The sequence below is a fragment of the Procambarus clarkii genome, chromosome 25 (genome assembly GCF_040958095.1).
Source record: "Procambarus clarkii isolate CNS0578487 chromosome 25, FALCON_Pclarkii_2.0, whole genome shotgun sequence".
Classification (NCBI taxonomy): domain Eukaryota; kingdom Metazoa; phylum Arthropoda; class Malacostraca; order Decapoda; family Cambaridae; genus Procambarus; species Procambarus clarkii.
In genome coordinates this window covers 9,449,591-9,521,679 of record NC_091174.1, presented here as the reverse complement: position 1 = coordinate 9,521,679, position 72,089 = coordinate 9,449,591, and the positions used below count along the sequence as shown (strand labels likewise).

At 39.1% G+C, this 72,089-nt stretch overlaps 3 protein-coding genes across 7 annotated transcripts; 2 read left to right on the top strand and 1 right to left on the bottom strand.

Moving 5' to 3' along the window:
• The first annotated feature begins 1,125 nt into the window (after positions 1 to 1,125).
• Positions 1,126 to 4,403, top strand: LOC123756462 (uncharacterized). The gene is made up of 3 exons (XM_045739638.2): positions 1,126 to 1,299; positions 2,185 to 3,019; positions 3,509 to 4,403. Exons 1-3 carry the CDS (start codon positions 1,141 to 1,143, stop codon positions 4,012 to 4,014), a joined length of 1,500 nt encoding a protein of 499 aa, XP_045595594.2. The 5' UTR covers positions 1,126 to 1,140; the 3' UTR covers positions 4,015 to 4,403.
• Positions 4,404 to 20,711: 16,308 nt separating this feature from the next.
• l(1)G0289 (lethal (1) G0289) lies at positions 20,712 to 57,312 on the top strand. Of its 5 annotated transcripts, none has more exons than XM_045739634.2 (12): positions 20,712 to 20,833; positions 25,811 to 25,938; positions 36,293 to 36,625; positions 39,440 to 39,648; positions 40,994 to 41,120; positions 42,178 to 42,370; positions 43,872 to 43,945; positions 44,134 to 44,269; positions 44,923 to 45,074; positions 45,529 to 45,712; positions 47,162 to 47,298; positions 48,034 to 57,312. In XM_045739634.2, the coding sequence occupies exons 1-12, from the start codon at positions 20,749 to 20,751 to the stop codon at positions 48,109 to 48,111; spliced, it is 1,836 nt and encodes a 611-aa protein (XP_045595590.2). In that variant the 5' UTR covers positions 20,712 to 20,748; the 3' UTR covers positions 48,112 to 57,312. The 5 variants fall into 5 exon arrangements, with proteins under 5 accessions (XP_045595590.2, XP_045595592.2, XP_045595591.2 ...); XM_045739635.2 differs by having other exon boundaries at positions 20,732 to 20,833; positions 25,817 to 25,938; XM_069331261.1 differs by lacking the exon at positions 20,712 to 20,833 and adding an exon at positions 20,849 to 20,931.
• A 792-nt stretch (positions 57,313 to 58,104) lies between these two features.
• On the bottom strand, positions 58,105 to 70,219 carry LOC123756463 (uncharacterized). Its single transcript, XM_045739639.2, has 3 exons — positions 70,024 to 70,219; positions 59,123 to 61,022; positions 58,105 to 58,503 (listed from the first exon to the last, which is right to left on the bottom strand). Exons 1-2 carry the CDS (start codon positions 70,039 to 70,041, stop codon positions 59,916 to 59,918), a joined length of 1,125 nt encoding a protein of 374 aa, XP_045595595.1. The 5' UTR covers positions 70,042 to 70,219; the 3' UTR covers positions 58,105 to 58,503; positions 59,123 to 59,915.
• Positions 70,220 to 72,089: the final 1,870 nt, after the last annotated feature.

Genomic DNA, 72,089 nt, shown 5'->3' with positions numbered 1-72,089 from the left:
TTCATGCCTCTGAGTAGGCATCCCGTTCTCACACTAAATGCTGCACATTTCTATGCTAAGAAAATAAATGTGCATCTAAACATTTATTATATATATATTTTTATTAACAAGCTTAAGTATACACAGCAATGTGCTGTTACCCTATTCTATGTGAATGATTACGCAGTGTAGATCAAAAACCAGCTACAAGCTCATCCAACATTCCCACCTCACAGGACGGCCAGTCATACATGGAATCAGGAGAGAACATGAAATGTAAGGCTGATCTATTAGCCTCCACTAGTAAAATCTGGGTACACCACAAGAATATCTTCCAATATTTGTGAGTGCATTAAGTAATTACAGAGCTCTAAGTACCTCATACCATTTATGAGTCTGAAATCACTGATAACAGGGCAATCACAAATATAAGTGTTGGAGAGTATGTCCCAGCTCTTGCTCACATAGTTTACAATTGGAATGTTCACCATTGGGGGATTCATTACGTAAAGCCACCTGCCATAGATATCGATATTGCAGCCTAATTCTGGCAGTTACAATGCCACACTGTCTAGTGGATGTTTTACGCTGCCCGTACATATAATTCTCGGTTCTAAACATGTCATAGCTCTTTCTACTTATGCTTTCTGGACTTTGTGTGTCATTAACTGCTCGTGTGTCTTCCCTAATTTCTTGAAATATTGCGTCTTTTACAGCAGAGATTGAATGCCAATGTCAAACTCAATTTCAGGCTTTATGACATGCAGTTTTTGCTGCCTTGTCTGTGTCGTCATGCTGGACAACACCTAAATGAATGGTATTCATATAAATGAGGCCAAAACTCTTGCTCTTTGCATTAATAATGTTGTATACGCATTGCAAATGTTCGATTTTTGTAATAATAATAATAAGTATAATAACAATAACAATAATATTAATAAGGATGATAATAAAATAGTATTTTTATAATAAAAAGTTTACATTAGATGTTAATCTAATTTTATGGTATTTCCTAACATAGCCTACGTGTAGCCTATCTCGCTCTGCACCGATTACACAATGTTATTCCCCGTCTGTCCATAACATTGCTTGAAAAACACATTATCACTTTTCAGTTTTGTTTATGCGAGTTGCTGGTAAGAAGATAAGGATGATGGTGATATGCACGATAGAGCACCACGTGACGATAGGCAGGCCTGGGGACGGGGGTCGAATCTGGAGGGGCGGGAGGTGTTAGAGCACATTGCCAGTTCCCACACCAGCCAGCCAACCAGGTGCACGCGCGGCCCCAAGACGTATCCCTACACTCACGCCGCTCAGGTACTCGCCTATTTACCTATCAGTGCCTAAGAGGAAGTGCCAGGTCTAGCAGTGTATGACCCGTCTACTGTACGGATGTACTCTATAGCTGTACTTGTATACTAGACTGAATACATGTGTTCACGATCCGTGCCTATGTGTTACCACGAGATGAAAACCACACTGAGATTTCAAAAAGTGTAGTCATGTCCCGCGAGCCTACAGGTCGTGTCCCAGGTAAGTTGAGAGTGGTGCGGCTTACCTCTCTGCTTACTTGTTAATTCATGAATTACTTCCTGTATAACTTACGTGTTGTTAGTGTGGAAAGTCTGACTGGTGCCGGAGTGTCTATCTACGTTAATCTCGAGGCGCAATGATCTAAATATATTTCGTTGATTTACGTACTGATTCAGGTCTAATACATTAAGCGCCGTGGTAGCGACTTAGACTTAGATATTTTATAACTTAATTTTGTTTGAATTTGTATGTTTGTGTAGTAAATCCAGTTATCGGTGACAGGAAGCCTGTATACTTAGACTTTACCAAGTCCCAGAAAGTCAACTGCGATCTTCCCCAGAAAACAATCCAAAACGTAGTTTTTTTATATTTGCCGCAGAAGTCGGCTTGTTTATTGTGCACCCCATACTCATCCTGTGAGCGGTAGCTTATTGTGCACCCCATACTCATCCTGTGAGCGGTAGCTTATTGTGCACCCCATACTCATCCTGTGAGAGGTAGCTTATTGTGCACCCCATACTCACCTTGTGAGGGGCAGTTTACTATGCACCCCATACTCATTATTATTATTATTATTATTATTATTATTATTATTATTATTATTATTATTATTATTATTATTAACTTCATAATAAATAATATTTAATTATAACTTATTGCATTTTCCAGAGAGTAATGAAGGGAGTCGAGGTGGTGATACTGATATGTGTGGAAACAGTGGCTCTCTCTGGCTCAACTGTCTCTATCAGTGACAATAAGAACACTGTAGCTCCCTCTGCCAGGTATGGCGGAGTTACTCACATTTTGATGAGACATCGGGAAGAACATCAAGTGAGTGAGTCAACCGTGAGTGATGATAAGTTTAGTGGTGTCAAGTTAGCGATGAATAGACACAACGGAAGTGATCATAACATAACAGAAGAGTCTCAGTTAATAGCAAGTAATCTAAATACAAGTAGTCAAAATACTAGCACGGAAAGTGTACGGTTAACGGAAAATGATAAAATAAGAGCAGAACACAGAGATCCACCAGGGAATTACTCAAAGACAAACGGGAAGGTGGCTTGGGGAGTGACAAAGGTGTCTACGATGGCGGCTGAACCCTTCAGTAAGGAAACTCAAAATACGCTGGCAGACAATGACCCAAACCATAAGCGAGCCTCAGGTGAAAATCCTCCTTTCCCTGCACCTCTTTCCGTTCCAGGATTCACATTCCCTTGGACTATTATGAACGTAACCACTAATCTTGTTTCCGGTGACTCATATGAGAGCAACAGGCACAAGAGTGAAGAAGTCGCTAGTGAGAGGAGCCATGTGCCTCCAGAGCCGCTTCCTGGACCTCCACACAGCACAGCCAGGCAGTGGAGGGAGACGGCGATAACGTGGACCAGTGAGCCTGAGGAGGAAGAATGGATGGAGAAAAAAGTTATCACCAAAGGGTACGTGACAGCACTATCTCGCCCACCATACACCCTCGACCACACGTACTTGGACTCGTCACAAGGTAACTGCTCCTATTCCTATTAAACCAAAAGGATAATGCCCACTCTTTTGTACATAATTTATTTAGTGTAGAACACTGTAGATCCAAATACTGGGAAAGGGATTTTTTTCTATTGACTTTTATTTTTTATTTCTCTAACACATACACCTGCATGAGGGTCCCCGTTGTACAGTCGGGTTCGTTCTCGACTCACAATCGAGAATTCCTGGTTCGACTCACGGGCGGGACAGAAACGGTTAGGCACATTTTCAATAATTTAATGTCCTGTTCACCAAGAAGTAAGAAGATACTCAGGAGTTACTCAGCTTGTTGTGGGGTCGCAGCCTGGGGGGGGGTCAGTAATTCATCCTGGGGGGGGAGGGGCTGGCTGCCTGTCCCCCGACACAATGAATTATTAGTAATTATTATTATTAATTACACACACCATGAAATATTATTTTTAAAAAGTCTACAGTACTTTTATAGGAAGGTTTGTCCCTTCCCTGACAGCTGGGTTCTTCTGGTCGTGGGAGGCCATCCTCTTGGTGAGCTTGCCAGGGGCGTGGCTGGTGCTGCTGGCGGTGATGTGCTGCCTCACCCGCTCACGCATGGGCAGGAAGGTCCTGCAGTGGCTTGGGCCACCACCACCAAACGACGACGACGACCTTGAACAGGGACACGGGATCCTCTTCTTCGATGGAAGTCCTGGGATGAGGAGGAGCCTTACAGATCCTGAAGGTGCCGCGGCTGAGGAAGTGGAAGAGCAGGCGGAACGAGACGAAGAACGGGATGTAGAAAAGGCAGGAGGCGTCAAGACCAAATACACCAGAGTGGAGGTGACGGCCAAACAGGCGAACGGGTTGACACCAAGGATAGAGAGCAGTGATAACGGAGGCTCACATGACAAGCAGCTTTCTGAAATTTCTCCGTTGTCGCCACTGAAGACACTAGCCTTCTTGGAGAACTTGACGATGCAACGAAAACTGTCTCTGATCTCTGAAGAAAGTTCTCATTGACAATATTGGAACAAGCAGAATTTTGTGGCCTATTATATACAGTATAAAGTAAAAGCCATGTTAAACCTGCCTCTCAAAGTTCACTAGAGAAGGTGTGACTGGCATGTGACATATGCCAGTGACTTATGACATGCCCGCCAGGGACATATGACATGCCCGCCAGGGACATATGACATGGTCCCCAGTGTCTTCATCCCTTAAAGTGAAAACTTTGGAACAGTGTTATCAAAGGAAAGGCCATGAGGATCTCACGAGAGAAATCTTAATTAATTTTTAGCATCTATATTCATAGTTAAACACTTGCAGCATATTCAGTTATCAACACTCATTACTTCTTAATAACGATTAACTTCACGTGTTAAATTTCGTGATTTACACACACACACACACACACATTTATATATTATATTATATTATATTATATATATATATATATATATATATATATATATATATATATATATATATATATATATATATATAATATAATATAATATAATATAATATAATATATAAATGTATGTGTGTAAATCACGAAAATTAACACGTGATGTTAATCGTTATTAAGAAGTAATGTATTAAATGCCTAACTTAAAAATGTGCCTAACCGTAATGTATTAAGAAGTATTATATATATATATATATATATATATATATATATATATATATATATATATATATATATATATATATATATATATATGTGTGTGTGTGTGTGTGTGTGAAATCTTTCTCTAGCTCTCTCTAGCTCAGTGGTGGAGATGTGAGATTTGTCTCTAATTGAATCCCTCGAGAGGGCGGAGTGTGTTAGCATCTGGGCTTCTTAAAGACTAAGGCCCAGGAAATAATGATTTGTAAATTTAATTTTTCTTACTATTTTTGTACGTTATTGTTACGGGAAAAATAAAGATGACACATTTCCGATTCTTTTTTTGTTCCTAAACAAGGCAGTAGTTGAAGATACGGCGACTTTGGTTACACTTTGCAAAGAGCAGTACAAAGGTACAGCTGCCTTAAAGCAGACTGGCAAACAAAGGTGTTATTTTTAAACTAGACTGACTGGGAGAGAAGAGATGATCACAGTGTTAACTGGAAGGGGATACTGCGGATAATCTACAGTGGCTTGGTTTCCAATGGTGGTTATTGCCACCATTATGATGATGGTATGTAAAGGAATGTCACAATATGATTTAAAACGAGACATGTTGTTTAAGATTCGCTACTTAGTACAAAAAGTTCTAAGTAGCACGGGCTATGGTGAGCCCGTAGTGGACATTGGAGACGAGACAGTGGCAGGGGGTTGATCCACCTGCTGGGGGGGGGGGGGGGGGTGACAGGTAAGGGAAGCCAGGAGACGTGGTTATCAGGGGGCGGCGATGGTTGAGACGTCTTTCTTTATTCTTGGCTAGTTCTTCCTCAGGTGGTGAAGACTTCTGTCTGCTGCTTTGTTACAAGCGTTTTATTTGTCTCATTTTCATTATGATAGACAAGAGGATTTACTAGTTCCTGTTAGCACCGTTCTGCTTGCTTCATGTTCTGTGCTGAACGGTATCATCTGATGACACTCTGTAGGCTTCGGTTTGATAGCTCAAGATTATGTTCTGCTTCTTCCGCTTGGAAAGGTCAGACGTTGGCTTGGTGGGACCTCGATATGCTGAATAGGAATCCAAACCATGAATTAAATATACGCTACTCTAGAAAATGCCTTTCACGTTCTCTCTCGCTCCATAATAAAAGAAAATCTTTAGGATGGTATCCTAAAGCAAATATTTTTTATATTTATTTTTTCAAGCTTCGATACACTGCTGCTTCCCTATTTTATATGAGTACAGCGTATAGCTCAAAAGCTGCTATAGGAACTTGTAGCATAGTAGTCTACGTCCTTGGTTCACAACCAAACGAACCCCGGTAAGGCAGAAACGGTTGGGCACGTTTCATTTCACCTGATGCAGCTGTTCACCTAATAATAGTGGGCCTAGAGATACTTTGGTAAACCTAAGTACAGGCTTCCTGTCCCCGACAACAGGAATTATAAGTTCATCTAATATCCTCATCTCACTGGATACTTAGTCATACATGGGAATCAGACAAACTTGAGATGCAAGTCTGCACTAGCAAACTTAATGTGGATTAGGAGTATGTCTTCTTATCTCCGTAGATGAATTAAATAATTATCTGCTGTTACTTGCCGCAAGGAACTATATATGTCAGCCTCATTCTGACAATAACAGTGTCACACTGTTTGGTGGCCATTTTGCTCTGTCCGTATTGTGACGTACAAATACAAATACAAATTTGTATTCAGGTAAAGTACATACATACAAGGTAAGATACAAAAGTTGATGGATTTATAGATAGAGCTAGTACATACAATGCCTAAAGCCACTATTACGCAAAGCGTTTAATTCGGGCAGGAAAAACGTGATCTAAAATAGAGCAGTACTAGATCCATTGGTTCCCAAACTGGGGGCCATTGTCCCATGGGGAGGGGGGCGCCATTTTGCAGTATGTAGGGGGTCATAAGTTGAGGCAGTGTACAGGTTATGATACCAGAGGATAGCAAAGAGGGACTTTTACTGACTGCAGGGGGCCATTACTAGGGACACTGAAAAAGGGATAGTGACCGTAAAGAGTTTGGGAACCACTGCACTAGTCCATTTATCTAGTAAACACGACACTAGGATTCCGAGAATCACAGTGTCACGGAAATCACAGGAAGATATAATATAACATTCACTTGAATTCTGTATATCTAAATGTAAACAAAGCACTTATCTCCCACTGGTTCCGTGAAGTGATGGAATTACTTAATGTTAGTATCGCGCTCCCCCTCCCCCTCCCCCTCCCTTGTTCGAACTATAGAACCTTCCCAGGCTGCAGCCACTCAACAGTTGATTAATTCCCGGGATACCTGTTAACTGATAGGTGATAAGAGGCGTTAGATGAAAGGAAGCATGCCAAACCGTTTCTGTCCTGCCCGGGAATCGAACCCGGGATCCCTGATTATGAGTCTCGAACGAAGCCAAGAGTAATCTGTCCTGTGTGTGTCAATTTCTCTCTCCTTCGTGTGATGTTTGCGTCAATCTAGACACAAAATGCGTGTCAATTTTCCTCTCAAATCTATTTATTTCTCTCTTAATATTAGTCCTTCTCTCCCCCCCCCCCCCCCCCATGCGATACACACGAGCCGTGGAGTGAGACTGAGACACATTCGCAGTGAACTTGGCAGAATTGACATGTTCCTGCAGGAGGGGCCAAGACATCTGTAAGACGTCACAGACAATCGTCCTTGAGGTGGCGGTATAATTTTTTTTTAGGGGTACCCTGCACGCTCACCCTTGCTAGTTGTTTACATCACAGTGAGTCCAGAGTGACTGGGCGCTCTCATGGTCTCCGTCATGCTTGTCTTCTTCCTTGAGGGACCAACACAAGGTGCAAACTTCTTGAGCAAACTAGTGGGAATAAACTTAAGAGATTATTGTTCTTGAACAAATCCACAAGGGCCGTGATGAGGGTTCGAACCTACGCACGGGATGTTCCCTGATGCTCCTTATAGTCAACTGTACGACGACATGGTAAAAGAATTGCAACCTGGAGTGCTTGTCTATACAGTATACCTAGGTCATAAAAGTATATGTGTGTACGTCTGATAACATACTACTTGTGAAGGAGGAAATGTATATGTTTATCTCTCAGAATGTTTGGTAATATGTTTATTTGTGATGTGTGTCTATGTATATATTAACACGTTGTACTGAATGGGGTGAGAATAGCTTGAGCTACCTCATCCCTTTGTGTGTATTTTACCTCAATAAACTTATTTCAATTTCAATTCAATTTCAATTACCTGGAGTGCTACTGCCTTCACGAGGATCCCGAAGCTTCTCACAACATATACTCTATTGTGATTTACGTGTGTATTATTGTCCTTGTTTTGGTTGGTGTTGGCCTTAAGGCCTATATCAGCCTACGGAAGGTTATTAAGGTCACCACAATTACTTACTGACCAAGCAGCAAGTATACTATAGTCCTCAACATAATCCAGGACTAAAGTAAACTGAGTGAATATACACCTGGAAGCGGGGTATACCTGTCTTGTCATATCAACACCCACAGAGATGTGTTGTCACAGGCTGCGTCCGTTAATTGCAAATAACCGTAGTGGGATAAGGTTATTAGAGCACTAACTACGTGACCGTGCATGGCGCCTCTATAAGAGCAGGCGCCAGCCACGGTGCTGGTAGTAAAGCATCGTGGTGATGGTCAACGTGTCCATCCATCACTAAACATAGTATAAAGCTGATCAGAATTACATTTCACCATTATAAATTCACATTAATGCATTCCTAAATCTGTGTATCTATGTATTTACGTATGTAGCTTAGCCTAACATTTTAAAAGCACTACGATCACCTTCTGTGGTTGTTCAATAAATCTCTGAACTGTATGTTTGACAAATCTTTCACCCTGTCCATGGAGGACAGAAGAAAATGTATATATCCTAGTTAGCATTGTAAATGTGTGGCCACGTCTGTGGTAGAAAATAATAATAATAATAATAAAAACGACAAACTACCATGGCATAGCGTGCTTAACAAGTGAAATAGCTGCTTACCTATCCTAACGTACGCACTACGTTCGTAGTGTAGTTCGCATTTTTGCAACTGTGATATAATGGTTACTAATGCATATATCAAAATACATGCATAGCTACATTAAAAATATATATACTTACATAATAACAAGTTATTAGTAGGCTATAGATTTCTAGACATGCACCGATCGAGCTGAATAATACCACTGGAGTGCTTGTGCACACAGCTTACATATCATGCTGATTACAAGCAGAAATCATACCAGAATGATCACTGCTGAACTTTATAACAGAGCTGCTAATAACTTGTGCCAGTACGGTAGTAAATTACTACAATATTTTTGTATCGCAGTGTAATGCAAATTGCAATTTCAGTTTCACACATGTACATTGCTATTAAGAAATTATTGCATTATTTGACAGCTAAATCATTATTTTTATATAGAATAACGTTCAAGAACTATGTCATTCAAAATAATTTAAAAGGGTTAGCCAAATTTTCTACACAGCTGTAGAAAATATTATGGAACACTTATTATGGAACACTATGGACTCATTGCATAAATATCTGGACTTAATACGGAACTATCTGAATTCATTATATAACTATCTGACCTTACTGCATAGCTGTATACATTACATTGTATAGCAGGCTCGTTGAGCTCGAAACTGCTGTTCCTCGTTTGTGTTACATCTGACCTTGTAAATAAATTGTCTGGATCAACATTCCTCCAAACTGTTCAGTATTTTAAACGTTTCGATGAGATGAGCTTTGTCATGTCTGGTTTGCAGTGGTGTTAGCCCCGTGGCCCTCAACCGTTCCTGATATGTGAGTTGGCTTAGTTCTGGAATGATTTTTGTTACATGTTACCTAGCAGTAAAATAGGTACCTGAGTGTTAGTCAGCTGTCACGGGCTGCTTCCTGGGGGTGGAGGCCTGGTCGAGGACTGGGCCGCGGGGACACTAAAGCCCCGAAATCATCTCAAGATAACCCCGGTGTTAATCTTCCTCCAAAGAAGCTATGTCATTCAGAAGACGAGGTATACCAAAAAGGCAAAACGCCAAACATTAAAGTGAATAGTCTAAGGTTGTGAAACTCGACAAGCTCCTTAGATTCCGGACAGGAACTGAGGATACTTTGGATGAAACATAAGACATAAAAAATGGTGGTACAGAGGTAAGGTGCGTGGCTGAGAGAACCCTGATCGTTGGCTCCTGTCACCTCATTGCTCCAATTGATTTTCTCGTTGATATATATCACGTTAGTGCGATTTCTTTGTGTATCTGAAGCTGGATCGTATAGTTGATGACCTACTTTATCTACACCAGAGCTGCGGGGGACTATGAGGGAAAAAATAGTAGTCGTAGTAAAAGAATAATTATCATTATTATTTATACAATTTAAATTATTATTATCGTTACTATTCTTATTGTTGCTGCAGTATTACTGTTATTAATCTCTCTGGCCACCGAGAGGAAACAAACACAGAGAGTATTCATGTGTGCTCAAAAGAGCATTCTTCGCCTTGAGACTTGAGTGAATGTAATCAAGTGTGACCTTAAGAGTGTGGGCTCAAGTGGGCCACCCGCTCGCTCTCCAGGCAACACACGCCAACAACCACAAACACTTGCTGATATAGCAGGAAATAACAACAAATATAATGATATCAAGATGGAAAAACAAAATAATACAAAAGATAGAAACTAAGCTTAACAGAGATAATTTGGTAAATCTTTTCGTACATAAGTTTGAATTAGATGAGCTTGCAAGAAACTGAGACGAAGTGTTTACTTTTAAAATTTAGAATTCCTTGTAATTATGTAAATAACATTACATGTGGCAAGCCAGAATATCAAATGTTGAAATTCATTTCTAACACTTGATAGGCTAGGAATGTAAATATATGCGTCTTGATTTGTTTATATAAAGGCGAATACGTTCCCAGGCTGTTGACTTAGATTAATACAAAAGTAATGTAGTTATATCTTGATTGGAATTCTGTTATAAACTTTGATCAAATTTTCCTTTATCCAATAATTCTCAAAAGAAGTAGATGTTATTATCTACTAAATCACTACTAAATCTTCTTCGTAATTTATCGATATTTATAACATTAAACTTATTTACAGTAAACATTTGCACTGCTATTTACACTACCACTATTTTTTTTTTTTTTGCAAAAAATGTAAGAATTTAAATCTATGTTATTTACAATTATGTCATTTTACTGTCCAGATTTGCAGTATACTTTAGGCTTGTATCGAGGTTACCCTAAGGTCAAACTACTGACCCTTCCCAGGATGCAACCCCCACAACAGTTGACCAACTTCCGGGTACCTATTTACTACTAGGTGAACAGAGGCATTAAGTGGAAAGAAACGTGCCTAACCATTTCTGCCCCGCCCGGGAATCGAAACCTCCGAACCCCTTGATTGTGAGTCAACAACGAAGCCAACTATACAACCTGATCTGTCCGTCGTGTAGAGTGTTATACAGTTGTATGATGAGGTGGGGCCCAAGAGCTGAAGCCTAAGGCCATGCGATGGAGAGTTTTGTTTATGATATAATTTCTACCACAGCTGTGACAAATACATTTACAATAGTGTCCAGCACAAACAAATCCACAAGGGCCGTGACGAGGATTCGAACCTGAGTCCGGGAGCATGTTCTGGGAAGTGTGTGTGTCCAGCATGTTTATATATTTGCTTCTGTTGTTAGGCATCATAAAGTGTGGCGAGTTAATTATCACTCGATCACACAAGGTCATTGTAGTGTTTTAACTATGCTAAACACTATACATATAATGCACATATTTACGTCTGTCCTACATAAGCAGGGTGTGAGATATGTTGGCTTGCACATAGGACAGTTGGTTATTGAGTACTCAACCACGGAATGGGACTAATGTGCGTTTACAAAGGTGAGATGCAGTTCTAACTAGCTGACATATTCATATATACACGTGCATACATATGCACATGTATATTTACGTCTCTTGCGAGGAGTGGGAGGGCATGAGGGAGAGTGAGAGGTTGTGAGAGTGGGAGATGAGAGGTTGTGAGGGAGAGTGAGGACATTGACCCAAAACACGGCGACAATGTCAAGGTCGCCCACCATCCACTTTCTCTTCTCTCTGTTGTGTGGCACGCGTCCTCGCTACCCCTGTCCCTCCCCTATCCTATCTCCGCCTCAGATACCCATCCCACTAGTGCCCTGCTCTGCCCACTCGTGCCCTGCCCATTCCATTCGTAGCCTACCTACGTCACTTTCGCGAGCCGCTTTCACCTTCTAGTACGACAATTTTTGGCCGTATGTAACGCATACGAGCGAAAAGCGACGTTTTTTTGTAGTTGCGAACAGACAGTGCTCGGGGGTCGCAATCCCAAGGGTCCGGGTTCGATTCCCAGCCGAGGCAGGAAACAAATGGGTAGTTCCTTTCACCTAATGCGCTGTTCACCTAGCAGTAAATAGATACCCCCTGGGAGTTAAACAGTTCCTACGGGCTGCATCCTGGGGATGTGTGTGTGTGTGTGTGAGCGAGAGAAAGATGCTTAGATATGAAAGGAAAAATAGGTTGGGAGTCAGTTCATTAGACAATCGACGGTTAGAAAGTCGGGGTCCAAGAGCTAACAGCTCGATTCTGCAGGGACAAATACAAAATACACAAACATACACACACACACACCGCATTCGTGGCCACTTAAACAGAGGGTATAATTGGAATTTTCGTTAACAAAGCCTAGCTGATAAATGAACCAAATTTGGCTCTTCAATATAAATTCAATGTTACAACAGCTTCACAACACAGTTGAGGCAATTTAGGCCGGCATGTTTTTCTCTTATGCAACACCAGACATTTCCCTGTTCAAGGTGAAAGTGAATGACATCCCGGTTATTATATGTACAAATATCTACTTTTTATAATATGTTCAATATAAAACCGTACAAAATTATAAAGGTGTTCAAAACTGTATCAAGTCTTTCGTAGAATGCAATATGAACCATTTTTAAACAGTATATTATTTAATTATGTGCATATTGATAAAATTAATATTAATATCATAAATTTCATCTTTAATTGATACTGTACAGTTAATACAAGTGAAGCTTTGTACGTAGTTAGATCTATATAAATGATGCCGTTTTAGCTACCTTCAACGAGAGCAAAGAGTACTTACGATATATATAATGTAATCAATATGAGCCACAGTATGGCCTTATGTTTCAACACGCAATGACAACGTGATTACGACGCCAGAGAAACTTAATAATATACTCCAATATGTACCAAAATATACATAAACTTTTATATTCGCAATCACCCATATAATCTTTAATTTGTGTATGGAGATGTTCAGCTATAGATAAGCTTTTATCCATCACCGGCACGACAGGAAACATTTCACGCGTATTGTTACTGTAAAAAAAAAAACTAGTTGATACAAAAGTAGTACAAAAATAAAAAAAAAAGCCGCGGGGGTAGTCGGCACAACAGGCACGGACGGCTCCACGCGCCAGAAAAACCACTCCTATTATGGCGGCTCATTCATAAGTGACTGGGTGGAGGAGAAAGTGGCTTGCATGACCTCGTCTGTCTGTCGACTGGACCCGCTGGACCCACTTCATGGACCCAACAGTTCGTGGTCCCAACAGTTCATGGTCCCAATAGTTCGTGGTCCCACCTCGGGGGGAATACAATACATTCCTCCTGCAACTGTTGTAATTGTAATGTCATAGTTTTTAAGTATTAATTTCCTGCATTGCTAAACTTTGCTCTTAAATGCATTTGATTACATATTATTTTATACAAATCTTATAGTTTCCATTATGAAAGCGACCAGGTGTAGGGTAAGCTGTTTTGAATGGCTGTTGAATCTTACGTTTTCAGTATCTAATTCAGTATCTCGAATATCCAATTATATGGGAACACAACCTAGAATGTGTGAAATTTAGTTGATAATTCACTCACTCACACTCATACACTCTCTCTCTCTCTCACACTCTCTCTCTCTCACTCTCTCTCTCTCTCTCTCTCTCTCTCTCTCTCTCTCTCTCTCTCTCTCTCTCTCTCTCTCTCTCTCTCTCTCTCTCTCTCTCTCTCTCTCTCTCTCTCTCTCTCTCTCTCTCTCTCTCTCTCTCTCTCTCTCTCTCTCTCTCTCTCTCTCTCTCTCTCTCTCTCTCTCTCTCTCTCTCTCTCTCTCTCTCTCTCTCTCTCTCTCTCTTACACGCCGCTACAACCATAATATTATTATTATTATTATAACCGTGATATTGTTAATCCATTAGTAACAGCAGTAGGCGTACAATCATTACGAGAGTGAGAGGCAGAACTATGCCAGTGGTCCCCTGCCCTAAATATGAGGCATCCTCATTTGCGAGCCTGAACTCGTTGACCTTTGACCGATCTCGGCTAAATATAAAATTGACTTCTACCCATGACCACGATGACCCTCAGTAAATTAACACTTAATTCGGATTTCAATACATCAAAGAACTCAAACGCTAGCACTGGACCATCTTGAGGTATAAATAACATAACCTTGAAGTGCAGCTCTAGTGCTGGATGAAGATAGATATGTTCCCTGTAGATACAACTAGCTACATCTACACTAAGGACACACACACACACACACACACACACACACACACACACACACACGCGCACACACACACACACACACACACACACACACACACACACACACACACACACACACACACACACACACACACACACACACACACACACACACACACACACATACATTTATTACATTAAACTATTTGAATGGTTCGAGAAAGGGGGCATCTTTGTTGCTGGCACTAGGCTCTTCAAGCACATCTGGCTAACACATTTAGATGATTACACATACACATAAACAGTGCATCATATAAAATATTACACATAAACAAACAGTGCATCATATAAAATGATCACTGCTTGCTTGCATGTAGCTCTTCACCGCATACACGCCAATGCAAGCGAGACGAAAATACTTCCAATTAATTTGACCAATTCAACACATCTGCAACGTTTTACATTCCTGTGTGGCATCTTCACATCCAACTTGCCCAGCCTGAAGTAAGCACACAATCACCAGCGAGTGGGCTGGTGGCTGGATATCACATTTCTGCGTAGAGTGCACCAGCTGTGGTCATGGCCGCGTCATCCCTAGGCTCAGTTTTACTCGTATAAATTGCGCAGTGTATCGAGGCCTAGGCTCCATATACTGCGCATCAAATTGGGATAATAAGTTCCAAGTTGGATTGTTGATTATGTTATCATTTATACCTAATGGCCAGTAAAGAAGAGCGAAGCTTTTGGGTATGGTATTTTGTTCCTGGTTTATTTGGCATGCACTCGGGCTTGTACACAAGAATGGATATCATGTTAAGCAGAATGACCTATGAAGGTTGCGCGCACAATTAACACTTATTTGCTGAAGTATGCATCAAGCTATGAAATACTTGTAATATCCCTAAATTGTGAACCGATCTGTAGTATATTATGAGTTGCTCAATTAGATACGTATCTTTATTTTTGCGTCTTTGGGCAATATTGTGGAAATTGCATTCCAAAGCGTTTACCGTCGTAATTGAATTTCATCATAATTGAATGTGCCTATGACAAAAGGATTAGATCATATAGGTTGTAAACGTGAATATGTTCATTAACGTAAGACAGTAAGAAACATTCCACACTTCATTTATCACGAGGAAATATATGTATAAAGCAACATTATGCAGAGAGAGAGCAGGTAAATCGTCCAATGCAGTTGAACTGATCAAAGTTCCCAACGGCATTAAACTGACTCACTAAATTGCCCGAACCTAATTTAGCCGATGACCCTCCAATCGAAAAAGAGGTTTCACGTCGATTTTGCAAGCCGCTATGATTATTAGTATAGGGGGAGGCACACGCGTGAATTTTAAGCGAGGCTACATCGGTCTAAATTAACCCCTGAGTCACCACAGTGACCGGCATATGATTATAACCTTGTCCTACACAGCCATCGTCGAGCCAGCCGTCTTCCTCTCACTGGATTATTAATCTTCACTCTGTGTGGTGTGAGAATTAATTTACCTGTAGCTTGCAATCGTTTGAATCAGAAAAACAGGATTCCAGCAGGATTTACGCAGCCACTTACGAAACCTGTACATCTTTCCTCAATCAAGGCGGCTTTAATACACACAGAAATCACAATAGCGTGATATATCAAATGAATAAAGACAGGCGCGTCTGGGATCATCCCGGGCGTAGGTTCGAACCCTCATCACGGCCCTTGTGGATTTGTTCATGGCGGCTTTGTTTACATGCATTAAACAGTTCATGAATTCCAAACCGCCATACGAGATTGTTTATAATAACAATAACTCTTGTAAAGTTTCGGAGCTGGTAAACTTTTTAATAAACGTGAACAAAGCCGCCATGATTAAAAAAAATGGAAACGGCTCGCGAAAATGACATACTGTCCCATTTTCTGTCTTGGGTCCTCTGGTAGGTTAGGATAAGGACACTTTACACTGACCGTTGTGAATTACATTGTACAGGTTTCGTAAATGGTTATGTAAAAAAGCTTAATAAATCATGGAGAGGGGGGGGGGGTGGGTGTTGGGCTGTAGTTGCCAGTCATGATACAATGATCTATAAACCCATCACGGAGACATGACTCAATCACATACTCGTACGTATCAGCGATTAACGTGTTCCATGCTATTTATAACCCATATCGCTTATATCCCCCTATCGCTTCCTCCATTGATCTTGTATTATACAGAATATGGTACATAAACCAAAAGACAAAGTTAGCCATTGGGTGAGCCAGCGTGTGGAGGGAGCAGGAGACCCTCAGTGAGGCCACAAGTACCAATGACATTTCTGGCCGGCCCGTGATTCATATGTCAGTGTTAACTGGGCGGTGGAGAGGGGGGTGACGGGTGACCAAGATGAGAGTAATGTACAGTACCACTCTATGTATGTATGTATGTATGTATGTATGTATGTATGTATGTATGTATGTATGTATGTATGTATGTATGTATGTATGTATGTATGTACTCACCTAGTTGTGTTTGCGGGGGTTGAGCTCTGGCTCTTTGGTCCAATACTGTCCTGTGAGGCGACTCCCATGTATGTATGTATGTATGTATGTATGTATGTATGTATGTATGTATGTATGTATGTATGTATGTATGTATGTATGTGTGTGTGTCTCGCTGGCGTGCATGACTGGTGCGTGTGTGACTGTCCTCAGGCGCCACCCAGGGCGGGACAGGTACAGCAAGACAAGGAAGAGTATATCATTTGGTAAACAAAGAAGCTCGTCCTGCTAAAGTTTCTCAACTTCAAGACAACGGTCAATTTAAAGTGCTCCTTATCCTAACCTACCAGAGGACCCAAAACAGAAAAAGAGGCAGTACGTCACATTCGCGAGCCTCTTCCATTTTCTAGTGCGACGATTTTTGACCGTATGTAACGCATACGGTCGAAATGCGACGTTCGTTGTAAGAGGACAAAGGAAGTATAAATATATCACATTAGCTACTTTCAACGATCACAGGACAGGAAAGCAACCTGAAATACACAACAGTATATATAATACAATCAACAGTAATGTGATCCCCTACCAACAATGAGCAGAGGATAAAGCTCATCATTTACTACAAGAGTAGGAAGTCTGCCAACTTTCTCATGAATATGCTTTCATATGCCCACCAGGAAGACTGTTACTTCCAGAGATCTCAATATATAGACAAGACGGGCTCACATCATTCAATGCACCTGACAATGCATCAACAGTAAAGCTTAATTATAGATAATATAATTTCTACATGCAACCATTTTCTACATACTACACATAAGGGGCATAACTGGCCGACCCCTCACAGTGTTCAAGAGAGAACTGGATAAGTACCTCCAAAGGATACCTGATCAACCAGGCTGTGACTCGTACGTCAGGCTGCGAGCAGCCGAGTCCAACAGTCTGGTTGATCAGTCCGGCAACCAGGAGGCCTGGTCGACGACCGGGCCGCGGGGACGCTAAGCCCCGGAAGCACCTCAAGGTAACCTCAAGGTAACCAGACCATAACCAGAGAGATCCCGACCGGCATGACTGAAATAATCAACAATATATATATATATATATATATATATATATATATATATATATATATATATATATATATATATATATATATGACAATGTCAGACCACGGAGGAAAAATGAAACAGGAAATTTCCTTAAGTACTTTCGTATATTAAATACATCTTCAGAAGGTCCTTAATATACGAAAGTACTTAAGGAAATTTCCTGTTTCATTTTTCCTCCGTGGTCTGACATTGTCACATTCTTAATCACGTGTTTATTTTCGTGATATACACACACACACACACACACATATATATATATATATATATATATATATATATATATATATATATATATATATATATATATATATATATACATATATATATATATATATATATATATATATATATATATATATATATATATATATATATATATATATATATATATATTGTGACGATAATCTCCTTCAAGAGAGATTGAGCCTGCTCTTCCCTCCTAAGTTCGTCGCTATACATCCCTATACAACTAATATGGAAGAAATATCCAACAAATACAACACCAAGGTTTGCCAGAGAGCAAAGGTATTCAGCACCAGGAACACCTGCTCCCCCCGCCACTCGAACCACCAAACTACCTGTCCGTCGCCTGCTCATCGCTGATTGGCCGGTGGTCAGTCGCACCTGCTTCCCCACCGCCACACTAGTTGATGTCTGGGGCCACCACGACCTCAGACCTCAGAATATATAGTGCTTTCAACAAGTTAACACGTCTCGTTGGTAGACTAAGCTCTGGCTTACGTGTACTAAGAGAGGTGGCAGCTTAAAGCCAATATTCCTGCACCTATATATCTGATTGTTTATTGTTCACTTGTTATTACTCACTTTTCATTTTGTCATTTGATTATTCTTATTATTTTGATTGATTGATTTTATGATACGAATTTTATGTCCATTTTGTTCATGTTTTGCTTTTCTAACGTAATTAAAATCTCATTGTTAAATTTACTAGTGTTTTGTGTGTCTTCCCATTACCTTACCACAGACGAAGTTCCAGAGTTTCTTTTTTTTTGTTTCTTTATGTGACGAGGCCATACCCCTAGCTTTTGAAACAGCCGAACACCAACGCGTTACCGTCACTATATATATATATATATATATATATATATATATATATATATATATATAGCATACGAAACATCAATATATGAAAAATATTGATGCCCAAATAAGATAATTTTACCTGGCTACTGGAAAAACTATCTTATTTGGGATTTGTCAAATGTCTTCCTTTTATTCCGGCGTTCTTTTCCAGATGAATTATAAACTGGAGAATTGTCAAAATATATACGTCATACATTGTGGCTTGTTGAGCTTGAAGCTGCTGCAGCATATGTGACTATTTGAGCTTGTATCATATGCAGAGGTTTAGTGTGCTCCTGGATTTGTTTATCCTAAACTCATTTTTTATGACATCATGGGAAACGAAACAAGAATTTTCCTAAAATCCGGATGTTTACCATTACACACGGAAAATTTGTTGAGTTGAGAGAGAGAGAGAGAGAAAATGGTTAGGGTTGAGGCACAGAAGTTAAGATAGAAGGCTTTTTAGTGCTAGGATATCAGGCCCCGGGCCTACCGACTCCATCACTCAAAATGCCACAACTCCAGTGTCACCGTCACATCAACTCCAGTGACACAATGTTCCGCTCCACCCTGCACTTTCAGCCACCTTCCTCCTCCTCCTCCTAATTGTTCCATTGCAACATCTAATTTCCTCTCCTCTCACCCACTGAAACCGATACTCTGGATTCTTATTAGATCTTTGGTAACTAAATTCAAGTAAAGCTCTATGCGTGTGTGTGTGTACTCACCTAGATGTGCTTGCGGGGGTTGGGCTCTGGCTCTTTTGGGCCCACTTCTCAACTGACAATCAATCAACTGATTTTTTTTTCTTCTCCCGCACGCACACATCCCCATGAAGCAGCCCGTAGCAACTGTCTAACTCCCAGGTACCTATTTACTGCTTAGTGAATTTACAGGGTGAACGAAACTCTGCCCATTTGTTTCCGCCATCGCCGGGGATCGATCCCCGGACCCTAGGATTACGAATTACGAGCGCTGTCCACTCAGCCACCAGGTGTGTGTGTGTGTTCTCCCACCTCGTTGTACTCACGTGTACACACACACACTGTGGGTGGGTGTGTGTGTGTATGGTTCACTTCTTAAACCCATTAATTATGATATATAAAACGGTGGATATCTACATTAAACTATATGTAACTATAGCTTAACAAGATTAGTTAACTTCCTAATGTCAAATGAATAGTCACCAACAGAATCTAACCTAACCTTTGCCTAACTTTACATAAAACTTTAATGAACAACAATGTTCATTTGCATACGAAAACAAACCTATTTTAAATACACAATAAGTTAAAAGTGACGAATGCGTCTCGGGTGAAGACCTTCGCCGCTTTAACGAGCCTGGCCTAAGGACAAGTTGCCAAATACTTTATGTAGAGTTTTTGTCGTGAGTATTTGACTTACCTGTTGTGAACCTCACAACCTCTTTGATGATGGGCTAAATTTTATATAGAATCCCAGCCTGGCTCGATCACTATAACTGTAAGTGTCTGATATGTTGATTAATCCCTTCCTGTGCCACCATACCGCTTTGGTACTCCAGTTAATGGGCCTTTCCTGCTGGGATGTGACGATCACTGTCCTTCCCTGTCCTAGCACAGCTAACTTGGCAGGTTAAATGCCATTTAATTAAAAGTCCTTAAGTTTCCTCCAATCTCCATATGTTTTCGTTGTCGTATGTATACCTGAATTATGAGAGCTAAGGTATGTGCTAATATTTTGTTAGGTAAAAACTGAATTCACTGAAATCAATACTTTTATTGCTACGTCTTATCCGGCTTCATTGTCTTAGATGTTTAATATCCTTTTTTAACATGTTAAGAAATGTGTGTATAAAGACGAAGACAAAGCCATTAGCGGGACCTGAGGCGAACAATATATGACGTCAGTGACTGGGTTAACATGGCGGCGGTGCGGTGGAGTGTTGTGTTCGTCCTCACATTTTTAGTCGTTTACGCTCTAAATACGTCAAGTGCGCATATAAGTGGTGAGTAAAGTGACGCCAAAGGACCACATCTTGGCGTTCCCGGGGCGAGAAACCCTGGGAGCGTGGCGTGACTGGTGTTAGGAGTGGAATCCTCTTGAGTGCGTTGTGTTTCCTGAAGGGTGCGAGGGGGTATACCTGTTAACCACACCTTGTGACCTTCCCTGCCTGGCCTGGGGCCCCCCTACCACCTCACCCTCCACCGTCATGCTCACGGCAGCGTCTCCTTCAGGTCCTCTTACACCGCGTCTTAAGGCACCCCCAAGATATGGGAGGGCGGAAGGTGTTACTGGAGACATTGGCGTGAGAGGTCGGCTGGAACTGGCCTCTCCATCCAGCATGTTTATTTATTTATATATTTATTTATATATTTATTTATTTACAAGAAGGGGCATTGGGTTTATGAGAGCACAGAGCATTGATGTTTGTACATTGTTGTAAATTTTCAACTTCAGCGTTTCGGGCAGAGTATTGTGAATGTCATGAATACATTCTAACTCGCCTCTGTCACTCGAAATATTTGCTAGGAACTAATTAGAGTATTGAAGTTACAAATCATCCTTGGCCAAACACTTCTATAAATGATTAGTTTGGAAGATATATATCATTTAGCAGCCAACCAGTCTGAATATCAGTAAGCAATATCACGTTATTTTTTATATCACTATAGTGTAAAACAATTGATTTGAATTGTTTGAAAAAAAGTTTGAGTTTTATAATGTTAAATGTAAGCAAAAGACTTGAGTTTTATTAATGCAGTAATCTGGGCCAGTCAGAAATGGTTGGAGAAGTCTCTTGACCTCTAACCCAGCTGTTCCCCTGATTGGTACCAGGAGTTAGTCACCTTATTTTGAGGGGTTGCATGGTGTCTGTGACTGTGTCTGTCCTATTTGGTGGACAGTAACAATATGCAGTGATGGACCACCAGAAAGTTGACTTTTGCATTATTGAAATTGGACAAACTGGAAACTTTTAAATATAATATAAATATAAGATATAACCCTTCTTTATATATAATATAGATATATATATAATATAGATATAGATATATATATAATATAGATATAGATATATAATATAGATGTTGTATGACCCACATACAACACATAACTAAGAAAGTCTCTAAAACAGTTGGTATACTCTCCAAAATCAGATATTATGTTCCTAACTCTGCTCTCATCTCTCTATATTATGCACTAATCTATCCCTATCTCAACTATGGTATCTGTGCATGGGGTTCAACCACTGCAAACCACCTCAAGTCCATCATCACCCAGCAAAAATCTGCTATCAGAATAATATCAAATTCTGCTTTCAGACAACACACAGCCCCCTTGTTTAACTCCCTAAACATGCTAAACATAATCTCACTCCACAAATTCTCTTGTGTCAACTACATTTACAAAACCCTGTTCTTAAATGCAAATCCTTGTCTGAAACTCTTCTTGGACAGATGTAATAGGACCCATTATCACCACACCAGAAATAAATATCTCTTTGATATCCCCAGAGTTAAACTTAATCTGTGTAAACACTCTATGCAAATAAAGGGACCCAGTTTATGGAACTCACTCCCTACTGAATTGAAAAGCTGTCCAACTTTTACATCATTCAAAATCAATACTAAAAAGTACCTAATTTCATCTTCATAGTTTTTCACTTTTTGCCTTAAAATTGCACTGTATCAATTGCTACCCAATCTCCCAACCTTTATGTTCCCAATTTGAACATCTTTACCATTGTGATCATTGCTGTTTTCTTATATGTGCTGCCAATCTGTTATATGGTGTTTATAAATCTTGTTTATCTGTATCTTTTGCTACCCAGTCTCCCAATCTTTATGTACCCAATCTGAACATCTTTACCATTGTGATCATTGCTGTCTTATATGTGCTGTCAGTCTGCTGTATGGTGTCTATTAACCTTGTTTAAATTACTAATCAAGCTGTCAATGTAATCAATCAGAGCTTTAATATAACAATATGCTTTAATATACCTACTTATCTCTCTCATCTCATTTTTCTCTTGTAATGTATCTTTATCATTTATCAATTCTGATTGAAATTACCTACTTAAAATTATCTGCTAGATTAAGGACCTGCCCGAAACGCTGTGCGTACTAGTGGCTTTACAAGAATGTAAATACTGTACTATCCAATATATTCTCACAAACCCAATGTACCTTCTTGTATATATATAAATAAATAAATAAATAAAATATAGATATATATATAATATAGATATAGATATATAGATATATATATATAATATAGATATATATATATATATATAATATAGATATAGATATAGATATATATATATATATATATATATATATATATATATATATATATATATATATATATATATATATATATATATAATATAGATATATATATATATATATAATATAGATATATATATATATATATATAATATAGATATATATATATATATAATATAGATATATATATATATATATATATATATATATATATATATATATATATATATATATATATATATATATATATATATATATATATATATATATATATATATATATGTGTGTGTGTATATATGTCGTACCTAGTAGCCAGAATGCAATTCTCAGCCTAATATCCAAGGCCCGATTTGCCTAATAAGCCAAGTTTTCATGAATTAATGGTTTTTCGACTACCTAACCAACCTAACCTAACCTAACCTAACTTTTTCGGCTACATAACCGAACCTAACCTATAAAGATAGGTTAGGTTAGGTAGGGTTGGTTAGGTTCGGTCATATATCTACGTTAATTTTAACTCCAATAAAAAAAAATTGACCTCATACATAATGAAATGGGTAGCTTTATCATTTCATAAGAAAAAAATTAGAGAAAATATATTAATTCATGAAAACTTGGCTTATTAGGCAAATCGGGCCTTGCATAGTAGGCTGAGAAGTGCGTTCTGGCTATTAGGTACGACATTATATATATATATATATATATATATATATATATATATATATATATATATATATATATATATATATATATATATATATATATATATATATATATATGTCGTACCTAATAGCCAGAATGCACTTCTCAGCCTACTATTCAAGGCCCGATTTGCCTAATAAGCCAAGTTTTCATGAATTAATGTTTTTTCGTCTACCTAACCTACCTAACCTAACCTAACCTAGCTTTTTTTGGCTACCTAACCTAACCTTACCTATAAATATAGGTTAGGTTAGGTTAGGTTAGGTAGGGTTGGTTAGGTTCGGTCATATATCTACGTTAATTTTAACTCCAATAAAAAAAAATTGACCTCATACATAGAGAAAAGGGTTGTTTTATCATTTCATAAGAAAAAAATTATAGTAAATATATTAATTCAGGAAAACTTGGCTTATTAGGCAAATCGGGCCTTGAATAGTAGGCTGAGAAGTGAGTTCTGGCTACTAGGTACGACATATATATATATATATATATATATATATATATATATATATATATATATATATATATATATATATATGTCGTACCTAGTAGCCAGAACTCACTTCTCAGCCTACTATTCAAGGCCCGATTTGCCTAATAAGCCAAGTTTTCCTGAATTAATATATTTACTATAATTTTTTTCTTATGAAATGATAAAGCTACCCTTTTCACTATGTATGAGGTCAATTTTTTTTTATTGGAGTTAAAATTAACGTAGATATATGACCGAACCTAACCAACCCTACCTAACCTAACCTGACCTATATATATAGGTAAGGTTAGGTTAGGTAGCCAAAAAAAGCTAGGTTAGGTTAGGTTAGGTAGGTTAGGCAGATGAAAAAACATTAATTCATGAAAACTTGGCTTATTAGGCAAATCGGGCCTTGCATAGTAGGCTGAGAAGTGAGTTCTGGCTACTAGGTACGACATATATATATATATATATATATATATATATATATATATATGTCGTACCTAGTAGCCAGAACTCACTTCTCAGCCTACTATTCAAGGCCCGATTTGCCTAATAAGCCAAGTTTTCCTGAATTAATATATTTACTATAATTTTTTTCTTAAGAAATGATAAAGCAACCCTTTTCTCTATGTATGAGGTCAATTTTTTTTTATTGGAGTTAAAATTAACGTAGATATATGACCGAACCTAACCAACCCTACCTAACCTATATTTATAGGTAAGGTTAGGTTAGGTAGCCAAAAAAAGCTAGGTTAGGTTAGGTTAGGTAGGTTAGGTAGACGAAAAAACATTAATTCATGAAAACTTGGCTTATTAGGCAAATCGGGCCTTGAATAGTAGGCTGAGAAGTGCGTTCTGGCTATTAGGTACGACATATATATATATATATATATATATATATATATATATATATATATAATGTCGTACCTAATAGCCAGAACGCACTTCTCAGCCTACTATGCAAGGCCCGATTTGCCTAATAAGCCAAGTTTTCATGAATTAATATATTTTCTCTAATTTTTTTCTTATGAAATGATAAAGCTACCCATTTCATTATGTATGAGGTCAATTTTTTTTTATTGGAGTTAAAATTAACGTAGATATATGACCGAACCTAACCAACCCTACCTAACCTAACCTATCTTTATAGGTTAGGTTCGGTTATGTAGCCGAAAAAGTTAGGTTAGGTTAGGTTAGGTTGGTTAGGTAGTCGAAAAACCATTAATTCATGAAAACTTGGCTTATTAGGCAAATCGGGCCTTGCATAGTAGGCTGAGAAGTGCGTTCTGGCTATTAGGTACGACATTATATATATATATATATATATATATATATATATATATATATATATATATATATATATATATATTATATATATATATATATATATATATATATATATATATATATATATATATATATATATATATATATATAATGTGATGGGAGCAAGTCATGTACAGTATCTCAAAAAACATTTACTGTTACTGCATAAAATATTGGAAACACTTTTTTTCAGATGCAGATTACAACACATATACGATTTATGATGGAAATTTAGAAGAATTGGAACGGAGACAACTCCAGCCTCTGCTACGGTTTAGACGAAGTGATCTAGGTACTGGCAATGAGAACTCTAAAACGGAGGTGAGATTGTATTGTTACTTTAATCTGCTTGTTTCTTTTTTTTGTATGCATGAATTGTGAAATTCTTTGTGCAGATATTTGGCTTTTAACCCTTAAACTGTGCAAAATGTCATTTGATGTGTGACATTGAAGGGGGTATAATTTGAAAAATATTCAAATTATGTAAAAATTAATTAAAATTGTTAAACAAATCTCCAACTTATTGGCTTCAGCTTCGTGAAACTTTCATCAAAATATTTTCAGAAATTGATTTTAGACAAATATTTAAAAAAAAAAAGAATGAATGTTTTGTTGATAAAGAGAACAGCTCCTATTAACTGGAACTGATGGATAATGCAATAATAAAGAGATGCAAGCACCTGTCTCACACACAAAAAAGAAGAAGAATAGTAGTAAAAAGTGTCCACAAAGTGGATATACAGCTGGTGCCTTTATAGCATTGCTGAGTAATACATAATAACTCAAATAATAATGAGTAATTATGTTATGCTCTATTTTGTTATATATCATATAAATACATTGGCCAATGATATTATCAGTTACTTTCAACAATATCCAAAAAATATTTTTTTAGGGGAATTTTTTTTTTTCTGTATTTGAATTTGTTTTAACCTTTACATCCTGGAGAATGCATACTCGTCTCTAACTATGTGAAGGCAGAATTAAATTGGTCAACAAATAAATTAGTTGTAATTAATAATTCAATTGGTCAACAAACATTAATTACAACTCTCAGACCTTGGGACTGAATTTTGTTTGGTTGATTTTTTTTCAGATTTCAAACTCTATTTTCCTTGTTGGTTGTTTTCATGATTAGGGACCAGATTAGGGCTTTTTTACTTATATAAAGTATACCCTAAATATATTCCCTAAATCATTATAATTATCCCTATATATTTTTTTTTTTTGGGGGGGGGGATATTTTTTCTTGACTTCATTTCTACACACATTGACCTACAACTTTCACATACTAGAGTACAATTGCCAAACAATGTTTATTACAACATACAAGTAAATTCATGAATTAGAACTGCCTTATTCATTGTCAATAACTTCAACTTCAATTATATCTATAACTAGAATTTCAACTTCAGTATCCAAAAATCAAGTTTCTGACCGATTCTCACCATTTTTACATATAGTGTGCACAGCTGTCTGTTCTACAATCCCTATAGAATTGATTTTTCATAAACTCTAAACGTTTGGAGTTATAAATTTGTGTTGTCTAAATTTGTGCATATTTCAAATGCCATATTGACAGTTTTTTCTACAGTACACTACAGTACTGTATACTGAAAACCTATATTGTAAATATATGAAAATGAAGATCATATGCTATTCTGAGAGCATAATAACACCAAAGTTTTTCAAGTTACACTGGTATCATTTAGACAAAGTTGAAGCATTTGCCTAGTAGATTATGAACAAAACATTTGAAAGAGCTTCAGAAAATTTTAAAAACTGAGTTCAATGTCACACACACAACATTTTATGCAGTTAAAGGGTTAATGATTAAAGTCCAGCATTTCTCAGCCTTTGTACCCCCTGAAATAATTTGGAGTTATTTAAATGAAAACTGATTTCATTAACTGAAATGAGACAATTTCTGTTTGCTTTTGATACTGGTTAAATGAGAAAAATTAAACACAAAAATGAATCAAATACATTTACATGTGATTAGAATTAGCCTGTTCATCACTGTAGCGTATCTCGTGCGGAACCCCCAAGTTACCTCAGGGTTCCGTGAAACCCCAAATTAAGAAATGCTGGTTAGATGTACTGTAGCACGAAGTGTCCAATAAATAAATGTTCATATTTTATTTGTCATTGCGTTTAGTTGACTTCTACTTTTAGTTGACTTTCTTTCATCACAGAGTTGGTATTAAGTACAAAGCTGTATAGTTTAGCTTCAACTACTCAGTGTTTTGGGCATGTTAGTCAGAATTTTTTAATGTTTGCAAGTCAAAATCATTGAAAAAATTATTTTACAGTATTTTTATATTTTGCTCTTTAAAAAATGCATGTGTCAAAAGCAAATGTTAGTTCTGAAGTAAGATAAAAATATATTAAATATTCTGTAGCTATAGCAAAAAACTTCAACTAAATATTTTACATTTCAAAATACAAAACTAATCCAGTTAGATCATTTTCTGTTTGCCATTATTGTAACAGTACTGTATCTCCCAATTTGTGGTAATGATGTGAAACTGGAAAGATGCGTTACTGGAGAGCCCTTGGGAAACTATATATGAGTAAACAAGAAGTTTTATTTTTGTAAATTGCAGTACAGTATAGTACTGTAATGTAAAGTACAATTGTGTGTGTGTTTTGAAATGTCAAAAGAAAAACTTTGCCCTCAAAATGTGGATCTGATTAAACTGATTTAACGTAACATTATGTATCAATAATATTAATATTAACATTAATTATATAACAGTAATGTAACATTAAGGGGAAATTTTTTTTTACTTGTTTTTTCTTATGAAATGATAGATCTGTATTCAAAAGGATGAAAATACACAATGAATCATATATCTACTCTTATTTTGCCCTGGGTATTAGCCAACATTTCTGAAATTTATGATATTCATATGTCAGCATCACGTGAGCCAGAAAAAGAATATGTACAGTACATAATATACAGTATTTTTATTTTTCATCTGAAATTTATTCAGAAGTAATCATTCTTAATACAAAAGTAAAAAGAATTGAAACACTAATACATATCTGATGATCCTTTGTGGCCAGGTATATGCAGTCATTGTCAAATGTTGTTTTGGGTCCAGGAGTTGAAGCCTGTCTGACTGCAAATTATTTTATGGCCTTCCATAACTGCTAGGAGACACCATTTAGCTATTGGAACTATATGGGCAACAGTGTTATCCAAACACTGACGCAAGACATAGATCTTCATTTGACAATGACTGTATAGCACTAGACAAAAACACATTACAGTAGGTACTTGCACAGTTCGTGAAGATTTGGGATTTTTCAGCTGTTTGCACATTTAGAATGAGCCTGTGAGTACAAATTACTTGGTTTATTACGTGGTTCATGACTTAAATATATTATTAAATGTATTTATACTGTATTTTTTAATACTATATACTGTACCATATTAGTAATGGTACAGTATTAGAATTAATAGACGAGATGTTATTACAGTATTGACTATTTTATCAAAGGAGTTTTACTTGATAGATTTATAGTAGTATTGATAGATCAGATTATGCCTAAAAGCTATCAGAGTGCATTGCTGTGTTTGGGTTAGAGTAATTAAGCTTTACATTACAGAAGGGCATCATAGTCTAACTGCATTGTATAGTACTCATTAACTGGCTTATACGTTCTCATCCGGGTTTAGTCCTTAGGCGAGACCGAGACAGTTAAGTAAGCATATTTCCATTCGCCTGATGGCTCTGTTCACATAGCAGTAAATAGCTACCCGAGAGTTGGGTAACTATTGTTTGTTCCTGTTCAAAAGCTTCTTTCAAAAGTAGAAGAGCTGGTTGACAAATTGGTTATTTGGAACCAAATACCATGTCCTCAATGGAAATTTATAGGAATGGTTAGATGTAAGAACAGGAGAGCAACAGGGGTCAGTCTTGGAACCAGGTTTGCTCCGATTTACATTAATGATAATGGGTTATACTGTGCAGCATCAAAATTTGTTAATGACATTATACTTGAGAGAAAAGTTTTAACTTCATTACTCAAGTAAAAATGATTGCAAGCTAACCAAAACATCTTGGTTAATTAGTCTGATAAATGACAGACAAGTGATACTGTTAATCAGTATAAAGTAATAGAGATTGGAAATAAAAATGAAAAGAGAAGCTACTGGATTAATACCATTCAATTTACGAAAGTAAATTGAGAGAAACACCTGGGTGTGACGAGTTCGGGATTGTATTGCCTCAGTTTTAAATGTATACAAAAGTAATTAATGTATACGTATTCATTCACAACACTTTTTAAAGCTTAGCTTGTGGCTATTGTAAAACACAGTGTACTGTACCATGAACAATCTAGTCCCAAAATATTATGTTATTTATGTGAGCATATTCAATGGATGACTGAGCAATAATGCAATTCCATTAATGTCTATTTAATTCCCAAATAAAAAAACATGCCTTTACAATGTATAGCACTAAGGGAAAGATACTGCAGTTGCTCGTTAACATGTCACGTACAGTACACATTTTTTCAACCTGTCATCCATAAATGATAGAATTTAGAGCAACTGTTGGTCAAACATACAAAAATGTACTTTTTGCCCTCAAAGAACAAAAACACGTTTTTGTCTTAAAATTGTAGAGGAGACGAGAAAGAAGACAACAACCAGACCTGAACTTTCCTAGACCTAGTTTGGCACCTGTACTAAATTAGGCCTTAGATGGTGCATAATGAGCATCGGACAGGTTAACCAAGGTTGAATAGTTGCTTTTCATGAAGTTCAACTAATGGTGCACATGCCAGTCAAGCCGGTTAGGGAGCCGGTCGGCCGAGCGGACAGCACGTTGGACTTGTGATCCTGTGGTCCCGGGTTTGATCCCAGGTGCCGGCGAGAAACAATGGGCAGTTTCTTTCACCCTATGCCCCTGTTACCGAGCAGTAAAATAGGTACCTGGGTGTTAGTCAGCTGTCACGGGCTGCTTCCTGGGGGTGGAGGCCTGGTCAAGGACTGGGCCGTAGGGACACTAAAGCCCTGAAATCATCTCGAGATAACCTCAAGATAACCACCCTAAGACATTTTAAGTACTGTACTTTGCAACAATTGAAGGCCTCCAGTAAAACATCTGCCATCTTGTAAAGTGAAACTTTTCCCTTTAAGTTTGGGGCATGTGTTAATAAAATAGCTTTTTTTTTCTATAAAAATAATGCCTGATATTTCCTTTGCACGTGTCAAGGATTTATGAAAAACACACAGCTATGCACAGGTGTTTAACAAAAAATTCAGCCTTTGTAACATTATTTTGTAATGCTCTTTTAAGTCATAAGCTGGGAATTCCTGAAATGCGTTGCCCTATTTAGAAATAAGAAGTCTTTATAAAGAATAATTGGTTGCAAATAATTCCAGTTTGTGTATTTTGTCAGGACTAATTATGGCACATAATGAATCGCACAAAATCGCATAAAGTTGAAAGACTTTACAGAAAGAAAGGTAAATTGCTGTGGTAAACACAATGGTACCATTTTTGAGCAAACGTGGGGTGGTTGGCACACTCGCCTTGCTAGTAACAAATCCTGGGTTCGAATCCTGGGCAGGGGTAGGACACGGTTCCGTCACGCAGTTCCCGTCTTCCCCAGCGGGTCAATGTCTGGGGTCATGCTTCCCACTGACCTTATAATTGGACGAACTCGTTCTGTACAGTACAGATAAGAGGCAGCTTCTTCCAGATAAGACAAATGCTGGTGTTATCATGCAGGTGAACTTTGAATTATAACCGTAAACTATTACGATTAATTATAGTCAAAACATATCATGTTTATGTTTTCGATCTGGAAGATCCTGTGTATCGAATTTACTCAGTTTCTATGATCGAGCCACAGAGATATTACAGGAAAGAGATGGTTGGGTTGACTGCATCTATCTGGACCTAAAAAAGGCTTTCGACAGAGTTCCACATAAGAGGTTGTTCTGGAAACTGGAAAATATTGGAGGGGTGACAGGTAAGCTTCTAACATGGATGATAAATTTTCTGACTGATAGAAAAATGAGGGCAGTAATCAGAGGCAATGTATCGGAATGGAGAAATGTCACAAGTGGAGTACCACAGGGTTCAGTTCTTGCACCAGTGATGTTTATTGTCTACATAAATGATCTACCAGTTGGTATACAGAATTATATGAACATGTTTGCTGATGATGCTAAGATAATAGGAAGGATAAGAAATTTAGATGACTGTCATGCCCTTCAAGAAGACCTGGACAAAATAAGTATATGGAGCACCACTTGGCAAATGGAATTTAATGTTAATAAATGTCATGTTATGGAATGTGGAATAGGAGAACATAGACCCCACACAACCTATATATTATGTGAGAAATCTTTAAAGAATTCTGATAAAGAAAGAGATTTAGGAGTGGTTCTAGATAGAAAACTTTCACCTGAGGACCACATAAAGAATATTGTGCAAGGAGCCTATGCAATGCTTTCTAACTTCAGAATTGCATTTAAATACATGGATGGCGAGATACTAAAGAAATTGTTCATGACTTTTGTTAGGCCAAAGCTAGAATATGCAGCTGTTGTGTGGTGCCCATATCTTAAGAAGCACATCAACAAACTTGAAAAGGTGCAAAGACATGCTACTAAGTGGCTCCCAGAACTGAAGGGCAAGAGCTACGAGGAGAGGTTAGAAGCATTAAATATGCCAAAACTGGAAGACAGAAGAAAAAGAGGTGATATGATCACTACGTACAAAATAGTAACAGGAATTGATAAAATCGACAGGGAAGACTTCCTGAGACCTGGAACTTCAAGAACAAGAGATCATAGATTTAAACTAGCTAAACACAGATGCCGAAGAAATATAAGAAAATTCACCTTCGCAAATAGAGTGGTAGACGGTTGGAACAAGTTTAAGTGAGAAGGTGGTGGAGGCCAAGACCGTCAGTAGTTTCAAAGCGTTATATGACAAAGAGTGCTGGGAAGACGGGACACCACGAGCGTAGCTCTCATCCTGTAACTACACTTAGGTAATTACTTAGGTAATTACAGGTTACTGGATAACATAACACAACCAGTGTATAATAAATTAGAGAGGTATATCCTCTCTAATTTATCCCATTCTGACAGCTGCCAGAATGTCTGACATGCAATGTGTGATTTATTATATATAAATCACACATTGCATGTCAGACATTCTGGTGTTAAGTATATACACCTATAGTGTGTATAAATCACGAAAATTAATACATGATGAAAAATGTGATGGTGTCAGACCACGAAGGAAGGATTGAAACAGGAATTTCCTTAAGTACTTTCGTATTTAATAATACATCTTCAGAAAGGTGAATTGTGATCCTTCTGAAGATGTACTACAGTATTAAATACGAAAGTACTTAACTAAATTACTGTTTCAATCCTTCCTTCGTGGTCTGACACCGTCACACGTATAGTGTCTGCTCAGATGATTTTTATTGTAAAATATAACATCAAAATTATTTTGAGAGACTATGGTGTGCATGGCCTTCAGATGATGGACTTAATAAAAGCTTATAATACAAGGACTGCATGAAATAAGTGTTTATTTACTGTACATGCAAATGTGAGACGAACGTGGCATGAGCATGAAAAATCTAGAATTAGGAGCAGTACAAATTATAAAAACGAAAAATTGTACTGTACTAAGATTTGGTTATGTTGAACAAGTGTGTGATGAGTGGTGATGTGTATTCTGAATGTAGGAGAAAGAAAGGATGGTCAAGATGGTTTGATGCCATGGTTTGTGGCATCAAACACCTCATTTGATGCCACAATAAAAGAATTTAGATGCACATATGTAACTAGAGGAGAAATAAAGAAACTGTGTAATAGATTTTGATAGAGCAATAATACCAGACAATATATCCCTTGAAATGTGAAGGAATATAAACAACTGAGTTATCTGATCTTGACCATTTTTAGTTCCTTTGTAAGAGGGAGAGGAAGCAGGTAAATGAAAAAAAATATATATATAATACTGGTACTAATACTGTATATAAAAATAATGATAGAGGGGGGAGGGGGCTAGAAATGATATGCCAGATACTCTTAACAAGTGTAATTACCCAAGTATGTTTACAGGATGGGAGATTTGCTTGTTGCGTCCTGTCTTTCCAGTACACTTTGTTGTATAGTGCTATGAAACTACTGACAGTTTTGGCATCCACTGCCTCCTTACTTATCTTGCTCCAACTGTCTACCACTTTGTAAAAGAGCACTTTCTAATATTTTTTGGTGCCTTTGTTTCTTTAGCTTGCATCTATAACCTCTTGTTCTTGAAGTTGCAGGTTTCAACAACTCTTTGTTAATTCCTGTTTCTATGTTGTATGTAGTGATCATATTGCCTCTCTTTTATTATTTGACATTTATCACCTCTTAGTCTCTCCTCGTAGCTCGTTTTTCAGTTCAGAAAGCCATTTCGTAGCATGTCTGTACGTACACCCTATCCAGACTGTGCTTACCTTTTAGTAGATCCCATATATTAACTGTTTAATCTAACATGTCAAAATTTGAACCACTAAGGATTTTTCTAATGTTCTTTCTCACTAGGAAAATCTCTCCTAGCAATAATCTCTGAAATCATTACATTGTATTATTATTATTTTAATAACTGCTAATACAAACACCTATTCCTTAGTCAGCCTCATATCTCTTCATCCATAATTACTTTCTACGTAAATTAAGCATTTTTCATCCAAATTAAGAAACAGACTTTACCTTTTCTAGGGTTGACAAGCAATAATGCTCTTGACTTGATCCAGCTTTTCCACAGACATGTCAAAAATTAGCTGTTTTGGTGTCATATCTGATATGTACTATACTTTTGCCTGGACATTACTGCTCTTGTTTGCCATATTGCATTCTCTTACTGGCAATGCTCAATGTTATATTGTAGTTTAAATTAACCTCACTTCTAAGTCTCCAAAGTCATCATTAACCTAAATGGCTGTGTCCATATTGTTAGATATTCTTAGCAATGCCAGTCTTGAGTAAATAGATGCACAAGCTATGTGCAAAAATTGGTCAACTATTGTACTAATGTCTCCACAAGATCTGTACCTCAATAGTTTAGGTGACCTCCGTAACACTAGTGTGGCTGTGGTTGGCCTTCAAAAGTGTTGCCCAAGTTTCAAAATGTGCATTTTTTTTTTTTTTTTTTTAATACTATTCCTGCCTGTATCACAGATTCTTTATACAGTAACAAAAAGTATATATTTTGGGTTGTCCTTCCATGTGCCATTATCACTAACTTTTAGCTAAAAATTGCAATACTTTAGCTTTGCTCTTCAAAAATATCAGTTTCTTGCAAACATTCTACACTTCTTCCAGACTGTGCCTGGTAAACAAACAACTCGTTCAAAACAAACTACCCTCTGGTCTGCTAGTGTGGTCTGAAAAGTCCTAATTCATTTGCTATCTTGATAATCATTGTTGATGCAGCATTGTTATTTACAAGGAAGAGATGGTGGTGGATGTTGATGGTGTTGGGTTGACGGAAGTGGAGATTAATGGTGATAAGGTAACCTCAGATGTTCAAGTATTTGGGTCAACATGTCATGAGTCAAGTGCAGGTGGGGCAATGCCAGCTTTCTTGGAATCTTTTGCTAAAGATTTGAATTGATATTTGTTTCATTTCTTTTGCTGTTGTTTTAAAAAACTTCATATACTGTACAAATTGTACAGGTTCATCTTGTCCTTAGTTTCAAGCCCACTGTTACTCGTTTCCATAAACGCCAGAATGCCTTCTAAATGTTGCTGAAATATTGCTCCTCACGCTTGTGTTTGTACCACTGCCATTCTACATTATCAACACACTCCACTTTTGCTTTACTTACTACCTTTCTATTTTGTATTGCCTTATCACATTCACTTCTAGAGAACTGGTAAAAAATGATAGGTTTTGCCTTAAGATAAAAAAAGTAAAAGTAAAAGCCATATTCAGTGCACACGACACTTCTTGGGTCTCCGCTCTCCACCTTAATTATTTCAACTTTCTTCTCAGATATCATCACTGTTCTCTTTCTCTTACGTATCCCGCTTGTTGAAGCTTTCACTGACACAATGGGTGCATTTGAAGATGTCATGGTGCACAGATGTTCTTAGATTGTGATAATATATCCAACAAAGTCACAGAATGAACACTCCAGTCTCCTGGCAAATCAAAACAATGGGAACAATGGGTTGTGAATTTGTGATGTCACAGGGTAGAAGGCACTAGAGTAGGGTATAAGGGCAGATGGCCCTACACGTTCAGTGGGCAAACTAGGCCCATCTCCCACCTATCACCATCCTGGGCAGCGAGGCCTGGTAGACACTTGCCTGATGAGATACCCGAAACATTTTATACAAACCTTGTGCTTCCCGAACTTAAGTATCCAAACCAATCATAATCGGGAAACTGGCATTTTCGGATAGACGGCGTTCGCAAACCACATTGCTGTCTGTATATAGTATTTTAAGTGAAAAAATCTTTTGAAAATTTGGAGTTGTAGCAGTTTACTCGTTGAAGTGTGACATGTTGAGAGATTTATTTTTTATTATTTCCTTACTTTGATTATTTCTGTGATATTAGAAAAGAGAAATGCTCTACCACTGTGTTGAGATTTCCTTCTGTTAGTTTAATACTGTGCAAAAAAATTACAGGATATGAAGTCAGCTGACCCCATTAAAAATAAAAAAGTTGACAACTTTCCTGATAAAAGTGATAAGAAAAAGCTGGCAGTATTGAAGAAGGATGCATCATCGACTAAAGCTTCTGAAAGTTCTACTACTGTAGCCCCAGTAATGACCCCCAGTGCTAATGTTTTTGTGAGCACCTCTACCCCAAAAACTGCTCCAGCCGCCACCACCACCACCACGGTTACCACCGCCGCTACCACCACCATCACCTCCACTACCACTACTGTAACCAGTAGCCCCATGCCCAGTAATGAGAGCAGAGTTAACCTGGAGGATAATAGAACGGGAGGGTTGACGGTGGGTGTTGTACTTTGTAGGTTATGCTGGTGGCGGTATTGGGTTTAGAAGCATGTTGTGTGTTGGCAGAAGTATCGTGTAGTGAGTGGTAGTTATCTGTCCTAAGTGTCCAGTTAAATTACTTTTGTCTGTAATACTTATAGTTTCTTAATACAGTATGTCCAATTAATTATTATTGTGTGTGTAATACTTGTTTTTATGCTTGTTATGCATAGCTAAGTAGTCTTGAAATTGAATTGAAATAAGTTTATTGAGGTATAATTACATACAAAGGGATGAGGTAGCTCAAGCTATTCTCACCCTGTTCAGTACGTGTTCATATATATACAGTATAGACAAAGTAGCCCTTGGTTGTCAAAAATGCACACAATTTGAAAATTATAATTTTCTTAGACATGACATTTGTATTGAGTGATACAGTAATACTGTAATATTTAAATAGTTCAGTGTATTTAGTATTTGTTATTCAAAGTGTTAGTGTTGCATTGCAAGAGTATATAAGTTATTTGTAATTAGGAATTTTTTTTGGCAGTACAGTTCCATATAGACTAAATTTCATCTCGGCAAAGCAAAATTCTGTACAGTACTGTATTATAATAATTCAGAATCGTATTCTAAAGCTCCAAGTACATTGTTGTACACGACAGTTTACTTTTAGCTTCATGTATGCAACTTCTTGCATGTTTGCTGAAATTATACATTATGTGATGCTGCATGATTTATGGTGTTGCATGATTTATGGTGTTGCATGAACATGTTACTAACCACATTTTCATTCAATGTGTTTTACTGTATAACCGATTTCATTTTTGGGGGGAGCCCCTTGGGGCCCCTGAGTGTACCATCTCCGATGGTCTTCTGGGGACCAAGAGGCAAAACCTGGCCCTCTCACAGCGGTGCTGGCAGCCTTGACATTTATATATTAAGTTATTAATTTGTCACCACCGAGTTAGGTACCCAGAAAAGTCAGTGAGTCAAAACAAACCATAGCTGGCTGCGTCTGAGACCTGCAGCCTCAAAAATGGACATAGACCTCCCTTAAACTATGTAAACAAACCTGGTTGGAGTGTCTTAGCTGGTGGGGTGCACTGGCTTTTATGCATGCTGCACCTCAGTGTAACGAGGTATGTTTTCTCAGATGTCTTAGCTAGGCCTGGTTAACACTTTCGCACTCGTGGCGCCCCTGGCGTCCCCAATTTTTCTCTTGTGTCCTAGCCTGTGATGCTACTGGTGACCAAATTTTAAAATATTTATTAAAAATTTAAATCAATCTGGGAGTGGTTTTAAAATGCGCGCCTTTAGATCGTGCACAATGTGATACCAAAATGAAAGATGTAACACGAAAATTTGTCAGAACACTGGAAAGATATAAATAATTTTATGATGAGCGTCCAAAGTTAAAATGTTAAAATTCCAGTTATTGATCTATTATTATGGAATTAGTTTTAAAATATGCGCCTTTATATTGCACACAATTTGATACCAAAACGAGCGATATAACACAAAAATTTATATCAAACTGAACGAGTATACACATTAGGTTGCGGCTGTGATAATTGGTGCTCGTTCACGGGTAACTTTAGGCTTTGCTAAGGGAAGTGGTGGCGGTGGCTAGCACTGGTGTCACTGGTTGACATCAGTGCTAGCCCATGTTATACCATCTTGTGTATAATTTTTAAGTGGCTCCTATCGCCCTTGTCAGGTCTGAACATAAATTTATATTAAGATGAAGCTACTGTACTGATTGGTTAAGTGGGCGAACTTGAGAAGTCGGTCATTGGTAGGAGAGTTTATTACCCAATTACTTAATTTGCTTATGCTCTTCTAAATGATAAGCAAAATTACCATCATATTAGTGGATTATAAAAAGTTGTTGTTAGGCTGAAATATGGTTTAAAATTAAGAAGTTGAAGGTACATAAAAAGTACAGTATTAGGGAAGAATTTTTTTCAAGGGTGAATGTATGTGGTCTAGGAGAGCAAAGCTTAGCATTGCAGGCAAATGTTCTAAAACGTTTATAGGATTCACTGGTGTATATGAAAGAGAAAAGCAGTGGTAAATTGTAAACATTGAGTTCATAGGTGATATGTGATAACTTTCAAAAAGTAGGTGGAGGAGGAGGATTATGTGAGTGAAGGAATCAGTCTGGAGGATAGAAAAGTCCTGGGACTTCAGGATATATTTAAATCCTCATGGCAGTCTTTGGGGGGCTCAATCTCCAGTTGCAACAAGGTGCAGGAGAAGAAAACGGTAAGGGGAAAAAAGGAAGAATTGGAATAATATTGGAGGAAGGCAGAATGAAGGGTTATGAAGAGAGTCAATAATGTTTGAAGTATATGAAAGTGAGCAAAGATAGCAGTACTGTGAGCAGGTTAGTGTGTGGCATTGAGCATGTGCTCTCCACTTTGTGTGCATATAGGTAAGCATATGGTCTCAATACACACAGAAATCACAATAACGTGATTTATCGAATGAACAAATCCACAAGGGCTGTAGTGAGGGCAGTAACACTCCAGGTTGCAATTCTTTTGACCATGTCGGGGTACAGTTGACTAAGGGGCATCTGGGAACATCCCGTGCGTAGGTTCGAACCCTCATCTCAGCCGCTGTGGATTTGTTCATATGGTCCCAACATTCTAACCCTGTGTCACTTAGTGCAATGGCTCTCTGCTCTTGTTCTTTATATTATACCTATTCTTGCTTCTGGAATTTTAAGTAGAGTGATGGTTTTGGATAACTGGGACACTTACATATATATGTGTGTGTGTAAATATATATTTTATGGATATATATTGATTGTAATGTACTTGACAGGTCACACAGAATGTGACGGAAGAGAACAAGGGAGAGCCTGTTGCCCCAGCAGCAACTACCGCCAATGGGACATCAAGTGATAGTCCCACCGAGAATGACACGGTCACTCCAGTACAAGTCAGTGTCGAAGACCCCGACTCTTGGGATGACAAATTTCCAAACATTTCGGACGAATTTTCCACGCAAAACACCACTGTCGATCACCACAGGTAAGTTATTGTCCATAAGAAGGGGTTCGTGCTCTCTATCCCAAAATTGTTGTATTTGATACAGGAAATATATAATGACACTTTTGTTCTGTATCATTAATGCTTTGATCTGTCTGGAAACTTGCTACATTGAAGAGGTCAGCTTCTTGAGCAGTCAATACATTTCTTAAGGGGTTTTTAAAGAGTAAAATAATCAAAATAAATACAGTACTAAGAAAAACTTCTGAATTTGATTTTATGTAATAAAGCAGTCACTATTTATAGTGAAAACTTGTTTAATGTGATAGTTATGTTCCTGGAAAGTGGTGTTACAGTATATAAATACTGTAGAGTGGGTGGGAGTGGTAATTGAATGTGAACAGGGCACAAGAAGTGGTAGGAAGAGTATTATTCTTGAGAGGTTATCTTGAGATGATTTCGGGGCTTAGCGTCCCCATGGCCCGGTCCTCGACGAGACCTGTTTTTGTTACACATTCCCAGGAAGCCCCAGTCTATAGCAGCTGTCTAACTCCCAGGTACCTATTTACTGCTAGGTGAACAAGCGCATCAGGGTGAAAGAAACTGCCCATTTGTTTCCGCCTCCACCGGGGATGGAACCCAGAACCTTAGGACTACAAATCCCAAGCGCTGTCCACTCAGCTGTCGAGCCCCAGTGCTAGGTTAAATTTGTTTGAGAGGGAGTAAATATTTTCGGCGCTGGTCAGCCGAGCGGACAGCAAGCTGGACTTGTGATCCTGTGGTTCCGGGTTCGATCCCGGGCGCCGGCAAGAAACAATGGGCAGAGTTTCTTTCACCCTATGCCCCTGTTACCTAGCAGTAAAATAGGTACCTGGGTGTTAGTCAGCTGTCACGGGCTGCTTCCTGGGAGTGGAGGCCTGGTCGAGGACACTAAAGCCCCGAAATCATCTCAAGAAATCATCTCAAGAATTTGACTTTGTGTATTTTAGGTGACTACTCATGAATTACACCATGTCTTATGGAGTAGCGGGGTGCTGCTGTTAAGAATTGCTGGATTGTGGTTGTGTGGATTTCCCGTTATGCTGTGATCTCTGGTGTGTAAGATGTCATATAGAATAAATGTGAATTTTTCATTTCTTTTTTTTTTTTTCTTTTGGTGATCTGTTTTCTAGGGGTGATGCCTTCCCCTCCTCATGAGGTGGGAAATGGGTAATGGTGATTAGTGTTAATTTTCTTCTGGATATTTTCTTAAAAGTACAATATCTTCCTAGACTTAACATTTATTACTGTTATTTGTTTTTACTTTGGAATATTTCTATAAATACTGTATAAGTTAATATTTTATATTAACAATATGCATATACACGAATATACCTTGACATTTCAGATACTACAATTCTGTCACCTATTCAGGCATGCAAGAAGCGCAACAATACTGGGTTGATCTAGACTCCCTCAAGGGAGAAAGTGTCGTAACAAATGAGATGCTGTCAGCTTCCCACCGCAGAGCTGTGGTGAGTATTCCTCTCTCTTTGAACTATTACTGGAGAACACACCGAGATCACACTAACATGATGCATCAAATGAACAGTCAATTAAGGCAGTGTCTGGGATGCTCCCGGACGCATGTTCGAATCCTCGTCACGGCCCTTGTGGATTTCTTCATTTATTACTGGAGAAATCCAGCTTGTGAGGTAACACAGGAAACAGTTGTTGAAGAATTCATAATGCTGGGCTGTCACTTTAGTGAAGCATATGCCACCTGAGGGCACTGGAGAAGAGAGGTTGATAGTCAGGCATTATCTTACCAAGTACAGTATATACAGTATAGCATAAACAAATTGAGAAGTTAAGAAAAGGAGCATACTAATTCCAAAGGGAATTAAAAAGTTGAAGGATATTATTCATCAAAAGGACAACATGCGGTAGACTACCAAGTTGTGAGAGAACTAAGGTACATCATATGATGATAATCATAATTTAAGGGTAAATCAATTGCTATATCGAGAGTACAGGTATTTTTAAACTTGAAAAAAATTAACTACGAAAAGGAAAGATGATTAACTGGTATATCCCAGAAATATAAGAGGGTGAAATGGTATACAGTATGTTGGTTAAATAGATTTTCCATTTTAATTGTAATGGGAGATTGTAAGTTACTATTTTGAATTCATGTGGTAATACTGACAAATGATTGCTTATAATCACCTTCATTGTGGCATTCCTAGTTAAAATGTTGTATGCATCATTCTCAGTACAATATGCAGCCATGCTTACTTGTAAATGCAAAAGTAATAATGTATGAAATTCATGTAAATTTTCATCATGTAATAATAACGTTCTGTTTTAGAGGAACAGAACTGTTTATGATAAGTAAAGGAGGATGGGGATGCTTAATTAAAATAGTCAGTTGGCTGGACAAGCAAATTGTGTGAAGCATTAAACTTCTGTAAGAGTCTTAATTCAGTATGTTTCCTGTAAATTTGGCTGTGATTTTTCACTAAATTTATCTGGTTGGAAGGGAGTCGTGTCAACAAATAAATGAATAAGAGGGAATCTTTTCATCATCAGACTGTGACGCTGACCTTTGAGTTCCCGTTCTATGGACACATGCTGAAGAACATTACTATTGCTACTGGGGGATTTCTCTTCACGGGCGACTTTGTCCATACCTGGCTGGCAGCTACCCAGTACATTGCTCCACTTATGGCTAACTTTGATACTTCAATATCAAAAGATGCAGTTGTCAAATATGCTGATAATGGTAAGCTTTTTCTATGATTTAACCTACAGGTTGGGAAAAGAAAGCCCTCCCCCCACTTTTTTTTTAAATATTTCTACTGAGCCTATGTGACGGTATAGTAGGGTACTAAAATTATTTGGATTCTGATAAATGTCGGCAGATCTTGTGGTGTGAATACTACTGTAAGTAGCAGTTTGTTAGGTAGGAATGAGTAATTGATATTTTGTCTAATGACTCGTGTGAAGTGCGTCACTCAGTTTGTGAAGGGACCAAGATACTGATGTGAATGGATTTTCTGGAATGTAACAGAACAGTACAACTTTATATAATGATGTTGAGCATGAAAAGTTGTGTGACACTATGGGGTGTCAGTTTGCTTACCTGTAATATCTTGGATAATTCCATGGTATCCCATATTCCGGCTACCCCATTCTTTCTCCTGCTATCCCCATTCTCCTGCCATCCCTGCTTCATAAAAGTGGGAATTGCAATATTGAGAATGGTCATGTTTGTCATTAAATTCCCGCTCAAAAATTGATCTGTAGAAATCACTTATTTAGAAAGATGAAAGATTGCTTAGATTAACAGCTGTGTTACGAGTACATTAATTGTGTGTATTCCAAGAGTGTGTGCTATTGTACTGTACTGTACTGTATTACGATGGTGCTGTATTAGCACCCTCTGATGCTAGGGGGCCGTGAAATATCATTTAAAAGGTCTGTCGTTTATCTGAATATTTTGTACAATCTTTTTGTCATATAATTGTACGTTGATAAGTGTCTGCCAATCCTCTAAAACCCTGTAAACATTTTGATCAGTGTTTACAATATTTTGGAATGCTATTGCTTTTTTTTACTGGAGAAAGATGCGGATAGCGGAAAAAGAATGGGATAGCCAGACAAAGAATGGGATAGCCAGAAAGAATAGGGTATTTGGAGAAAGAATGGGATAGCCGGAGAAAGATGGGGACAGCAGAGAAAGAATGTGATAGCCAGAATAAGAATGGGATACCCGGAGAAAGAATGGGGTAGCCGAAGAAAGAATGGGGGTTAGCAGGAGAAAGAATGGAGATAGCTAGAGAAAGAATGGGGATAGCAGGAGAAAGAACGGAATTATCAGGAAAAAGAATGGGGATAGCAGGAGAAAGAACGGGAGTTATCAGGAGAAAGAATGGGGCTAGCAGGAGAAAGAATGGGGTAGCCAGAGAAACAATAGGATAGCAGGAGAATGAATAGGGAATAGCAGGAGAATGAATGGGGATAGCAGGAGAAGGAATGGGGGGATAGCAGGAGAAAGAAAGGGATAGCGGGAAAAAAAAAAGAAAACACCAGTAGCTCGCTGTTATTGGAAAAGCATTTTATGAATTAAGACACTAATTAGATAAATACTGTAATGAGGAGGAATTTTGCTTTGTTCATTTAGCAAAAATTGCTGTTACAAAACTACTGGTGGTGGCTTAGATTGATTACAAGGGTTGAACGCGTATCATAGAGTAATGTTAATATCTTTTTACCCCAACAAGGTACATCGTTTACTGTACAGTGGAATAACGTACTGCTGAAGGATCATGCTGATGCTGGCACATTTACGTTTCAGGTTGGTGGATAATAAAGAATTTAGTCATTACATTTGTTCTATGTTAAGTGTTTTTTTTTTATATATTTTGATCATATCTCGATATTGTATTTTTGCACAAGTTGCTTGCCCTATAAACTTGTGTTGCAATATGTAGGTGTTTTATGATTATTGGAATTTATTATATATATTTTTTTCACTTGGTACAGGCAACGTTGCACAAGAACGGGGATATTGTATTCGCATATAAACAAGTTCCAGTGATAATAACTAAAATTGGTGATGAACAGCACCCAGTTAAGGTTGGACTCTCTGATGCTTACATTGTGGATCGTACAATATTCTGTAAGTTGAGAGCTTTGTATACGGTATTTTGCAGGAACTGCACAACATTTTGTATTATTTGTAATGACTTGTAATGATTCACTTGGTCAATTTATAGGGTTGATAAAGGAGGCAAATATGAATGATGTACAATTAGAATATTTACTAACTACATACAGGAGAAAATTTAAATATACGTACAAAACCACCATGGATCTAAATGTGTGTTTTATATGGATAATTACTGTGTAGTCTAAAATACTCACTGAAAAGCTTAATTTAAATAGTAAATCATAATGTGTACACTGAAGCCTAATATACAAACTCTAAAGTCTAATATAGAAATACGTTTTGACACATTGCTGAAAAAAATGCACTCGACTGAACCCATGCATTAACACAGTAATGTCCTGATGATGCTGTCTTACAGCTTCTTCTTAAAATTCACATCAAAATAAGTAAATAAATAAATCTAATCTAAGTACACACTATTTGAATTGTGGCAGACAGCCAAGGATCATAAGTGGGTTGAGGTTAGCCTCCCTTGTGGTGAGTGAGATAAATGGGAGGCTCCCCATGCTACAGTATCTGCAGCCCATGATTGACAATTTTAGCTTGTAAGTAATCTTATGTTTGATGTTGTATTAGGCCTTAATTGTGTCATCTGTTTTCAGTTGTGCGAAGAAAAACCATCTATGAGTATCACAAAATTGACAAGAAAACTTCTGGGATTGGTAACTGGACAGCAATTTTGTTCAAAGCTCTTCCAACATGTGTCTCTCTCAACAGCTGTACTAAATGTTTATCTCAGAAGATCAGTTTTCAGGTAATATCGGACATCGTGCTCATTTTCTGTTAAAAGTAAATACTTTCTCCACAGAACAAAAATATCTTGTACAGCTTAGGACATCTGTACTCTATGCTTTACTGGGTTGAGTAAGTTTCCTAAACAAGTTATTTTTGTTCTGCAATGCTCATTGTTGTCTTTAATGTCAATGTTATTATCTTGTCACAATTCATTTCGTTCAGAGCTCTGGTGTCTGCAGTACTAAACTATTTACCATATTGTATCTGTATTTTCAGGTGTTGTATACACTGTACTTGACAGAATACTGAAGAATTCTGGACTAGTTTAGCTCGATTAATAAATAAAGCAGTTGCTACTGGCTTGCTTTGTAAGTTAAGGATGCATAAATAAAAGATAATTATTTTTGAATGAATAGGTTTTACACAGGGTGTTAATGTATCTCTTAATAATGTAATTGATGTTGCCTTTATAGTGCCAGTGGTGCAGTGAAATTGGACGATGCAGCAATGGGCTGGATCGGCACAGGCAAGATTGGCTGCATAATGGGTGTGAGGCCCTCCATGTCCAGACTGTTAGCGAATGTACCGAAACTGATGTGAGCCCCACCACTGTAGACACCTTTGGCCATGATGCCAGTGTGGAGTCATATAGTAAAGGTTTGTAGGAAAATTGCTTATTTTTTTCCTAATTTAGTAACGAGTTCATATAACCTGGATCAATTTCTTTACATTTTTTTTACAAGTATGTGTTTGAGATTTTGTATTGTCATAAGCTTATATTTTGTAATTAAAATTGTGTAGAGGTAATTGTTTTGGCATTAGTATTTGGTATTAGTAAAATATACGTTCTACTATTAATTGATAAGGAAAAGAGTGAACTAGTTGCCCCTTGCAAATAGAAGAAATCTTGAGGTGATCTTGAGATGATTTCGGGGCTTTTAGTGTCCCCGCGGCCCGGTCCTCGACCAGGCCTCCACCCCCAGGAAGCAGCCAGTGACAGCTGACTAACATCCAGGTACCTATTTTACTGCTAGGTAACAGGGGCATAGGATGAAAGAAACTCTGCCCATTGTTTCTCGCCGGCGCCCGGGATCGAACCCGGGACCACAGGATCACAAGTCCAGTGTGCTGTCCGACCGGCTCCATAGGAAGTACCAGGAAGACTAAAAGGGTACTACTGGAAACTATCTCCTCAGATTATCATCATGATGGATGTGAAAATCATTGTCACGATGTTGGATGTGACCTTCCTAGGTGATCAAGGACTGCAGTGTTTGTGTTTGATGAAACATAGTGAAGCTATGTAGTAGTCAAACATGAAAGGGGAGCAGGTTAAAAAATAGGTTGAGAAGGGCATGAAACTACAGAAAGGGAGACTATAGAAATGAAAGAGAAACCCTGTTGTAACTCAAGTGCAGGTGTAACCTAGAGAGGGTGGGTTATCTTGAGATGATTTCGGGGCTTTTAAGTGTCCCCGCGGCCCGGTCCTTGACCAGGCCTCCACCCCCAGGAAGCAGCCCATGACAACTGACTAACACCCAGGTACCTATTTTACTGCTAGGTAACAGGGGCATAGGGTGAAAGAAACTGCTCATTGTTTCTCGCCGGTGCCCGGGATCGAACCTAGGACCACAGGATCACAAGTCCAGTGTGCTGTCCGCTCAGCCGACCGGCTCCTAGGGTGGGTGGTGGCAGGGGGAAAGTTGCGAGCAAGATAATCCAGCTAAGAAATTGAAGGAAAAATGGTGGGTTAATAGTGAAGAGTGTTACATTTAAGGAGTGCTCAGTGGGAGGGTCAGTCCTTCCTGGCCAAGATACGAACCCAAGCCAAATCGCTCACAAAGTGTAGGGAGTATGTTACCACTGCACCACCAGGGGCTGTATTTTGGGTCTGTTGCTAATGAGAGGTGTATACTTTAGCTATAAAGGTTTTCAAAGTGTATGAATAATACCTATGTAGCTTACTCACAGTTTTTGTAAGAAAAATTCCTCTATTTTTTGTACTGCAAATAAAATTACCATGAGTTGATAAGTGGTTAAATATGGTATGATGAACTAGCTGGGTTTTTATTTTAAGGTGGAAATCAAATCAAATTCTTCTTTCAGATGTAGAAGAGGCGGGTTCAGCTGTTGGTACAGTGGTTGGAGTAGTGTTTCTTGTAGCACTCATTTTCGGTATAACAGGCTGGGTCATGTACGCCTACTTCTTCCCACATTCCCCTTCGGGGCAGATTCTAATTCGGGTAAGTGCATCTTTGTTGAACCATCTCATTGCAAGTTACGTAGCTGTGTGTTTGTGTAATTATTCTATAGTTACAGAATGAATGCTACGTTTGTGGTGACCTGTCTTCCATGTACATTTGATCGTATTTAACTTCAAATTCATCATGTAACACATTTGTGCTTTCACCAGTGCTATTTCTAAAGATATACTTCCTATTACTGTATATATTAACTTAAATCTGAGTACACAGTCCAGCCTTATGTGCTGCAGAGTTTATTTTTATATAAAATAATAGAAGATCAAATTTAAAAAAAAACTTGGTAAATATATTTGGGCACTTTTCTCTACCATTTATTTCTGAGCTAGGGCCCCCTCGATGGCAGAGAAACAGTGAAACTATCCACTATTGAGTCAGCTTTTACTGTTAAGACAACAAAGCAGAAACTTTTTGCCTATCCCCTGTAAATGGTCATATTAATTGAGAGGAAAACCATTTATCTCTTGTAATTACTGGTTAGCAGCTTACACTGACCATCACCAGGTGGCAGCACAAGCTACCCCAACAAGGTTGGATCAATTGGCATTAATCATTTTCCTCATTTTACACTCATTCACATCCTGCTTCTAATGAGTGCTACATTTTAAAGGGAACTTAACTCCTAATGAAATGAGGCTTAAAATTGATAACTTGCATGTATATGTAATTTGTTTATCAAACACCGTATTGTTATTGTCCGCTCTTGTGTTGTTACAGTATCGCCCGAGCACATGGTCATGGAAGAGGGGAGAAGCCCGCTACACTGCCGCGTCCATTCATAGTATTCACATGTGAGCTGGATCGTGGATCAGTTACATGCGCTTCATCATCTTGCCCTTCAGCAGTAAAATTTCTTAATGTTCATTAAGACTGTAGAGGTGTAAAATATTGACATTTTTAATCTTGTTTTGGTAATGTAGAGTTGAACTCAAGCAAAATGGGTAATGTTTTAAGGGTGGATTTAGGACTGGCACACCTGTTGACTGTGCAGGTTTGAACTTCATATTTTGTGACTAGTACTTTCTGCTCACCTCTCAGGTAATTGTTGTGTGTTAAGCCTGCCTGGTAATAATGTGTTTCTCAATACTGGCAACATTACTGTCTTCTCTGATTTTTTATTTTCTAATACAATAACTTTTATGAATTTTGTGTAATTAGAATTGTTTACTTTTGGAACTCGGAGTGTTTTAATATAATTTATTCTGAATATGGAAGGCGTTCTTTTATGAGTGTTTTAACACTTTCTGTAAAGAAACTGTGGTGGTGTTCACCCCAAACTAGGTCTGACTGATCTTACTATTTAACAGTTTGTTGCATCCTAATAATAAAACAAAAGGAATAATGAACAAATGCCATGCTGTATGACATGGCATAATCTACTCCATATGCAGGCCAAGTAATCCAATTTGTGGTTCTAATTTCAAAGTCCTCATATTGATCAAATTATTTACCATGAACATTGTGAGGTCAATTTTTTTTTATATACTTAAAATGAACTGGAAGTTTGACTTGTAAGTTCAAAAATAAATATCATGAGCTATAGCATTTACATTAATCTTCAGTGATTACAATGTCTTAATACTGTTCAATATAGGCAAGTTGCCGTGTCATATTATCTGAGTCTCTTAGGACAGGATGTAGCTTCCTGAGGAAATATTGTATCAAATGTATAGATTTATTTGCTAACATACAAAATTCAATGCTTCATTAATAATTGTTAAAAAAAAACTACAGCGTCCTTAAAGATCCTGAGACTTCACACACACACATACACACACACACACACGCACACGCACGCACACGCACACACACACGCACAGAGAGAGAGGGGTGCAGACTCCATACACATTTTCAAATATAGATATGATAGAGCCCAGTAGGGTCAGGAATCTGTACACCAGTTGATTGACAGTTGAGAGGCGGGACCAAAGAGCCAAAGCTCGATCCCCGCAAGAACAAGTTTTCTTTTGCAAACAGAGTGGTAGACAGTTGGAACAAGTTAAGTGAGGTAGTGGTGGAGGCCAAAACCGTCGGTAGTTTCAAAGCATTAGACGACAAAGAGTACCGGGAAGATGGGACACCACGAGCGTAGCTCTCATCCTGTAACTACACGTAGGGAATTACACATACACACTCACTCTCTCTCACTCACACGCACAACTAGGTGAGTACTCACTCACTCTCAGTATACAGTACAGTACTGTATATGCATTTTGTAACAAGGTCTTCATTGTTTAGTTCCACTTTACAGAATAATAACTACATACTGTACTGTACATGTACATCCAAACTCTTACAAGAGAAGATTTCACACATTGCCGAATAATTTGTTCATGTCAGAGATGTCAAATAATCATAATTATAATAATTCCGAGTGTGCATACATATAGTGTATATATACGTCTGGGTTTGTATGTGTGTGTATCTATGAATGCATACATGGAAAACCTGAATCGAGTTCCAAAAAAAACTGAAACAAAATATGGAATGTTGTTCAGTACTGTCAACTGAAAGATGCCCCCCATGTTAAGTGCCTTTTATATAACAAAAGTTTGGTAATGACTATATATTCTGTATGCAATGCATGCATTAAGTTTGTTTTCAAACTACTTTAATATGAATGTTTATATATTTTAAAGTGCCTTTTTCTACTGTAGACATTTTATAATTTGACTAGCAACAATAACTGCTTGTAATAATGAGACCAATGTCATATGGAAACTATAACTTTATTGTGGCTAATATTTCACAAATCCAGATTTAAAGTTAATTACAAGTTGACCACAATGAGTTTAACACTGTAAGACGGGGTCCCCATGTAGTATTTTTCTACATGTTGAATATCCTTTAAATGACACTAGAAATTTCCTTTGGAAAACCTATTTTCTTTGTGATTTATTCGTTAAGGATGTAGAGAAAGTTAAAACGATTGATAACTTGTATTACTAATTCTTAAATAATACATATCCTTCATCGTTCATAATCAGTAAATTTCTGTTGACTCACGGATGTTGATTTCTAAACAGGTACTGTATCCATTTTTTCAAGATCTGCAATATATTATTAAGATGACATTCCTACTTTCTTATTTTGTATGCCCTCCTGGGGCCAGATTCACAAAAGCACTTACGCAAGTACTTACGAACCTGTACATCTTTTCTCAATCTTTGGCGGCTTACTTTACAATTATTAAACAGTTAATGAGCTCCGAAGCACCAGGGGGCTGTTTATAACAATAACAACAGTTGAATGGGAAGTTTTCATGCTTGTAAACTGTTTAATACATGTAACCAAAGCCGTCAAAGATTGAGGAAAGATGTACACGTTCGTAAGTGTTTTCGTGAATCTGGCCCTTGTACTTTTAAAGGGAGAGAGATCTTGCATGGAGATTTAGGAAGGGCATGATCTTGAGGTTATCTTGAGATGATTTTGGGGCTTTTTAGTGTCCCCGCGGCCCGGTCCTCGACCAGGCCTCCACCCCCAGGAAGCAGCCCGTGACAGCTGACTAACACCCAGGTACCTATTTTACTGCTAGGTAACAGAGGCATAGGGTGAAAGAAACTCTGCCCATTGTTTCTTGTCGGCGCCCGAGATCGAACCCGGAACCACAGGATCACAAGTCCAGCGTGCTGTCCGCTCGGCCGACCGGCTCCCCCTGATAATGGCAACCATGACACAACTGGTGTATCATGGTCACAATTACCCCATGTGGAGGAGGAGGAGGAGGAGATGTCTGTTGTGTAACACTGAAATGTTTAGATTTCATTTCTATATTGGTTCTTTACTTACCTTGTTTTATTGATTTTTTTTCATGTAGGATTACATTGTAAACAATCATTTGACTAATTAGCTTTGGACACTATTTTAGTGTGTTGGTGATTATAAGCAGAGTTTGTAATTAAAGATTGCTTCACTTTTCAAGGTAGTGCAAAAACATACCATGCACATTAAGAAAAAAAAAGACCAGTAACTATGCTATGATTTCAGACAGTGGAACTGTCAAATTTTGCTTCACTTAATTACTGCACTTTAAATAGTACACAGTTACAGTTACATTTAAACAGTTACAAAATCTGTTTATATGAGTTGAATTTATCTGTAATGCAGAGTCAGTCATTTTATTATGCAAATTTAGTTTAATTTGGTTTTACTCTCTTGGTGAATAAGATAAAGCTCTCACCCCCCCCCCTTTTTTTTTTTTTACAATCACCATTTTAAGACCAGAGACAGTGCAAATGAGATGTGTGTATGTGTATTTAATTACTATATTACAAGATAACAGTAATGCTCTTGGTGTCCCATCTTCCCTCTGATATTTATCATATGTTTTGAGTCATCCGCTTATTGTGGCATCCACCATGGTCTCTCAATTACTACCGTCAACAACTCTATTCGATAAAGAAAATTTTTGTACTATTTTCATGGGTACGTGCACACAAGGTGTAAAGAGATGCGATATATATCATCTGCATACAATGTAGAAATCGAAATCAACAAAATTGATAGGGGAGGAATTCCTGAGACCTGGCAATTCAAGAACTAGAGGTCATAGATTTAAGCAAACTAAACGAAGCTGCCAAAGACATATAAGAAAATTTATTTTTGCAAACAGAGAGGTAGACAGTTGGAGCAAGTTAAGTGAGAAAGTGGTAGAGGCCAAAACTGTTAGTAGTGTCAAAGCATTATATGACAGTGCTGGGAAGGCGGGACACCACGAGTGTTGCTCTCATCCTGTAACTACATCTAGGTAATATGAGGGCTGCTAGTTTCCTATTTTATCACTTGAGTGCTTATGTCTCAGTTGTAATGCCTAGACTACATGGAGGTAAGATGTAACTCTCTTAGCCGTTTATACCCAACTGAAGAAATTTTTTTACCGTATTGTTTGTTTGAAATTTGAGGGGTTTTAGGATATTCACATCAAAAGGGGTATCACCACTGAAGTTGCAGGGACTCTTTACCTCAGAGAAGAGGAAATTCAGCACCTGGGGGAGCTATGCTGGGCTCCCATGTGTGTTCACATAGTCCTTTTCTTCCCCTTGTTTTATACAAGCTGTATTTTATTTCTGATAAAATTCAGAATTTGGAACAAAATTAACTGTCACAGGTGGTAGAATTCCACACTCGACTGATGTGGGCAGAAACCAAGAATGCATTGTCATACTGAGCGTTGGAACTAGGGAGTTGGCAGCTTTTGGCTCTCACGTTTCATGAAGCCTAGAATCCAGATACTATACTTGAGAAACCCGTGGCAATTTTACCCTAGGAACTAAGGATCTCTGAAGCAACAGGGACAACATTTTACTGATTCTGTTCTCTGTACATTAAGACTTGGATCAATTCTCTGTGGGAGGCAGCACCACCTGAAGTCACTGGAGTTGTTGTCCACTATTGATATGCATATGTAGTTTCACTCCAACTTCTTGCCATTCTTCCAGGAGTGCCTGTAATTTTATCTGGATGACCAGCAGGATTAAGAGTTGCTGGACATTAGAAAATGAAGTGCTCTCTGCATGACACCCAGCTGTGGTAAGGCTCCTCTTAAGAATGTCATTAATTTCACTGTGCCTCAAGTGCCAGTCTCCTGTGCTTTGGCAGAGCAGGCCATGCTGACAGTAACTGTGATCCTCTGCCTTACTGGACATGCACCTATATTAGGTGTGGATTTGGGCAGCAAGGCAGAGGGCTACTGCAATATGGAGGGCTTGTAATCACCTAGTACTCGCCTAACATCATTTTGTCCGAGATGCGTGCCTGTTGCTGACATGAGGGTTGTAAATATGATGTGAACTCCATGGGAAATTGCTGCCAAGGCAAGCATTCTCATTTGTTGTTGCAGCATCGAAAGATACTGTAGCTGCTCTGTCCTGTGATTGGGTTGCCCAGATGTATTGATTACAGGTTTTAGATTGAGCTGGTGGGAATGATAAGGCTACAAGAGAAAGCCACTTAGTGCATTTAAGGTTTGCCACTTTCATGGTTAAAAAACTAAAAAAATTTATGCTTGGAGAAAGTCACGTTCTATAAGTCTTGAGGTGTTCCCTATTGCATAGAAGGTTACTTTCCTGTGGTTAGTAGAAGTACTGTTATTGTAATTAGTCTGAATGGGAGTGTGTGTGTGTGTGAGGTGAAAGATATTAACAATAATTCATGTATTAAACTGTAATGCACTTCATAGCTAAAACTGAACAAGATTGTGGATGTTTGAGTAATGGACTTGGGATTAAATTTTTGCAAACCAAGTAATGCAATGAAGAAATAATTCTATACTACTGTTCTTGTTCATCTTTACTATGTCTTCAATGACGAAGGATTAGTTGTTTGGTCATGGCTAGTTGATTGCTCTTGGTTAGCTAGTATCACCAGACATACAGTTTAGACATAATATGGCTCATTTAGTGTAATGGTCTATGTCCTTGACTCTCAACCGAGGCTCTTGGGCAAAATCCCCAGGTAAGACAGACGCAGTTGGACACGTTACCTTGTTTGACTTATAGTTTCTTGTTGAATTCCTTAGATGACCAAAGCTTATTCTTTCTGGAAATAGGCTTGGCACTTTGCTTATCCTTTCTGGAAATCTAGGTATATATTTAAAGAAAAATTAAACAAATAATTTGCACATTAATAACATATATTGGTAAAAAATGTGTGTTCTAAATGAAAAGCTATATTTAAATGGGAATTACTTTCCAAATAACCATATTGTTCCAAACATTATAGAAAAACATGTTCAAAGAGTTTCCAGATCCATTTTGTATTTTATTTGTGCTTTGCCATTTAAGCTGCACTTGAGGAATGTTGTCGTTGGTAATATTTTGCTGGCAAAGATTGTAATGTTGACTGGTAATGCTCGAGCATTAGAAAGTAATTATATTTATCACCTCGTCTCATAAAGATCCGCCCAACCACTTGGACTGGATGGTAGAGTGACGGTCTTGCTTCTTGCAGGTCGTCGTTCAACCCTCGACCGTCCGAGTGGCTGAGCACCGTTCCTTTCCTCCGTCCCATCCCAAATCCTTGTCCTCGTATTCCTTCCAAGTGCTGCATAGTTTTAATGGCTTAGTGTTTTTTCCTGATAATTACCTTACTACTTTACCTCATGAAGATCCATTACATTTTGAACCACTCAAGAATTTGTAACCTATATTCTCACATGTATGAGGCATATAATTATCTGTTTTTCAGTCTTGACCAGTTTGGCTATTGTATTCTTTTCTTGTAGTGAGGTATTCCTTCTAGGTTTAGTTGCGTATGGAGACTATTGTGCCTTAAAATATTCAATATCATCCACTCGTGGCCTTGTCATCTCTTGAAGATTGCTTTGCATAGCAGAGGGACCATCATATTGTACAGTAAATTCCAAGACCTGTTGAGCTTATGAGCAATTAGTCAAAAGGTCTCTAAGCAAATGAGAACTGTAGGAAAATCTAATTTTGCAAGAATAGGAGTATGCTCAGGCGATTGAAATAAGGTAGTTTCACTGGTGACCAGTGAGAGATTATTTTACGCTTATTAATGTATACCGTACTAAATTATCCGAGTTAACCAAGGGGGCTGAGTAAATGATCTAATGTCACCATGTATGTGGCTGGTAATTAAGATATTGTTTGTTCAGGTAGCTATCACTGTTGTGAAAGAATACTAATGAGTATTTTAATTAGTGTGTGCCAGTCCCCTACACTTAGTGAATGAGAGATCACCAAGGACCTGTTAAAATAGTAACAGTTGCCGGAATGTATGACACAAGTTGACGCGAGGGAGGGAAGACTTTGTACATGTGCACAATTTTACGTCTGCATTTTATAAGTTACCTGGTAAGATAAATTGTCAAAAGAGAGTGTAAATGTATTAAGACACACACATGATAAGTATCTAATACAGTACATACAAAATTCTTCCCTCGATAAAGGTGTTAACATATGGGGAACTGGATGTGGTAATGAGTAATATAATATTGTCATAAGCAGTTAAGGATATCATTTCAGGGAACAGATTTTATTAAACGATATTTATGAACCAAGGTGGTTATATTTTTCCCTTTCTTGCAGCAAGAGAATGAGAGCTTTTTGTGGTTCCATCTTGGTATTTGTTAGATGTCAAACTTGAGTGGGGCTCCAGATGTAGAAAATAGACGGCTTAAGTCAACGGCTCGGCCACTAAAATTTTTTATTTTATATTTAGTGATTATTGTAGCTTCTTTTTCCTCTCATTATAATGCAATGAATAATGACAAGAGAACATTATAGAAATAAAGCTAAATTTTGATATGAATATGAAGCCCGGTAAGTTTTGTGGGACCTAGCATGTGACAAGTAACATATAAAAAGTACTTTATATATTACAGGTTGTTATAGGTGTAGATGACCTCTGACATATTAGTAACATTACTAATGTTTGAAAAAACTGCTTAGACATAAATAATAGAATTGCAATATGCCTTCCCAACAACACTTTCCAGTGGCATGTCATTTGTTGTGGCGTGTATATTTCTTGATTACTGGTGTCTTTGTCTATTCTTGGTACAGTAGTATGATTACTACGAGGCTTGACCTGAGCTGCTTAAACAAGATGAATAAAATCATTGGTTTAGTCATTAACAAGTGAATTCCTAAAGCCAGGAAACAAATACCATGCCAAGGAACCTACTGCAATGTACATTTTTCTGTGATACAGTACTTCTTCCATGTCATGTGGTCTTGTATGTTTGAAAGAGTAGCTTGGACTTGAACAGTTAGTAGACAGAATTGAATTTCTGAAACACACAATTTTATATGTAGTGTTTAAATCTTTATATTTTAGGATAGGTAAGAAAAGCTATAATTACAAGAAAAATGTGACCATGTGTGCATGTGGAGGCGTTTCCTCGCCCCCACTTATGCACGCTTGGGTGCATGCCTGTATAAATGTGTGCAATGTATGATGTATAATGCATGATGTATATAAATTTGCATTTGCATGCACAAACAGCTTCAGAGTTCTAGTTTGTTAAATGCCATTATATCATCTTAAATACTTTTCATAATACATTTTCTCCTGTTTCTGTTCGACATTTGTAGTATCATCTACTCATAACATTATAAAGAAATACACCGACAACGACTATTTGGTCTACTTTTCATTGACTGCGTGTATATTGCCTATTTCCCATGTGCCTTCTCAACAGTTGGTAACATCCCCTAATTATAGCCAGAAAATCCATATGATCAATATTAATAACGATGTCACTTGTTTTCGTTATGAGATAGACATCCAAGAAGAACTAAAATATTAGGGTGTCCCCTAAGTAGAAATAACATTTTTTTTTTTAGTTGGGTGTTTGTCTTGAAATCTTCAGTCTTGAAACTAAGCTTGAATAAGTTAGGAAGGTAATGTACAGTATATTATTATATTTTGTTAAAGTTTGTCAGGATAGTGAGTTCTATTAAGGAGTGTGACTCATTGAGCCAAATAATTAGTAACCATTGTATGTTTGTTTTTGTTAATAGAGGATGTCTAGTAAATTATGTATTTTCTATGAATTTATGTGATTAATGCCAAAAACTGTTGTTTTTATAGTCTCATTGTAGTAGGGTGTGGTCAGTACAATAGTGTGCAATTAGTTATGTAATTAGGAAAATACTTGTGTATTTAATTGCAAGCTTAAATACATAGGATAAATATGATGGAAATTTATGGCACAAAAATATAGGTTCTTGCAAGATAAGGTGATGGATTTATGACAACTGAATATAACAAGATTATCTGTACTTTTCCCTTCATTTCTTAAGGTATTGTTTGTTAATAATGCTTAGAAATTTATATATTGAAGAAATTAAAAAAAAATACTTCTGGGATTTCTGTCCTCTTAGTTTTGTTAAAAAGATTGTAGGTGGCGTTTGTGACAGTAGGTCTCTGCTTGCGCTTCTATTACATTGCTTAACACAATTATTTCCCCTTACATCTGTTGTCACATTGTTTATGTACCCCAGCTACATAAATAAATGCAATCAATATTCATTAGTTTGTGTTTATCCTTAAAAATATGTTTATACACAGTTTGGCCATGATACTTCGGCACTCAGTAGTGGAATGATTTTTGGCTGTATTTGTGGTGTCTGGCTATAGTAAATTCACTTACTCTGCCCTGTAGGTGCATTAATTGCAATGGTGTTCATGTTGCATTCTTTCAGTCCTAGTTTCACTTTAAAACAGATTAGTTTGTCCTCCACCTTAAACAATGACAAGATCCCTTTCTCAGAAGTTAGGCATTTATTACTATGTCTCACCCATGCTTGTCAATCCCCTTAACCCTTTGATCTGCCCCATAATCATTTTGTTGTAATGAAAACAGTGCTCTCGACTTGAAGCACCACTTGTTTCCTGCCCCTCCATAGTCTGCTGCCTTGAAATCTTCATAGAAATGACATTACTGCACCCAGTCTCACACACTACTTTCACTTTCGGAAACAGAGTGGTAGACGGTTGGAACAAGTTAGGTGAGAAGGTGGTGGAGGCCAAGATCGTCAGTAGTTTCAAAGCGTTATACGACAAAGAGTGCTGGGAAGATGGGACACCACGAGCATAGCTCTCATCCTGTAACTACACTTAGGTAATTACACTACTTTTCCCCAGCCCTCCATCACCATGCGCAGTCCTGATCCGTTTCTCCATCTCTTTGGCACCCCAAGTTCCTACCAGAGTCCTTATTGCCTCAATTCCTCCAGGTTAATCCTGATTCAGGTTTATACTGGTCTAGGTTTATCAGGGGTCCAGATTCTCTTAAGAGCAGGCCTAAATTATTCCACATGCTATAGACTTATATTTTCTTTAACATCCAACATATTATTAAGAATTTAACAAGTTCCTGTGCAGTTTTGTTTTTGTACAAATTAAATAGGAAAATCGTCAATAGATATGTCAATAAATATAAAAAAAACTCATATACGACCTATACAAACGCTTTAGAAAGGTATATACAAATGACTTTTTAACTCTTTACCCCACTCAGTCCGTAGTGTAAATCTGGGCACACGACCTTCATGTAATAATGTATCAGCATTGATGATGTTTTTCCAACGTTGATCCAACAATGATGACGTTAATGGCGTTGACCCAACGTTGATTGAAGGTTACTGGAGCATGCTTTGCTTGCTGGGATATAGCACATACCCACTGGCTGCAGGGTTACGTGGGTTGCTTCACTATTACCTGAAAAATTATTTACTTTTCACACAAAAACCAGTTTAACTGTGCGCCAAAATATATTTTCAAGTGATAATAATAATTTTTTCAAAACATATAATTCACGTATTGAAATAATAAGAAAATGTGACAATACCGTTGATAAAACAAGTAGCCAGTAAACTTTCACAGTACTGAGAACTTGAAAGGTGTTTCAGTCTGTTTCCCTATAAGTTGTTTGGTGTTGGTCTCATGGTCCATTATTGACCTTTGGAGGGTTATTAAGGCCGCCTAATAGCTTATTGACCAAGTTTACTTTAGTTCAGGACTAAAATAAACTCTATAAACATATATACACTGTATATATATGAACATACACCGAGAAATGGGCTAACCTCCGGGTCACCTGAAACACCCTTAACTATTCCTCTATACTGAATAAGTTTATTTTAGTTTAATATTTATAAATATCTTAAAATATCAAGGCCTTGTGCCACGATAATTAATATTTAATAGGCCATGTAGGGTTTAATGGTAATTTTGCAAAATCAAACCTTCAGATCCAAATGTTCTGTTTAAAATATTCGTTAAACATTTTAATTGTCCATTAATTGTAAATTATAGTTAATAAAATTAATAAACTCGCCTCGTTAAGTTGTCTCCGTCAGTCTCTCCAGCTTGGTCACTGGTCACACCAGAGGGGAGGAACCCCTGGTCACACCAGAGTGGAGGAACCCCCTGGTAACATCAGAGTGGAGGAACCCCTGGTCACACCAGAGTGGAGGAACCCCTGGTCACACCAGAGTGGAGGAACCCCTAGTAACATCAGAGTGGAGGAACCCCTAGTAACACCAGAGGAAGAACCACTGGTAACACCAGAGGGGAGGAACCCCTGGTCACACCAGAGTGGAGGAACCCCTGGTAACATCAGAGTGGAGGAACCCCTGGTAACATCAGAGTGGAGGAACCCCTAGTAACATCAGAGTGGAGGAACCCCTAGTAACACCAGAGGAAGAACCACTGGTAACACCAGAGGGGAGGAACCCCTGATAACACCAGAGGGGACGCAAACAGCACATAGAAGGTACCAGTCAGCTTGGTCAACGACGTCAAGAGGCACAGTGGTCATTCCGCTAACCAGTCATCTAGGTATGGTAAGAAAAGCTTAAGAAGCAAGCCCAAGCCATGTGAGTGTCTGGTGTCAGTAACTGTCACTGACTCCTGCCATACATCTGCTGCTCTTGGCTCCCAGGTTGAGATTAACGTATAAATACTTTCGGTTATCACCAACACAAATGAACAGATCTCTATGCTTTTTAGTTTTAAGTCAAATAAATAGAGATAATTATGACTTGGCCTGGTCCAAGTTCTGCCCTTGAATGCATGCAGTGATTCAGAATTAAATATGCATATAATTTTGAACCGATGACAAAGTATCTTCAGATATGACAAGCATAAATAATGCAATGTAATATAATGACTGTTGCTAATAAGGGCCTCAAAGCCTTATGTGAAACAATAAAGTAGTTGGGTTCTCCAGAAGGTTCACTGAATATTTCTAAAATATTATTTATAACCTCTGGGTCCTGAGGGTACATTCTGCTCGAATTTTTATTTCCGTTAGTCACTTTACATTTTTCACTGGTTAGATTTTTTACACTTTGAAGCACACTGGCGATATTATATGGAGTGTCTCTAGTTATATGGACTCCACAAATACTGATGTTAATATAAAGATCGTTTAGTGCACTGCTGAGGTTTTTGTAACTGTGGGTGTGCTCGGAGCAAGTGCAGCTGTTCTCTGGAACGAGAAGACCTACAGTTGTCTTGCCTGAATCAAGCGTCACATTTATATTACTGTAGTGGGTGTCCAAGAGGTCGACTGTGCCTCCCTCACAGCGGACCTCGTCACTGGTGCATACATTCAGACGGAAGAAGTTGTTCCCTTTGTTGTCCAGAGGAACTTGCAAGGTGTGGTGGTAGTCACTGCTCTGTCTCAGACCCTCTGACGGTGTAAATGTGGTAAGGCAGCTTTCTTGTGTTACATTCATGTGTTTTGATATATTCCATGAAAGACTTTTGTCTTTTATTAATTGATCGTAGAGAGGAGTGCCATCGAAATGTGCAGACCCATCCGAGCAGCCACACTCCGTGTCCTCCATGTAGCTGATGATGACCACAACACAGGAGCCATTAACACGTGAGTTCCAACGTCCCAATATTCTGTAGCTGCTGTGCAAGCCTCGCGATATATAACTGCTGTGCAAGCCTGGCGACGTGTAGCTGCTGTGCAAGCCTCGCGACTGCTGATCAATTATACACGCCTGAAAATGTGGAGAGCACAAGTTGACAGGCAGAATACTGTTGTTATTAGGCAGATGCTTCAACAACAGATCCTTCTCAGACGGCAAGAGACTCTGCTCTCCAGACACAGAGATTTTGAAGCTGGTGAAGACGTTAAGGAAAGTTGTTCTGTACTTGAGCCTGGGTTGGTCAGCTAGAGGGCGGGGCGGCCGCACGAGCAAAGCAAGAGACACTGCCACCATCTGCCAGAAAAAAAAAACGCTTTTTATCACTCACCGAGATCATATTTAGTCTTTAAATATAAGAACATAAAAATAATGGAGACTGCAGAAAGCCCATGGAAGGTACGTGCTATCTATGGAACAGATTTCCTGGAAACACTTAACCTAACCTATCCTAACCTAACCCAACCCAACCTAACCTAACCTAGCCATGCCTAACCTAACATAACATAACTAGATTAGTAATTCATGTTCTTAACGTAATATAATAATGCTAATTCAAATAAACCAATTGAAAATATATATTTGAAAATAACAAAAATCACTCTAGTCTGTTAGGAAAGTCGAGCCTTGCATACTAAGCCAAGTAGTATCTGGTACGATATATATATATATATATATATATATATATATATATATATATATATATATATATATATATATATATATATATATATATATATATATATATATATATATATATATATATATATATATATATATATATATATATATATATATATATATATATATATATATCTTTTTCTCCTACCACCCCCTTTCTTGAATATTTGTTGTGCTTTATTATGCATTTGATGGTTACAAGATATACATGGGTTGATACAAAAATAATAATGCAAAAAGGTGCTTAAAGGTTATGGATCTCTTGAAGAACACAACAATGGGAAACATTGATGAATGTCACAGACGGGTTCGATCATTGTTGCAAGTCAAACACTTCTTCGAATTCCTCTGAAGTTGGACTAGTGCCCAAGACGCAACAGGCATTTCCCCTCTGAATCGCAACACTGAGGCGCTGGAACAAGAAACTTTTTGCTCTCTGGTCTTTTGTAGCGCTGATCAATTTGTCCCCCAATTCCTTCAGGAACTTCAATGCACATTTTCCCCACGAACCGAGGGTCTCCGAGCCAATCGGAACAAAGCTGTAGCAGTGTGCTAGACCTCTGTATTTAATAATTTTCTGCGATTCCCTGAAAGAAGCAGCACCACCGCTTTCACGTGTGCTGTAGTGGAGGTAGGTACTGGCCAGTGTGGCAGCGCACGTGTAGTCCCATACCACTTGCTTACCATTCTTCCAAGGTAGCAAGGTGACCCCATCAGGGCGCTTCTGAGGGTCGTTAGGTCTGGATAAGTGTGGTTCTCTTTGTGCCGGGCAGCGGGCTGTGGCGAGGCTCCTCTTGATGATGTCGTTGACTTCTTCATGTCTTGCAATTTTACCCTGTGATTTACGACATACCAGACCATGACGACCATATTGGTCTGCCATCGCAGTTCCGCAGATGCACCTATGTTCGGTGAGGATGGGGGCGGCAAGGCGAAGGGCAACTCCAATGCGGAGAGCGTCATGACTGAGGCGAGTTCCCAGGGCTGCATTGGGCACAGCAAATAAAAAATCCCCGGCGTGGGGTGCTATATATATATATATATATATATATATATATATATATATATATATATATATATATATATATATATATATATATATATATATATATATATATATGAATGAAAACTCACACCCCAGAAGTGACTCGAACCCATACTCCCAGAAGCAACGCAACTGGTAACTACAGGGCGCCTTAATCCGCTTGACCATCACGGCCGTCAAAAGGAAGTGATAGCCGAGGCTATTTGAGCCACTTCCCCGACGGCAACTCGGATGGTAATCTTGGGCATAGCATTTCACCAAATCACCTCATTCTTTGGGGCACACGTGAGGAACACAAATGCGAACAAGCCTGAATGGTCCCCAGGACTATATGCGAATGAAAACTCACACCCCAGAAGTGACTCGAACCCATACTCCCAGAAGCAACGCAACTGGTAACTACAGGGCGCCTTAATCCGCTTGACCATCACGGCCGTCAAAAGGAAGTGATAGCCGAGGCTATTTGAGCCACTTCCCCGACGGCAACTCGGATGGTAATCTTGGGCATAGCATTTCACCAAATCACCTCATTCTTTGGGGCACACGTGAGGAACACAAATGCGAACAAGCCTGAATGGTCCCCAGGACTATATGCGAATGAAAACTCACACCCCAGAAGTGACTCGAACCCATACTCCCAGAAGCAACGCAACTGGTAACTACAGGGCGCCTTAATCCGCTTGACCATCACGGCCGTCAAAAGGAAGTGATAGCCGAGGCTATTTGAGCCACTTCCCCGACGGCAACTCGGATGGTAATCTTGGGCATAGCATTTCACCAAATCACCTCATTCTTTGGGGCACACGTGAGGAACACAAATGCGAACAAGCCTGAATGGTCCCCAGGACTATATGCGAATGAAAACTCACACCCCAGAAGTGACTCGAACCCATACTCCCAGAAACAACGCAACTGGTAACTACAGGGCGCCTTAATCCGCTTGACCATCACGGCCGTCAAAAGGAAGTGATAGCCGAGGCTATTTGAGCCACTTCCCCGACGGCAACTCGGATGGTAATCTTGGGCATAGCATTTCACCAAATCACCTCATTCTTTGGGGCACACATGAGGAACACAAATGCGAACAAGCCTGAATGGTCCCCAGGACTATATGCGAATGAAAACTCACAATGTATTATATATTCATTATATAATACACAACTAGTTGTAATAGTTGTGTATTATATATACACAACTATATTCTACCCACCTCAAGACTCCGCTCCAATATAGAAGCATCAAGAAATATGGACCAATAGGCTTTCTACAAACACTTCTATTCAATACCCATTGTTTTTGTTCTGTCTTGTGTTGATACTTTTAATACCCTATTAATATCCCCTAGTGTTCTGTCTTGTGTTAATGCCACATCACCCTTCCCACCTCACTCAAATGTAATGCCACATCACCCTTCCCACCTCACTCAAATGTAGATATAAAATCAGGGAAACGCAAGTTCTAATCAGTTGTGTATTTGTGAAGTCTTTGAAAATGTAATAAGTTTTACGAAACGCGCCCGTGTCGCGTCAGACTAGAAATAAAAATGAATTTTGGAGAAGTGATTTTTGATTTACCTCCAACAGTGAAGCGTAATGTACGAAAGATTGAGAAAATTCGTGTTAGAATTATTAATCTTACTTTTTCGGTCATATTTAATAATATATATATATATATATATATATATATATATATATATATATATATATATATATATATATATATATATATATATACATACATACATACATATATATGCGGAAAATCCACAGAGAAAAGGAAGATAGACGTTTTGGCTGATTGAAGGTCGTTGTCAACACCAGACTTCTCTTCCATTTTTCTGTGGATTTCCCGCATACAAATGATCAGTCAATTCCATTATATATGTATATTCTCTAACTTGTTCTTAAAACAATCCAGCGAGCCCCACGCCTATTATACTACCCAGCTGTCTGCTCTATAAATCTACAGTCCAATTTCCAAAACATCATTAACTCATTAACTAAATTTGTTCTAAGTTTATTTAATTTGCATCCATTATTCGTCTTATATTTTTGTATCGATATTCTGACCAGTTAATTCATATACCGCTTGTTATACCAATTTATCCTTTTGAATACTCAGTCATGACTCCGCCTTATTTTGTCGCCCTTGTTGATAATATATTAATAATTCATTGTATCAGGGGACAGGCAGCCTGGTTACACACATACAGTATATTTTAGGATTATTTAGAGGTCCGCCCCCCCCCTTCAACCCCCGGGGTCGAATTACTGACACAAGACTGTGGGCTATAAACATTTTAAAGGCACTACGATCACCTTCTGTGGTTCAATAAATCTCTGAACTGTATGTTTGACAAATCTTTCACCCTGTCCATGGAGGACAGAAGAAAATGTATATATGCTAGTTAGCATTGTAAATGTGTGGCCACGTCTGTGGTAGAAAATAATAATAATAATAATAAAAACTCTTACATTTAAAACAAGTGTGTGCCCCATCCCCTCCCCAATATCCCTGGAGCCATTGTCAATTGTATGTCACTCAATAATGCCGCCTCTAAAGTTCTTAACATTATTAATATTAACGTTATCTGAATAATGTTTCTTATCAGGCCTTATCTCACATTACCGCAATACATACAACATATTAGCAGCCCTCTGTTCAAGATATACACAAACTGAACCAGGTGATAACAGCTGCAGAGGTGACAACCTTGAAGGGAGCTACTAGAGTGATGATTGTGATTTTGTTCGTTTATTGTGCATACAGGTATTCTCATCCTGTGGGTGGTAATGGTCCCCCCAGTCCCATCCTGTGGGTGGTAGTGGTCCCCCCAGACCCATCCTGTGGGTGGTAGTGGTCCCCCCAGTCCCATCCTGTGGGTGGTAGTGGTCCCCCCAGTCCCATCCTGTGAGTGGTAATGAACCCCCCCCAGTCCCATCCTGTGAGTGAGCGGTAGTGGAAACGGATGCAGACAGAATGATCTTGGAAACTGAATATATATATATATATATATATATATATATATATATATATATATATATATATATATATATATATATATATATATATATATATTTGCCATGATTATCTTGTAAAGTTGTTTACATCCACTAGATCCTGGGTAGCCTCTCTCACCTGGGCTTGCAAGATCACGAGGCTTCAGGTTCATGGGTTTACATAGTGTAAACTATCAATATAACATTATACTATTATAAATGTTTAACATGTGCAGTAAAGAGACAGGAAACTATTTCCACGTGAAGGCTCCTTGGTAATGCCCGTCCTGACTTCCATTCCATATGTGGGTTGGATTATTTATTAGCCTCGTTATTACGACTTATTCTCTTATCTCTGTGAAGTCACTAGCCACCCCAGCCTCACAAACAATAGGTAAATGCTCGTTCATCCAATCCAAGTGTTCAATCCCTAATCATCCAAGTGGTTGGGCCCCATTCCTCCCCCCCCCCGTCCCCTCCCCAATCTTTATCCTGGTCCCTTCTAAGTGCTATAGCGTCGTAATGGCTTGGCGTTTTCCCTTGATAGTTCCCTTCCCTTCTCAACCCAAGCTATGAGACTGATATTGACTTAGGTAAATATTAATCTCAGCAGACAACCACCTGACAGTGGGACCTTTTCAAACGGTATGGTAACAGATTTTTCTCAAGTATTAATTAATATTATATGTTGTTGTTATAGATTCAGCTACTCGGAAGAAGTTCCAAGTAGCACAGGCTATGGTGAGCCCGTAACTTACCTGGCACAGGAGCGGGGCAAGTAGCACGGGCTATGGTGAGCCCGTAGTGGACTTACCTGACACAGTAACGGTGCTGTAATATTATATATTGTGGGTGTATGTATAGTTAGGCCTAGGTAAGGTGTTTGGGTTACTTTCATCTAGGGAATGTTTATCCTACAGGCTGGAGCTTGGACGAGCATAACCCAAGGATTGGTTGCATTTGCACTTAGAAATTAAGGCTTTCATTCCCCTTCAGTCATGCTTCCCGAGACAAGAAACTCCGCTGACAGTCTTAAAGATACGCGTGTCTCAAGTTATTTTATGGTCGTCGAATCAAACTTTGTGTTTTGCATTTGTGTTCAAATCCTGTGATAACGAGGAGGGGTTCGGCGGCCCAGGACCACTCCTTCCTATATCTCTGTGTACACCTACTCGCAGTTATATAAAAGCTACTTTGGATTAAAATAAAAGAACACAATGGATTACTGTAACATTGTGGTTAATATGAAATGGTTTGATTAGCGAGCGAGAGGCCATACAAGAGAACCGTTCAACACCCGTTGTTAGCTTGACACGGGATTATCATCAGATACGAGTCTGGGCTGTAGTCCAGCGCTGAATATCCCTGTCAGGTAGATCAATGGGTGACGCCACCACTAAATTAAATAACCACATCCAGTTGGCGCCAGCCAGACGCCCTTACGTGACGGGCGGGTGTTCACGGGTGGCCACGGGTGTTCACGGATGGCCACGGGTGTTCACGGATGGCCACGGGTGTTCACGGATGGCCACGGGTGTTCACGGATGGCCACGGGTGTTCACGGGTGGCCACGGATGGCCACGGGTGTTCACGGATGTCCACAGGTGTTCACGGGTGGCCACGGGTGGCCACGGGTGTTCACGGGTGGCCACGGATGGCCACGGGTGTTCACGGATGGCCACGGGTGTTCACGGATGGCCACGGGTGTTCACGGGTGTTCACGGATGTCCACAGGTGTTCACGGGTGTCCCCGGGTGGCCACGGGTGTCCCCGGGTGGCCACGGGTGTTCACGGGTGTTCACGGGTGTTCACGGATGTCCACAGGTGTTCACGGGTGGCTACGGGTGTTCACGGGTGGCCACGGGTGTTCACGGGTGTTCACGGATGTCCACAGGTGTTCACGGGTGGCCACGGGTGTCCCCGGGTGGCCACGGGTGTCCCCGGGTGGCCACGGGTGTTCACGGATGGCCACGGGTGTTCACGGATGTCCACAGGTGTTCACGGGTGTCCCCGGGTGGCCACGGGTGTCCCCGGGTGGCCACGGGTGTTCACGGATGGCCACGGGTGTTCACGGGTGTTCACAGATGTCCACAGGTGTTCACGGGTGTTCACGGGTGTCCCCGGGTGGCCACGGGTGTTCACGGGTGGCCACGGGTGGCCACGGGTGTTCACGGGTGGCCACGGATGGCCACGGGTGTCCCCGGGTGGCCACGGGTGTCCACGGGTGTTCACGGGTGTTTACGGGTGTCCCCGGGTGGCCACGGGCGGCCACGGGTGGCCACTGGGGGTTGCATCTTTACTGTTTTCTAGGAATTACGTTATTTCAAGAATTAAAAAAAATATAACTAATAATTTTCTGGTTCTAATTTTAATATTTATTATTTGCCCTTTCACTAAGCACCATTAGTGAAAGTATATATAATATTCATAAACTGTTTTTTTTTTAATTTTAGTTCTGTGGTAATTATAATTTGATTTGGTGGAAAGTTTACTGAGCAAATTATTTGTATCATTTTAGTCAAGATTGTACCTGAATTTACCCCTAGACCTATGGTCTACACCTGTGGTGGCCTCGACGGGACAGGAAGCTGGCGGCTTGTCAAAGGTCCGCCCACCCCCTACACCCTCCCTAATCCCCGAATTATTATTATTATTATTAGTTTGTCCTTATCATCTGTCTCCATTCCAAAGCTGATATTTCTCGGTGGAAAATAATGGAGCGTATTTACTATAACGTGCTGTGCTTGGCAACAAGAATCTCCCGAATAATCTTTTACGTTGTACGCTTACCGGGGAGTGTGGATGAATGAGGCAGCCAGCGGGGGTGAAGATTAAGCCACCCAAAAGGTGGCACGGGCATGAATAGCCCGTAAGTGGTGGCCCTTTTGAGCCATTACCAGTATCATTAGCTGATACTGGAGATCTGTGGAGGTGCGACTGCACCCTGCGTGACGGGAGATGTCTCCCGTGTATACAGAGTCGTGTTGTGGATTGGTTACCTGGTTGATGGGGTTCTGGGAGTTCTTCTACTCCCCAAGCCCGGCCCGCGGCCAGGCTTGACTTGTGTGAGTTTGGTCCACTAGGCTGTTGCTTGGAGCGGCCCACATACCCATCACAGCCCGGTTGGTCCGGCACGCCTTGGAGGAAACAATCTAGTTTTCTCTTGAAGGTGTCCACGGTTGTTCCGGCAATATTTCTGATGCTCGCTAAATATTGTGTAGTGGCAACACCGGCTGTGGTATCTTGACTAGACATTCAGGTTGTATAACCTATAAGCGTGACGGAGATTTTCATATTGATACAAATAATGGGGGAAAAAATACCCTTTGGCGTAGAAGGGAAGGGAACTATCAGGGGAAAGTGCCAAGCCATTACGACTATATAGCCCTTGGAAGGGGGTCAGGATAAGGATTTGGGATGGGACGGGGAGGGATGGAATGGTGCCCCAACCACTTGCACGGTCGGGGGATTGAACGCCGACCTGCAGGAAGCGAAACCGTCGATCTACCGTCCAGCCCAAGTGGTTGGGTTGGATGGAAGAGCTAACACACACACACACACACACACACACACACACACACACACACACACACACACACATACATACATACATACATACATACATACATACATACATACATACATACATACATACATACAAAAATACATACATTCAAACATACACCGTATATAGGCGGATCAAAACGTGTACGAGACAGGAGAACATAGCGGTTGCCAGAAGCCTGCTGGTCTACCGTGACAGGTGGCGACTCTCCTCACCCTGATCACTCCAGGTGTAAACTCTGCGTCAAGGAACTGGGGTCACGCTCTCAAACACAACACCATTGACTGTCCAGCCACCAAGAGACCCTTACACCTGACGGTGTGGAGCCTTGTAATTACATCTATTAACTCACGTATTCTAGAGAATAACCTTATCATGCATCACAGGTTTGCCAATGGAAGCTGCCGATTACGTGTGACGAGGCGTCTAGCGAGATAAACATGTTTCGCTACCACATAACTGGATCACGGCACACACTATGCGACCCTTAGTGAAGTTTAGGCAGCTGCTTAAATGCAGATATTCAGCATCTAATATACTTTCTTGATGGGGTTCTGATAAGCTTCTACTCATCAAGCCCGGCCCGAAGCCAGGTTTGACTGATATTGACTGATATTGAGGCCATAACTCCAGTGCTTGGCTTTCTATCCGGGGGGTTACAGACCTAGCAATTAATTTCAGCGGTTCACTGTTGTTGTTTCAGATTTAGCTACTCAGAACGAAGTGTCCATGTAGCACGGGCTATGGTGAACCCGTAAAGCGATTCACTGGTCTTTTGTGGTGAGTGAGTACGCGGTGACCAGACACGAGTCGTGTGTATATACGCGTGGACCTGCTCCTGCATAACCAAGCTGCTTGAAGACACCTTTAATCTATTGAAATCAACGCTAAGAGCAGCTTTCGTACGCACCATGTGCAACCAGGCTCAGAAACTGATCGTAATTGGGGTCCCTTGGAGCGTTATATGCTGGACGACCGGATCCCAGCCGACCGAGGCAGTATACTCACCTTAGCCAGGAGAGGCATAATTGACGGGTTAATGCTGGTAGACAGGGACTCCTTAGACACACACTGAGACAGGTGCTCGCCCCAAGACGTCCCTCGTGTGACTGGCGCGTCTTCGACGGTTATCTATGATAATCTCTTATCTTGGGAGAGTTCCAACATAAATCTTTAGCTCATAAATGTGCCATTTATTGCAGGAAGTACGTGATCATAACGCGAGTGAACCCCTAGACACCCGGCACGCGTGTGTATGGAAGGAGGCTGTCCCGGGCCGTCCCGGGCCGTCCCGGACTGTCATGGACTGTCCTGGACCGTTATCAGGTAGACCTGTGGGGCTCCGGGGCGGACCCGAAGGTCACAACTTTTAATTTCACGCGTGTTGGGGACCGGTGATATTTCCCTCTCTCTCTCTTTCTCTCTCTTTCTCTCTCTTTCTCTCTCTCTTTCTCTGTAGTGGACTTACCTGACACAGGGGCGGTGCTGTGTACACAATACAGTTATTATTGATCTTAATAGTAATGATACCTGCTCCAGTCATTATCATTACTATTATTGGTCTTAATAGTAATGATAATGACTGGAGGAGCAGGTAAAGAGGAGGACGGCTCCTGCAGGCCGCCAGCCTCCCGCTGTCTGTACGGACCACAGCGCCAGCCAACATATTTTGGGTTTAGAAACTGGATCTGCTCTGATTCCTTTTGGTGGTCAAGGGTGCTTTCTCATCCTGATACACCTTTATTCCTTCTTCCCTCCCTCCCTCTCTCCCTCCCTCTATCCACCTACCTTCCCTTCCACCATTACCTTACTTCCCTCTAGTATCTATGCAACTTAACCTTCTAACCATTAAAGAATAGCTCTTAAGCTAGCTCCAAAATAGCTCAAAATATTTAGAGTTTTCAAATAATCCCTGTGGGGCCACTAGCACACCCAGACCTAGTTCACGAACCACTGTGTGTCTCTGCATCGCACACTCCTTTACTGCCTAGAAGATAGGCAATGTGACTGTCCAATATGACTGATGGCTGTCATATTGCCTAACTGGGACTGGTAAGTCTCAATATGACGACGATTACATTTTAATTTCATTCAATTAATTTTCGACTCTGCAGGAGAAAGCTGAAGTATTTGGTGTTGATGGACGAGACGGCGGGTGCTTGGTCATATGGGGGAAAACATATTTTGTCAAAATTTCCCCTTAAGTATGCTTGGGTTTCTGGTGTGTATGGGAGCAGCTGCCTCAGTGTTCGCTGTGCTGCTGGGGAGATCGAACTGGACGTTGGTGCTGTGTGTGACCAGAACGTCGCTTTTGGCCGTTTGCCCGTATGGCCGAATTTGGACGTAATTTGAAATTGAAAAAAAATGAAAATAAATTTGCGATTTTTTTTTTCAACAACAGTAAGTTAAGGGTCCTCTGATAGGTTAGGTGGGCAGGAAATTCTCATAAAGTTTCAAAACGTTATGAAAAACGTTAATTTAAAGTGTCCTCTTATAACCTCTGCGTGTACGCCGGACGACTCAAATAGAAAACGGAACAGAACGTCACTTTTGTGAGTCGATTTCATTTCAAATTACGTCCAAATTTGGCCATAGCGCGCATACGAGCCAAAAGTGACGTTATTTTTAAGAGGACGGGTTGAACGTCTCACTCCATCCTTTGAATTACAAATGTTTGCTTGTTATATTTGAAGACAATGAATCAGGACGTGGGTTTTAAAGTTTGTGAATTATAATTGATCCCACCATAGATAACAGTGTTGGTGAGACTAAACACAACGCTGACGATGAAGGCTAATATGTCATTGTTGTGGGTGTTGTTGCTGGCGTCGGTGCTGGAGGACTCGGCTCACGGGCTTGCCGCTACGGTCACTCTCGCTCCAACGAACACTTTGGGCTTCCAGCTGGGGAAGCTGTCGGTGTTCCAGGTGTTGCTGCTGGTTCTGACCTTCGTCAAGATATCGGTGTTGACGGCAACGGGAGTGCTGCCCATGGCCGTCGACCTGAGTAACATCTGGCAGACCTTCATCTACCTGCTGAAGGCCACGAGGAAGCGCAAGCACAAGGACACCTGT

Coding starts and splice junctions, on each gene's coding strand:
- LOC123756462 (XM_045739638.2), top strand. CDS start 1,141: ATGCACGATAGAGCACCACGTGACGATAGGCAGGCCTGGGGACGGGGG. Junction 1,300..2,184: donor CCTACACTCACGCCGCTCAG/GTACTCGCCTAT, acceptor TGCATTTTCCAG/AGAGTAATGAAGGGAGTCGA. Junction 3,020..3,508: donor GTACTTGGACTCGTCACAAG/GTAACTGCTCCT, acceptor CTTCCCTGACAG/CTGGGTTCTTCTGGTCGTGG.